This window comes from Lemur catta, chromosome 4 (assembly GCF_020740605.2).
Source record: "Lemur catta isolate mLemCat1 chromosome 4, mLemCat1.pri, whole genome shotgun sequence".
Lineage (NCBI taxonomy): Eukaryota > Metazoa > Chordata > Mammalia > Primates > Lemuridae > Lemur > Lemur catta.
This window is the reverse complement of record NC_059131.1, coordinates 52717072-52775827: the sequence shown is the minus strand read 5'-3', so window position 1 is coordinate 52775827 and position 58756 is coordinate 52717072. Positions and strand designations below refer to the sequence as shown.

At 38.4% G+C, this 58756-nt stretch overlaps 1 protein-coding gene across 3 annotated transcripts; it reads left to right on the top strand.

Annotated features, from left to right (window-relative positions):
• Positions 1-24836: 24836 nt before the first annotated feature.
• On the top strand, positions 24837-54304 carry CNRIP1 (cannabinoid receptor interacting protein 1). 3 transcript variants are annotated; one of them, XM_045549755.1, is made up of 3 exons: positions 24837-25605; positions 27495-27645; positions 54016-54304. In XM_045549755.1, exons 1-3 carry the CDS (start codon positions 25427-25429, stop codon positions 54136-54138), a joined length of 453 nt encoding a protein of 150 aa, XP_045405711.1. In that variant the 5' UTR covers positions 24837-25426; the 3' UTR covers positions 54139-54304. The 3 variants fall into 3 exon arrangements, with proteins under 3 accessions (XP_045405711.1, XP_045405710.1, XP_045405712.1); XM_045549754.1 differs by lacking the exon at positions 54016-54304 and adding an exon at positions 45274-46259; XM_045549756.1 differs by lacking the exon at positions 54016-54304 and adding an exon at positions 45274-46259 and having other exon boundaries at positions 25482-25573.
• The last annotated feature ends 4452 nt before the right edge of the window (positions 54305-58756 follow it).

The following is a 58756-nucleotide window of genomic DNA, read 5'->3' as shown; positions in this document are numbered from 1 at the left end:
GCCAGCTGGAAACTTTATGTGCTAATTTTTACAAGGCAAACTTATAACCTTTATGAGGCTGAAAAGATGTCTGTAGTTGTGTGATAATCTAGGTGCTATGAAATAAACTGTTAAATTTTTAATAAAAGCGTGTTTAAAAATGGTCCATAAACATTTCAAGAGCGCTGGTGATTTTATGATATAGCTTTGGTGTTCCATTAGCAGACTATTCCGCTGATGCCAACGTGCCCCCTGCTGGGTGTGGCTTCAGTACACTGAAGGCTGCAGAGGACCAAGGGCACCTTTGTGAGAACTTGACCCATCAGCACTTCTGCTGGCAGCCGCACTGTCACCTGGGCTCTGCAGGAGGGAGAAGTGCTCTCAGTGTAGACATCTGCACCCGTGGGCATCAGGCTTCCGCAGCCTGGATGCAGCAGACCTCAACAGGTGGCCACATGGGCTACAGGAAAGAATTGTAGGGAGAGCCAACAGAGGACACTGTCAACAGTGACTGATAGGACTATGTCCACAGGAATCATCTCCTGCAGAATCTTCAAAATACATAGGGGACTCAGGAAGGGGGCCAGAGCTACCATCATAGAAGGTATATGCAGAGCACAGAGAAATACCAATGGCTGTGATGCTAGCTTTTGCACAGCTAGGGACATACTCGTTCTATATCTGCATCCAGGTCACTAGATACCAATGGTGTCTTCAATCTTCAACTTGTTCAGACAAGTTCTTTCCTAAAATGGGCTTCTTAAGATTCAGCTGCTTGGAGTTCCAGTTGTCACCCATCCTTCTTACATTTCCTGCCCATGTCCAGATGAGCTAAGTGGCATCAAGTGTATCTGAGGTCACTGAAAAGATTTTTAAATAAGCTATTTTAAAAGTTACTGACATCATCAGCTCAGAGCTGTTATTCCTGGGTCAGCACAACCTGCTGTCTGCAGCGGCGGCAGTGCTTGCTGGTGACCGGGTGGCTGTGCGGGAGCTGGATGGGGTTGCCCCAGCGCAGTGAGATCTCACGCTCTCTGGCAGCTGATCTTCTATAAAAAGTAGAGGAAACTGCTTCCGCATGGCATTTAAACCAAATAAAATAGTGTATCATGATTTTGCTCTGAAAATATTATGACACCCTGAAGTTTAGAAATAATAAGAAATATATTTCAATAATTTAGAAATATATTTCATTCTGATTCAAGCAGACTTTCCATTTCTTTAAAAGATACTTTAGTCTCACTTATAGGGAAAAAAAGTTAATATTGGGGTTTATTTAAATATTTACCAAGTAACTTTGGGAAGGGAGGCTGAACTAGATAATATCTAAGTTCTGATCCAACACCTAGATTCTGTAATTCTATAAAACAAATAGATTTTACTCATATTTTTTGTTAGTTTGTTTTTGGATAGTTTGATCTTTTTCAAGTCCCTAGTTTCTAGGATATTAAGAAAATAATAAGAACAATAAGAAAAGAGAAATAATTCACCTCTTCATGGGAAGAACAGATGTCAGTGCGTCTAAGGCTTGTGTTAATCTTACAAATGCTGTCAACCTTTTTAAAAATGGCATACTTCTTAACACCTTGATCAACATGAAGTCACAATAATAGTGAGAGCTAATATTTATTGAATGCTTACTATGTGTTGGCATTGTGCTAAATCCTTCACTCATTTTCAACCTCATCTAATCCTCCCAATGAGGCAGCTATAATTATTACTATCCCTGTCTTACGGATGAGGCAGCTAGGACAGAGAGGTTAAATAACTTGCCCAAGGCAACTCAGCTCATCAGGGTAACAGCTGGGGCGTGATCCAGGTCTGTCTCACTCCAGAGCTGCAAACTCCAAACTATACCTGGCATGCTGTCACCTCTAGGCTTTGTTGCTTGGCAGCCAAAAGAAATCAATCATGAAATTCACATCAACCTACCCAAAACAGCCACATTTCCGGAGGATAAATGCTTACTGACTCTTAATTCTTAGGGAAAAAAGTTGCTTACTGGGTATTTTATGTAGAAGGCATTGAATAAAATATCTCTACAACAATTGCAGTCTTAGATTTTGTATAGCAATTTTTAAAAATCTCTCAGGAGGTCCTAAGTAAGGAAGTAAATGCTCAACTTGAAAAGGTTCTTCTTCTAATGGGGATTAAGACAATAGAAGCCATATATTAAAGTCTATAATCATCTGTCTTTCAAAAATAAAACTTGGAAAATAGAAAGAAACAAACACACACACACATACACACGCTGTTAGATGAATACCCTTTAAGCACTCCTCCTCATAAATCATTTTTCATCACAGTGCTTAAGATGAAACTTGAGCAGTAATAAGTCTGAGGTTATAGTCTGTGGGAAAAGCCTAAAATATGTGTATTCTAGGTGGCCAACTAAGAGCAGATATATATGCTCTGAAATACAATCAAGTTATTATTTAATAAATGGTGGTGTTATAATGAATAGCCTTATGGGAAAAACAGAAAAATTTAGATTCTACATCTCATACCTTATATCAAAATAAATTCCAAATGGATCAAAAATGTAAAATATTGACTGAGCATGGTGGCTTTTACCTGTAATCCCAGCACTTTGGAAGGCTGAGACGGGAGAATCACTTGAGGCCAGGAGTTTGAGATGAACCTGGGCAATGTAGCAAGACTCCATCTCTACAAAAAATTTAAAAATTAGCAAGGTATGGCAGTGCAAGCCTGTAGTCCCAGCTACTCATGAGGCTGAGGCAGAAAGATCACTTGAATCCAGGAATTCTAGGCTGCAATTAGCTATGATTGCACCACCATACTCTAGCCTGGGCAACAGAGCAAGACCCCATCTCTTTAAAAAAAAAAAAAAGTAAATATTAAAAATGATATCAGAAAATTTATATCAGAAAACATGGGATAAAATTAATTTTATACTCCCATAATGAGGATGACATAAGAAATTAATAGATTAAATTACATAAAAATAAAAAAATATGTATGAGAAAAACACGAAAAAAACGAAAACAAACAGAACACTTACAAAAAGACAAATGTCGTCCAGGGCCACACCACCCTGAACTCGCCCGACTCCGTCTGATCTCAGAAAGACAAATGTCAAATTAAAAAAAAAGTTATTGCCTATCACAGACAAAAGGCTAATTTCCTTAATGTACTAAGAGTTTGTACAAAGAAATAAAATATAGACAATAGAAAATGAGTACAGGACATGAACTGATAGTTCACAGAAAAGTGAGTTTAAATGATTCTTAAATTTTATGAAAAATATGTGACCCAATTTATAATAAAAGGAAGGCAGAAAGGAATAATAAGATGTTATTCTTTGCATATCAAATGGCTCACATGCAAAACTTAGATTGTTCTCTGTGTTGATGAAGGTTTGGGGAAATAGGCAGATTTCTGGTGGAAGTGCAAAATGGAACAACTCTACAGCAGGAAATTTGGCAATATTTATCAAAATTATAAATGCACATAGTCTTTCACTCAGCAAATGCTTCTGAGCAATTTGACAAATATACAAGGACTCCCCTCACTAAGGTATAAAGTAGAACCTTCCATCACTGTCTGTCTCTTTCTACTTTATTGGTCATTAAAACATTTATCAATAACTGTCTTATTATATACTTGCTTTTTCTGTCTTCCCCTTGAAAGTGTGCATGTGAGTAAAGGGTAAACTTCTTGGGGAGACAAACCCTAGTTTGCCTTCTCGCAGCACCACTTCCTTGCATAAATGTCAAGTATTGCATGCCATGAGTTGGTTCTCTCTCTTGTTTACTGGAAGAGCAATGAATTGGCACTCAGCCTTGGGCCTATGTAACTGGAATCATATGAAAAGACAGGTGGGTAATTAGGGCAGTACATTTTCTGTTTGGAAGTGAGTCACACATACCTTGACCGGGTTCATGGAAATTATGTTTGCATTCCCAGCAAGCAGTTGCTGGACCACTGATGAGACCAAAGATGTTTGCATGCTGTTTTCCCTGACCTGTTTCTGTCTGGAGAGTAAACTCAGTGTTAGACTCAATCCTGTTGTGTCTTACTAGTTGGATTGCCAGTCTGAAACTTGAGACTGCTGCCAGTGATGGGACAATACATCACAAGGCAGGCTGCATCCCCAGCATCCAGAGCAGGGCCTGGCCGTATGAGGAACTCTGTAAGTAATGTTTAAATGATAAAGGAAGGAGTGAATGAATGGATTGTTAAGTGAAAAAGAGCAAGGTGCCAAATGGTAACACTGCGTGTTACCATTCCCCCTCCCTGCCTTCTGCAATCCCCTCTTCACTGATATTCTGCCCTGCAAACCCTCGCTGGTCTCCCCTCACTCTGACCACTGCCTCCTCAATTCAGTGAGGCAGCCAGGCTCTGTTTCAGTTCTCCTTCCTGCCCAATGGCCTGAAACCAGCCACAGACAGTGAGCTGGGTGAATTACAGGGCTCTACTTGTTGGTTTCCCTCCTCTCCTCTTTCACAGTCCTGTATTTCCTGTTGTTCACTTTCTGAAAAGAGTTGTTATATATACTTTTTCGATTTTCTAGTTGCTTATTACATAGGGAAATTCTTGCAGCAATTAAACTCTCATGGGAAGAAGTACAAGTCAACAATTTTATTCTTCAAGACTTCTCCGAGAGTGATAAAGAACATCTCCAACGTCAATTTAAATGATATTGTGGTTATGTTAAAAACACACGTACATGGACACACACATAACCACACATGCAAACTCGATTCTTATCTTTTAGAGGTCCTATTGAAATATTTATGGACTATGATAAGATTTTGAGGATTTGCTTTAAAAATGTGGGCAAGGGTGAAATTTTAGGGGGATATACATTGGCCATGAATTGGTAATCACGGAAGTTGATTGATGAGTACAGTCTACTTTTCATGTTTGCATTTTTCCATAATAAAAAGCTCTCATAAATCAATTTATAAGAATCTATATGTTTAATGCCTTTTCAATGACTTCTACTGTGTCAACTTGGTAAGAGGAAGGATCTGAGAACAGGTGTTTGATGATAGAAAGGGGTGGGAACCTGAGGGCATGTGGTGTGAAAAAGAAACTGAAATAGTGGGGCGTGGTGGCTCACACCTGTAATCCCAGCACTTTGGGAGGCTGAGGTGAGAAGATCACTTGAGCCCAGCAGTTCCAGATCAGCCTGGGCAACACAGTGAGACCCCATCTCTACAAAAAATTAAAAAATTAGCCAGGCATGGTGGCATGCACTGTCTATGAGTCCCAGCTATTCAGAGGTTGAAACAGGAGGATCACTTCAGCCCACAAGTTGGAGGTTGCAGTGAGCTATGATCACACCACTGACCACTGCATGGCAATCTGGGCAACAGAGGAAGATCCTGTCTCAAAAAAAAAAAAAAAAGAGAGAGAGAGAGAGAAAGAAAGAAGAAAAGCCCAGACCCCGAGGCTCACGCCTATAATCCTAACACTTTGGGAAGCCAAGGCAGGGGGATCACTTGAGGCCAGGAATTCAAAACCAGTCTGAGCAAGAGTGAGATCCATCTCTACAAAAAATAGAAAAATTAGCTGGGCATGATGGTGAGCACCTGTAGTCCCAACTACTCTGGAGGCTGAGGCAGGAGGATCGCTTGAGCCTAGGAGTTCAAGGTTGCAGTGAGCTGTCATGAGGCCACTGCACTCCATCCTGGGTGACAGAGTGAAACCCTGTCTCATAATAAAACAAAAAAACTAGGAAAGAAAGAAAGAAAAGGAAAGGAAAAGGAAAAAGAAAGAAACTGACAGAAGGAAACTGAAAAGCTTACGGTAACTGCTGTAGCTTGTCAGTTGGTTGACTGTCCCCCTGATAAACCCAGAGCTCCAGAACCTGGCAGCTTGCTGGGCTGACAATAGGTCCTCTGAGACTGTGTGGCTGAGGGGTGGCAGAAGCTCTCCCCAACACCACGTTGTTACTGCCACCCTGGCTGCCTGCTCCTTATTTTTAGAGAGTGAGATTTCACAAATTGCAAAACCAATCTGTCCTGTCACAGACTCCTTCTAAAACGAACCTGGATCACCATGGTAACAGCAAAGGCGGGCAGTAGGGAAGGGACTCATACTTTGTCATAGCCACAAAAAAGCAGGTGAAAAGCAGAATTCAGAGAAAGCACCCTATCCATCCCTCGGGATCCAACCCAGAGCACTGCAGTAAGTGCCCTGAGAGTGCAAATTCTGTCTCCTCTCGACCCCTATGGCTTCCTCTGTAAAGCTATGTTTATAGAGCACCTAGTCCGGACATGTAAGGAAGGTATTATCATCTCCATTTTGCAGAAGGGCAAACTGAGGCACAAAAAGGCTAAGAACCCCTCTAAAATCTAATAAGTGCCAAATCTGGGTATAAAACCGAGGTCCATCTAATAGTAAAGCCCATGTTCCCTCATCTCTGATCCTGTGGCATTTAGCATTTGCAAGTGCTCATTCAAAATTGTTCATATAAACCCTATGTCACTAATAAAATAAGCACAATATGCAATATAACAAAGGCAAAGGTAAACATACAAATGAATTGTAAGCATTTAGAGGTCCAGAGTGTTTCGAGAACTCATATTTAATTCCTTTTCTCTCCCAAATTTCCACCAAATAAAAACATAATACTAGAATATGGTAATAAGCAGGAGATCTCTTTCCATTATGGAAACCTGAGAAGAAACACACACACAAAGAGCTGCTCAAAGGAGTGAGCCAAACAAGCAATGTTCTGAGACATCAGTCTATACGTCAACCTACACGTCATTGGGACAAATAAAAGTCATGCTGTTTAATTCAAGTTTTCTCACATAATCACTCATGTGAGCAGTACAGTGTCAATCAGTCACATTCTTGTTCCATGCTTATATTAAATTCTTTATTTAAAAATGTTTAAATGTAGTAGACAAAATGCATTTATCATCTCATACTTGTTTCTAAGGAAGGTGTTTTTGCTTGTTACTATTTGGGGATCTTGATTGTTTAGGGAACTTTTTATGTTTTGTTGAACATAAAATTTTTAACATAAAAATCTTCAGTATAGTTGCCTTGTCTATCAGAAACACAACTTTTTTTTCTCTTACACAGTCAACACAGCACACTTCACCTCTGGTCACCAGACTGTGGGGGGGGGGGCGGTTGTTCCCACACACCAAGCCATTCTCCAGCAGATACCAACAAGGTGTCCTATAATTTAATTCAATTCTGACACTACCTGGAGTTAGAGTTGGATCCCACAGGGTAAGGGCTCATTCCCACAAGCCTGGTCCCCTCCACTTGGGATGCCAATTGCAAGTCTGGTTACCCACAACTTCTGCCCATCTTGCCTACAAATCTGAGGTTCTGATTTGCACCCCTCCTTGGGTTCAATTAATGTGCTTAGGTAGTTCATAGAACTCAGGGAAACACTTACATTTACAGGTTTATTATACAGGCTATTAAAAAGGATACAGACGAATAGCCAGACAGAAGAGATGCATAGGGCAAAGTACGTGGGAAGGGACACAAAGCTTCCATACCCTCTCCAGGCACGACACCCTCTGGGCACCTTCATGTGTTCAGCAGTCTGGAAGCTCTTGAATTCCACAGTTCAGGGATTTTTTATGGAAGCCTCATCACATAAGCATGATCGATTATTAACTACATTTCTAGCCTTCTCTCCTTCCCAGAGGATGAGGGGTGGGGCTGAAAGCCCAAGTTTCTAATTATGGCATGGTCCTTCTTGTGACCAGCCCCTACATTCAGGAGCCAACCAAAAGTCACCTTATTAGAACAATAGATGTTTCTATCCCTCTGGAAATTCCAAGGGATTTAGGAACCCTGGGTCAGATACTCTATTACTCTGGAACTTAGAAAGGTCTTAGGAGCTCTGTGCCAGAAACTGGGGACAAAAACCAAAATATATATTTCTTATTATAAATCACAATGTTGCACCTTGAAGACAGAAACTAAAGATGCTGTGGAAGAAACACTATGGCCAGGAGGCTGCTGCCACTACAGGACATCTACCACTAACTACCACTATGGGTGATTAATTCTAACTATGTTTTAGTCTTTGCATTATTTAGTCAAGATTCAAAGTCCTGAAAAAGACCCATACTTTACATCTTACACAAAAGTTAACTCAAAGTAAATACTTACAGAAGAAAAAAATAGGAAAAAAGCATTGTAACTTTAGATTAGGCAAAGATTTGTTATATTACAACAACAAATTCATAATCAATAAGAAAAACAAATTGATAAATTGGAATTCTTCAAAATGAACAACTGCTGCTTTTTAAAAGACACTATCTAGAAAATGCAAAGACCAGGCACAAATTGGGAGAAAATATTTGTTGATCACATTTCTGTATTGAATCCAGAATATATGAAGAACTCTCAAAACTCGATAATAAAAACCAAACAACCCAATAAATACAAAAACGGACAAAAAGAACTTGAACAAACACACTTTGTGGTAGGCTGAATAATGCCTCCCCTACTCCAAAGATGTCCATATCTTAACTCTGGAACTTGTGAATATGTTATCATATATGGCAAAAGCGACTTTGCAAATATGTTACAGATCTTGAGATGGGAAAATTATTCTGGATTATCTGGGTAGGCTCCATGTAGTCACAAAGGTTCTTATAAAAGAGAGGCTGGAGGATCAAGGTCAAGAAAAGGCAATATGATGACAGAAGCAGAGAGAGGTTGGAAGATGATACACAGCTGACTTTGACAACGGAGCTTGGGACCATAAGCCAAGGAAAGCAGGTGGCTTCTAGAAGCCAGAAAAAGGTGAGGAAATAGATTTTCCCCTAGAGCATTCAGAAGGACATGGCCCTGCCAACATCTTGCTTTAGGACTTCTGACCTCTAAACTGTGAGATAATACACTTAAGTTATTTTATGCCACTGACTTGTGGTAATTTGTTACAGCAGCAATAGGAAACTAACTGATCAATATTTCACCAAAGAAGATACATACATATGACAAATAAGCACATGGAAAGATGCTCAACATCATTAGTCATTAGGAAATGTAAATTGAAACTATGAGATATCACTGCACACCTGCTACAATAGCTAAAACTGATAATGCCAAGTCCTGGTGAGGGTACGGAGCACCTGTAACACTCATGTATTCCTGGTGAAAATATAAAATGGTCCAGCCACTTTAGGAAACAATTTGGCAATTTCTTATAAAGTTAAAGATATACTTATCATATCACCCAATATTCTCATATCTATGTATTTATCCAAGTTAAATGATAAGCAAAGCTCACATAAAAACTTATACATATACATGAATGTTTACAGTGCTTTTATTCATAATTGTCCAAAACTGGAAACAACTCAAATGCAATTCAACTGGTAAGTGGATAAACAAACTCTGATACGTCCCCAAAGTGGAATACTATCCAGCAATAAAAAAAGATACACACTAACAAGGATGAGTATCAATTGCATTATGCTAAATGAAAAAGCCAGTCTCAAAAGGCTACATACTGTATGATTCCATTTCTATGACATGCTGGACAAGGAAAACTACAGAGGCAGGAAAAAGATCAGTGCCTATTTGGGCCTAGGAATGGGGGAAATGGCTGACTACAAGGCATTAAGGGTGTTTCGGAGGATAGAAATGTTCTACATCACAATTGTGGTGATCGTTGCATAATTGTACGTGTTTGTCAAAACTCACAGAATTGAGTATTTCACTGAGGTATATAAATTTGCTATGTTTTACTGTACATAATAAGATATATAAATTATACTTTATTTTTAATGACTAAAAGTGAGATTAAAAACATTTCCAAGTGGAGTATAGAACTAAATGTGAACAGGGAAACCAAAAGCTTTAAGAAGTAACCATGGAAAAAGATATTTAAGAACTTAGGTTAAGCAAATAGAAATATAAAATAAAAGATTAAGAAATAAATTTACATTAACATTAGAAACATCTGTTTGTCAAAAGCCATCATTAAGGGAATTAAAATGTAAGCTACAGAGTGGGAACAGATAGTGGGAAAATATTTAGTTAACTAAGGAATCATATCCTGAATATATAAAGAATTTTTACAAATTAATAAGAAAAAGACTTTTTAAAAATTTGCAAAAGACACAAGAAGTTATTTCACAAAAGAGGATTATCTTAAAGCCTCATTAAAATTATGAGGAAATACTCAATCTCATTAGTCGCTATGGAAATGTACAATTTTAAACAAAACCCAGACATAAATTAAAACCACAATGACATATGATCATTCAGCAACCAGAATGGCTAACATTTAAAAGATTAGCAATCACAAATGTTGGCAAGAACGTAGAGGAACTGGAACTCTTGTACACTGTTGGAGGGAATGTAAATTAGTAAAACAACTTTGGAAAGCTGTTTGGCAATATTTACTAAATTTGAACATTTGCAAATGCATCCATATGTTACCAAAAAAGAGGTATAAAGAGTTCATAACTGTACTCTTCATATTAGCCAAAAAGTAGAAACAGTTCAATTTCCATCAACAGTAAAAAAAAATTTTTTTGGTATATTTATTCAATGGAAAGAGTATATAACATAAGCATAAAGAGACAGCTGCTAAACACAGCAACATGGATGAATCTCACAAATATGCTGATCAAAAGAAGCCAGATAAAAGAATTCATACAATATAATTCCATTTATACGAGTTCAAAAACAGGAAAAAAGAAATCATGATGTTAGACATCAGGTTTGTAGTTATGTTTGGGAAGGAATAAATGGGTAATGATTAGGAGGAGTGTGGGGGATGCTGTTTTATTTCTTGATGTTAGTTATATAGTAAGAATTCATCAGCCTGTACATTTGCTATTTTTGCACTCTTGTAATGCATTTTATACTTCAATATAAAAGCTAAAAATAATTCTAAGAGAATACTTAAAGATGCAGATATTTTGAAAAATATGAAATTTTAAAACATTGCCTTGAAACAATATGTAGAGAATGGCCTTAAAAGGTATTTGTTGTTTTTGGACTGCTCATCATTTCTACCTGCTTTTATGATAAAATAACTGTCCCTTTGCAACCCACCCCCTTCAAATACACACACACTCCGTTGGCTGGGTGCCTGCCCCGTCGCATTCCATGCCGTACTGGTGGGATTGCCTGATAGAGTGCTCAGTGCCCACCAATACACAACTTGGCTGGGATTTTAAATCCTGAGTGTAACTATTCAGGAATAAAAGTTGTTTAAACATGAAACAACCCACGGATGGGTCCTAGGGAAATTGTCCATGACTGTTGTTGCTGACAGCTGAAAGCCACCAAGGTTCCTGTGCATTCCAAGACCTGAGCATTCTGCTTGAATTGTGCAAGCTCTCTAGAAGCTTTCTAATAAATGCTTTTTATTATTTAGGTAAGTCAGAGTCAATTTGCTTCACTGGCAACCAAATAACAGTAATGGAGTCGGGCCAGAAGGCACAGGGGTGGAGGGTTGCGTATAATCATAGAATATACACCAAGGTATTAAAAGTAATAGGTGCTTTTGTTCTCATTTTTCTTGTCTATATTTCCTATAATGAATAATGACTATGTATTACTTTTATAATATGAAATGAAAGGATAATAAAACTATTTTACAAGCAGGATCGGAGACAGAGATGGTACCAGGCACCTGAAATGAGGTAGTCACCCCAGCTGAGCCCTTAGTGTAAATGTGACTTGTCTGGCATTATCGTGAATATCTCCGCCCACTCTGTGGATTGTCTTTTCTCTCTTTTAATGGTGTCTTTGATGTACAGGCATTCTTAATTGTAGTATAATCCATTTTAATAATTTTCTCCAGTTATTGAGGAGTCTTTTGTTGTATTTTGCTTTCAAGAGGCAGTTCTGACATGTTGCTTACTGATGAATGTGGTCAGATAAGTACAATATAATCGCCCTCACTGGCGGGACCATGGGTTCCTCCTGTGCAGCTTTCTGTGTGTGTGTGTGTGTGTGTGCGTGTGACATGATGAAAGCAAAGAGTACTGCATAAAACATAAACAGTTTAAAGAAAAATGATGATGTGAATATGTGTGTAGCCACTCACAAATCAAGAAATAGAATATACCCAGCACCCTAAAAACCCCATGTGTCCCTTCCCATCATATATCCTTCCCTCCTCCCATCCAGAGATCACTATTATCTTGACTGCCTGACAATCATTTTTTTTGTTTTCCTTTATCATTTATGTACACATATAAATACACACATGAAAGTGTATCTCTAACCAGTATAGTAATTTTGCTTGTTTTTAAAATACAAGGGGTGTCCAAAAATTATCCAGCCATAAATACAATGGATACATGGATACAATTGTTGTATACTTGCCAGACAGCCTTCATGCATGGAATCCTATTATTTTTATCCTTGAGGATCTTGTTTCTTTTGCTTAATATTGAGAGATGCACTTACATTATTGCATACAGCTCTAGCTGGTTTGTTTTCATTGAAGTATAGTATTCTATTACCTATAATTTATGCACTCTACTGCTGGTGGATATTTGATTCTTTCCCCAGCTCTATAATGTCTTTTGGGAATGGATTGCTGTTACTTGGTCTCATTGAATTTTAAATTCTTTTTCATAGCTATCTGGGCATATTTTATAATCTCATGACCTAGCTCATCTTTGTGGTTTCATTTTTTATTTCTTTGAACATTTCATTCATAGCTATTTTATATTTCCTATCTGATGTTCTAATATCTGAAGTCATTAGTGGTGTAAATGTATTGTTTATTGTTTGCATGGAATCTTATTCTTTTTTTTTCCTATATGGTTTGTTTTGATGATCTTTGATCGTGAGCTGATATTTTGTTGGTATTCATCTGTTGAAAAATGTGTGGGCCTAAATTGAGGAGGCTTCCTCCAGGGATGATTTTTATTCACTTCTTCAAGGAGCCAGGGGCTGCTACAAACCTGCAACCATTTTTAGTCCATATTTGGAGTGTCCAAAGTCCTAGTCTAGTCTCCCCTCCCACCTCCCCCATCCTGCCGCTTGCCTAATTGCTTAGTTCCTAGATTGCAGGGCTGATTCTATAATTTCATTTGCTCCTCTTCAACTCTAGCTTCTCGGAGGCACTCAAGATTCACTAAGTATTTGTTGTTTTTTTCCTTTGGAAAGTTTCCTATTTCCTGCAATATAATCATGACATAATCAATATAACAAAAATTGTGTTTTATGTAGGTTCAAGTTGTTTGGTAAGAGGAGAACTACATGGTTCACCATCATGTCAAAAGCAGAAATCCTTAAGAGAATATTTTTTGGTAGGTTTGGTAAGACATTAAGATTTGTTTGAGAAGAATAAATGGAAGTTATTCCACTAACCAAACCAGATTTTATTTTGTTGAGTAAGGTAGGCAAGACCTAGATTGTCATCAGTTGAGGACAAGAGGTGGCGTTGGATCACAGAAAGGATTTATAGACATTTGGGGAAGAGAAAGAGATAAAGAGAGGTAGCTGGGAAGAAAAGCAGACTCAAATGGATGAGTTTAATAAGGTTTCTGTTGTTTGGAGAGGAACGTGAATTTGGATCTACTTTGGAAGAATAAATGCTTTAACGTAAATGAAAGCAGGAGTCGGGATTTACCTAGATTTAGTTGACATCTGGAGAATGAAGTTTACCTTGACCTTATTATTTTGTTCTCTTGTATAAGTATCTTCACTATGTTAAGATTTGATGTTAGTCTTTTAGTTTTTATAGCATACTAATATTAAAAAATCTATTTGAAGAACATTCTGTCATTTGCAAAACCACATTTCAACATAATATCCATTAAGTTACTCGATGTACCTTACACAAGAACCCACACACATACAAAATTTCTCCTAAAATTCAGTGCCAGGAGAAACCTTGTTTCTTTAGAAAAATATGTTTGCTTCTTTTTATCAGACAAAATAACCCATATGTTTCCTATCCAAACTTTCTTCCTTAACTCCCCAAAAAATCAGAGCTAAACTCAAGGCTCAGCTGTGATAACCAACAAATCCTAGGTGCCTGGTTTCATCTCTGTCTCTGGTTCTGCTTGTAAAAATAGCTTTATTATCCTTTCATTTCATATTATAAAACATACATATGCATTATTCAAATGAAAAAAAGCAACTGTTACTTTTAAAATCTTAGTGTATATTCTCTGATTATATCATATCCTGACCTCCAACTCTATTATTGCTATTTGATTGCCAAAAAGGAAAATTGACTCTGACTTACTTAAACTATAAAAAAGCATTTATAAGAAGGATACTGGAGAGCTGGCATCATTCAAACAGAACTCCCAGGCCTCAGAAAGCACAGAAACCTTGGCAGCCTTCAGCTCCCAGCTCCCAGCAATGAAAATCAAGGACAATCTCCTTAGGACCCTGTCACTCATAGACACATCTCCAAACTACTTTTCTTCCTGAGTGACGGCCAATGTGAAGCACGCTCATTGGCAATTCCACTCAGACTGCATGGAATGGGGCAGGGCCAGACAGCCAGTACAAATAAGTAGGGGAATGTTTCTGCTACCATAAAAGTGGGGTGAACAGAAGGGGATGTTTCAAGCCACTGAGCTGGAAAACATCTTGGGCTGGGCACATGTCTGTTTTTTCTTCTTCCGTTCTGGTTACCACCAAGAATTCATGAATTTATGTTGCCCTACACATATCATTGCTTTGGGAAAGGACCTGGGGCTACTTCTCCTGGTGGCTGTCTTGAGTAGGCCTCAACTGCTGAGGACTGTTGCTGTCTCTTACCGCCATTGTTCTCCCTGCCCCATGACCCACCAAGGATGGCTGGGTCATCAGAGGAGGGAGAACAGGGGGTTCACACTGGGAACGAGGCCATATGAACTCCCCTGAGTTCATTACACACAATTAGAACAATATAAAAGTTGATTCTGTTTATTTTAAAAATTAACAGTAGATGGTGTGATTCTGTTCCATAGCCTTGGCAAGTGATACATGACAGATATCCTGTTATGTATCTAATGCAACATTTCTCAATACTTATGGCAACACTAGTGTATAGAACTCTGGTGCCCACAATGATATTAATACTAGTTTTAGCCAGGTGTGATGGCAAGCGCCTGTAGTCCCAGCTACTCAGGATGTTGAGAATGGAGAATGACTTGAGTCTAAGAGTTCAGGACCAGCCTGGTCAACATAGCAAGACCCCATCTCTAATAAATAAATAAATATATTAATACTTAAAAGGGTTTTGGCAGTTGAAACACATTTGGAAAACATTCCGTACTATATTATATTTTTGGAGATACAAAATTCACTGTATCAACTAAAGGCTCTAGAAAGTTCCACAGTTTTATGTGTGCATGTGCATATGTATACATATATATGTTAATATTTTCAAATTCTGAATTTCCCACAGTTTTTTGACCACAGATCATTTTCCATGGAACTCCTAGTAATTCTACATGTTCTGTTTAAACAGTTTATGAAACATGGATTTAATATCTAATAGATACTTAATATTACAAAATTTAGCCTTATCAACAAAGTTATCCACTTACCTGAGAGAGATATAGACACACATGTGCGCACACATACACATATTAGCTAAAGACTTGACATAAAATTAATAACATTAAATGATAGGTGACATCCCCCTTTTTTTCCAGAATGCTCAGAAATAATGCAGACATCAACTATAAGCTGTTATCATAATATAACTAATGTTCAGAACACAATTTTTTCTCCTACTGTTTAAGTCATTTCCTCAACATCTTTGTTACTATACAGTCCAGCTCACTCTGCTCTCATGGTACAATGTACGGAAAGCATTGTTTGATTCTTAATATATCCACACTCACTTAATAATTCATAAAATAAGAAACCATTTTTTTCTATTATCAAATGTTTAAAGCTTAAAAAGAATGATAATGCTCAGTGCTGTGACCATGTTGATAGGTGTCAAAAGTGGAACAACTTTTGTGGTAGAGCAATTGAACATAAAGGAGACCTCCAATGAAAGTTATCTAAATCTCAAAGGGCAGGAAACTTCAACTGATGTTTGTGATACACTCATACCTTAATACATTCACATACCTGTATGAAGGGATAGAAGGATATACACCAAAGTAACTGATTATCCATGAGATAGGTGAAATTATGGATATTTTTTCTTTGTTTAGCTTGTCATTATATTTATTATGATTTTTCTGTAGTTAGTGTATACAGTTGACTCTTGAACAACATGGATTTGAACCGCACGGGCCCACTTACAGGCAGACTTTTTTCAACTAAAGGTGCATGGAAAATATAGTATTCACAGGATGTGAAGCCTGCATATACCGAGGGCCAACTTTTCTTATAGGTGGCTTCCACAGGGCCAACTGCAGGACTTGAGTACGTGTGGATTTGGGTATGCACAGGGGTCTTGGAACCAATCCCCTGCGTATACTGAGAGACAGCTGTGTATGTACATGTAAGTTAAGAAAACAGAAAAATATTACTTAGCAATTTATACAAAATAAGTGGCAATTTAAAGATAGAATATTTGTTGAATATAACAAATGAGGAGAATTTGTTCCCATCAAATATATAGTTTGATAATATCTCCTGTCATTTATTAAGTTACAGTACATTGTTCATTAAATAAGCTGAATAGATATAGCTATATCTGATTGCCTATAAGATTCAGCATAATATTTCTACTTTATTGCACAAATATTAACCCCTAGGACACACTCTCTTATCAATAAAAATTTTTTCATATTCTTTTATCATTTATAAGTAACAAGGACATTATTTTAAATGTTCTTTTAAATCATGGGTTGGCAAACTTTTTATGTAAATGGCAAAATAATGACTATTTTAGACTTGCAGGCCACACAGTCTCTGCTACAATGGCTTAGCTCTGCTGTTGTAGCACAAAAGCGGTCGTAGGCAATACTTAAATAAATGAGTATGGCTGTGTTCCAGTAAAACTTTATGGACACTGAAAATTGAATTGCATGTTTTTCACATGGCATTCAATATAGTTACTGTTTTGACTTTTTTGCAACCATTTAGAGATATAAAACTGTTATTAGTTCATGGGCCATACAAAAATAGGCAGAGTCAGATTTGGACCAAGGGCTATAGTTTGCTGATCCTTGTTTTAAATATTTATAGAGCAATGATCACCAAAAAAAGATGCTATTTATTCAAACAAAAACATGGACAAACAAGCACCACACGTACTCACCATCAAATTTGTACTAACTGATCAACACTAAAGTGCCCACATGGTAGTAATACTCACTGGGTGCCAGTCAGGTAGGAGGGGGGTAGTGGGGGTGGGTAAACTCATAACTAAGGGATGTGGAGCACACTGTATGGGGGAAGGGCATGTCTGTAGCCCTGGCTTGGGCGAGGCAAAGACATTATATGTAACCAAAATATTTGTACCCCCATAATATTCTGAAATAAAAATAAATAAATAAATAAATTAAATAAATAAATAAAACATGTCTATGCTTTTGGGCTTTCTTATTATGAAGATTTCAGATCTGTCTTGAGTGCATCCTCTTCCTCTCTTTCTTGGATTTCTGCCATGTTGCACAGTGAGTCCCACGGGACAAGAAACTGAAGCCTCCAGACAACAGCCAGAGAAAAACCAAGGCCTGCCAACACCCCTGTGAGTGAACTTGGCAGCTGACCCGCCAGCCCCAGTGGAGCCTTCAGATGATGATGACTGTTGCCCCAGCTAACAGCTTGAATGCAACCTCATAAAAGACCCTGAGCCAAAACCACCCCACTAAGTTCCCCAGGACTCCCAAACATCCAGCAACTACAGGATAATAAATGTTTGCTGTTTTAAGCTGCTAAGTTATGGGGTCATTTTTTTATGCATCCATAGGTAAGTAATACAATGCCTATATTAGAATAAGATCTGTAGGTTTCTAACACTAACCCCTTGCATATTGCTGCTCTCAAGACCCTTTTGCTCTGACTCATAACCCAATCCCTTGTCTGGATGCCCAGGCTATGAGCCTTGCTGTGCCAGATACTCCCTGAAACTGAGACTTAACTCCAGTCTTTGGAATGTCTGTGTGTCACATATGGAACTAGTGAAGGAAGAGAGGGAAATTCCCTGCACATTATTTTCCATAAAAAACTGGTCAGATTTTCTGAAACTTGTAATTTAATAGCATCTTTCCCCCTCAAAGAAAAAAAAAATAAAACTTTATTTGCTGCTTCCTAACCTGCTTATGTAACTCCTCATACTGTCCTCATTCACACTTTTCAGTATCTTATCAAACAGTACGTTGCACCTTCCTTTAAGTGACAATTTGATCTTTGGGAATTGTGCTTTGTTGTTCAGTCAACTGATTTTCTTCTAGAGTGAACAATATATTCCACTGTTTATTATTCTTACTTGTCAGCATTAGAGGTCCTGTGATTATTCAAGAATGACATTTTGTAAAACATAAGGCAGGAAAAGCAAGAAAATCATGGTCACTCTGCCAAGCCAATCACATGATTCTGACAGATGCTCGGAGCCAGGCTAGTCATCATTAGCAAGAAATCATCTCATCGTATTTTATGATTTAAGAGCACCAGAATTTCTTAATGTCCACAAACACCTTCTGTACATTTAGAAAAGTGACTGGGGTTGTGAATTCTATTTCAGCATGAGGGGGTTTCAGGCACCTAAGTGTGTGTGCATGGCCATGTGTGTGGATGAGGGGGGGAGAGATTGGGTTGGGAAGTGGGAAATATCTACATGCTCTAACTTCCCTTATTCAGTTTGTTTCTTAATTAATCACAGAACTTTAGATATAGAACAAACTTCAAGAGATCATTAAAAATTCCCATCTGGTCTTTGAATGCCATAGCTATGTTCTGTAAGATTAGAAAGGGTTACAGTTATTTGACCGGTATGACAAGGGTTATCGGTGATGGTAGTCTTGCCAGGCACTGTGGTTAGAGTTCAGGCACTAGGGTTGGACCATCTTAGCTCAAATCCCACCTCTGTTATTCATTATTGTTTTCATTTTCTTTTTTGCCCTCCCAGAACCTTCACTGGTCCTTTCTTTGAAAAACAGTATCCCTTTGTTGGGGAAATGGTTCTCCTTTTCCAACTATGTGGCTCTAAAGTTTCTATTCCAGTTATTCCTGAGGTATAGCTGATCCTTTCCGTCTTTTATATATTTGCTTCATCAACTTTTCCTTTTGTTATGTAATATACCCAGTTAGTCTTCCCCCAAGCTGGTTAGAGTTGAATTTTTTTACTTGCAACCTCTTGCAAAAGAATGCTGACTAACTTGGCTGTGCTAGGTGTTGTGGTGTAAATAAAAGATGAGGAAATTATGATCTGGTTGAAACATGAGGTTTATGAAAGAGAAAAAAGTTATAGAATCATATAAGGTAGCATGAAAATATAATTGTTATAGTAATCAATTACCAAGTATCTGGTGGTCTATTAAATGATTTGCAACATAAGTGCATTTCGAAAGCAATATTGCATTTGTGGAAGAAAATATTAAAATTGCTACAACACCTGCATATTTTAAAACATCTATTAATTAATACCATATGCCAAGCATTAAATACCTCACCAGTCAGATACAACTTATAATATTATTGTACCACAGCCTGACATTCTGCCACTGTTGTGTGGAAATTTGAGCTATACACTGCTGTTTATAGCAACTAAACATTTAAGTGTAGTTAAAATCAAAATGTCAGCATCTTAACATTGAAGAAAATATTTGAAACATTTGAACTAATAGAAAAAGGAGAAGAGGGACAAATGTTAAGCAACCTGGATCCTTGTCACTCATGTTTAAGTAAGTAAAAAAAAAAAAGAAACAGTGTTTTTCCGGGAAGGAAACAGGCGGTAATGGTTTGGGTCCATCACAGAAGACAGGGATGGCCCTTGCCTGGTTTGACCTGCACTAAACAAAAAACGTTTGCAGCCTTGAGAATAGAAGATAACTCTAATGTGTTACTTTGCTCATTAACCATATCCATATAATACAATATTAGATTTTCAGAGAACATATGGAAGAAAATGGCAATGACCAATGGCGTGAGTGCAATACATGGAAACCTTGTTTGTAAAGACTCTGAAATGACAGCTTTGTGAGGTTGCCCAGAGTGAAGATGGATGGAGAATGATGGGGGATGGAGAGCAGAGAGCAAAAGCAAAATTGTGATCAATATCTCAGATTGTGGCTGGAAGGTAAAGAACTCTAAAAAGACATTTTGTTCACTGATAAACTCATATTTCATGGGCTTCACTGTATTACTTGAAAACAAAGAAGAACTTCACCATATTGGGGTTGAGCAATTTGTGTGACATTCTGTGTCTCTGAAAGTAGCAGTGTCACTTTTGCCTTTGAAAGGAGTCCCTCTGGGGAAAATATGTCCTAAAATATTGGGTATATTATAAATACTATATTCATTTTGTGCTAGATTTTTTTACTAATTCTATTTTTATCATGAATTTGGCTTATCCATGGCCACCTTCTCTTCTTCCATGACCCCCCATATTTCAATTAATTGGAATTTGACTATACCGTGACTGCTGTAGAACTTCAAAGGAAGGGAGTATTGATGAAGACTGGACTTGTCAGTAATAGTTTCAAGGAGAAGGTAGGTCTTGACACGAGCCATGATGAATAAGAAGCAGGCCAAATAATTTTCAAGAATTAATTTATCTATCCATTCATTCATTGAGCAAATATTAAGCACCCTTATATGCTAGGCTCAGTTCTAAGTTCTGGGCATATAAACAGGATAGACTCTTTGTCCTAAAGGTGTTTATGTGTTGGTGGGAAAAACAATGTACAAGTAGGCAAGTTTATTTTATAATTCCAGTTGGTGATAAATGCTTGGAAGGAAAATAAAGAGGGTGAGGGCATGGGGTGTAATTTAGGTGTGGAGATGTTTATAGCACACTGTAAGAGGAAAGAGTGGAAGTAGGAAGACCATTGGGATGTCATGTGCGATATCCGGTGTGAGGAGTGGTAGTGGCCTGCACCAGGGTGGTGACAGTGGAGATGGAGAGACGTGACTGATATAACTGATAGGACTTCCTGATGGATTGGATGTGAAGGGTCAGAAACAGAGGGATCAAAAATGGCACCAATATTTTTTACCTGAGCAACTGGGGTGCCTTTTCCTGAGATAAGAAACCCTCATGGAGAATGAATTTGAGGTGGAAAAACTAAGAATTCACTTTTAACCACATTGAGATTGAGATACCTATTAGTTACCTAAGTGGAGATATTCTGTCAGGAGTTGGTTATCTGAGTCAAGAGCTTTAGAAGAATGTTTGAATCTGGAGATATAAAATTAAGAGCATCAGTGTGGTGGTGGTATTTAACACAGATATTTGCACCTAATGTAAGGATGGTTATGTTCTTTACCCATGGAACCCTAACCATACGGCTTCACAAAAGGTGTCAAGAACAGGAAGGGTAGAAAACCATCTTTATAGAATCTAGTTTTAATTGAACACTTAGATTTGTGGAGAAAAAGTGAGTGAGGTTGTCCTGGTTGTTCACAGATAACATCCATGCCAGGAAACAGCCAAAGTTTTATTTGGAACATAAATCACCAGGCTAAATTGGTCCAGAACAAATGCTGATATTAGGCTCACTGTCAGTGAGCAGAGGAGTGGATTCTGACCGTGCTGTGACTGTGTGAAGAGGTAACCAGATTCCCCCAAGAGCCCAGCAAACAGGAAGGCTGTTGCTCATCACCATGGCTACAAAATCCTTTGGGCCTAAGATAGGACCTGGGTTCTTTAGAATTCCTCCAGGAAGATGGCTTTGTTTTCAAGTCTAGCAAAGCTAACCAGGACAGCAAGCCCTAATATAAATCTAAAGAGTACTGGTTGACATCTCTAATACTAAGATATCGAAAGGCAGGAGAAGGGAAGGAGTCAGGCACATCATTGACACTGATTTAAAAATAAAAATAAGAAACAATTCCTGCAAATGTTAAACTATACCTGAACATAGACACGAATAAAAAAGATATAATAGTTAACTGTGCTGGGATTGTAGTGTGTGTGTGTTTGTGTGTGCGTGTATGTATATGTGTGTATAATCCAAGCCCAGCACACTCAACTACTTTTTTTTTCGTACACACACACACACACACACACACACACACACACACACACACCCCTATGTCCCATGTCGTAATGCTAACTGCTTTTTGAACTCTATGATATGAATCAGCACAGAGTCTGGCACAGTGTATATGGAACTATTGTTAGCATGATAGCTTAGTCCACTCAAGCTGCTATAACAAAATACCTTAGACTGGGTAATTTATAAACACCAGAAATTTACTGCTCACAGTTTTGGAGGCTTGGAGGTTCAAGGTCAAGGTACCAACAAATTTGGTATCTGGTGAGAGCTCACTGTCTGCCTCACAGATGGCAACTTCTTGCTCACATGGCAGAGGGGGCATACAAGCTCCCCTAGGCCTGTTTCATAAAGGCACTAATCCCATTTATGAGGGCAGAGTCCTCATGACCTAATTACCTTCTAAAAGCCTCACCTCTTAATACTATTGCATTGGGGATTAGGTTTCAACATATGCATTTTTCGGGGGACACAAACACTCAGACCATAGCAGCTGATTCCTCCAAATGATAGCTTAGTCCATCACTCACGTGGGCTCAATTTCACAATTTGCAAAAGAATGACAATAATGGTTGCCCTGCTGACAGGCAATGTTTAAGGTCACCAACCTGAGGTAATAACTAACAAATCTACAATAAAACTGAAAGCACTAGATGGCTTAAAAGTACACAATAAGTATATTTTTAAATAAACAAAAATAGCTACAATTTATTGAGTGTCTATATGTGATTAATACTCTTATGAGTCTTATTTAATCATTTGGATCTATGAGTATCACATATGTCACCACCATCATTTTACAAATAAAAAAACTGGGGCTCTGAGAGGCTAGAGCAGCTTGCTCAAGGTCCCCCAGCTTGTGATCCACAGATCTGGTAATGCAAACACAGATCGTTAGGCTCCATACTCATATTCTTTGCACATACATATCAGTGACGAGAAATTTTCTAATTACTTTTACATTTATTAATTTCATTTTAAGACACTGCATTGTATGGTTCTGAAAATGTTATTCCTAATGGATATTACCCAGCATTAGTAATACCTCAGATCTGAAAAGGAATTTGTTTTTGCCGTCTCCATTTTAGCATTTAATTCTTATAATATTGGCAAGGAGGTATTTTAATCCCCATCTTACAAATAATGAAAATTGAAACACAAATATGTTAAGTGCTTTGCATAAAGAAACTAATAAATGGCAGAGCCAGGATTGATTGATTGATTTCAGAGATGGGGATTCCCCCCCCCCTTGCCCAGGCTGGCCTTGAACTCATAGGCTCAAGTGATCCTCCCACCTCAGCTTCCCAAGTAGCTGGGACTACAAGCGCATTCTACTGTGCCTTGCTAGAGCCAGGCTTTAAACAGGAATCACTGTATTTCAAATCTGACATTCTTTTCAATACAAAGGTGGCAGTTGGCTTGAGATTGTGGGGTTGCTGAACAAAAGATTGAGGAAAAAAAGGTGAAATTTCCAAAAAGACTTTAAAATAATTCCGAAAGGATATGCACTCTCTTTCCACTACCCATTCACTAGAGTTAGCAACATTAAGCTTACTGTGTGCCCTCTCATTCTTTTAAAAGTGCTAATAAAAACATATACAAATTTATACGGTTTTTAAATTTTTCATTGTTTGAAAATACTATAGGTACTACTTATATTTTTTCTTTACATCATTCTACATAAATTATATGGATTAATTAATTTCTCAGATATAATTAATTTTAAAGATATGAAATAATTTGCATATGGACATGTTTAAGGCAAGGAAAGTAATTCAATTCAACAAATATTTTTGGACCACCTACTATGTGCCAGGCACTGTTCTGTGCATGCTGGGGTTACAGCCAGCAATGGACAAAAATGACAAAATGCCTGCCCTCAGGCTTCCATAGTTTCCCAGCCACCCCGCTTTTATCATTAACATTTTTAGCATATGTGTTTGCCGAGGCAACATACACTTATTATTTTAATAGTTGTGTAACACTATATAGTATAGGTATATGAGAATTTAATTAACCATTTCTTTATTGGTTCACATTTCATTTAGGTTTTGATTTTTGCAACCAATGTTATAATAAACGCCCTTATTATATATATATATGATACACATATATAGCTTTTTATTTCTAAAGAAAAGCAGTCTCACTTGCGTGAACAAAAACTGCCAAACAAACCCATCCCTACTCATTTGTTCTCACTAACCCAATCATGTCTCCATTTCCCAGGTGTGCTCGATGATTCTGGTACTATCCACCTAGGTGGTGCTGAAGCAGGTGCTCACTCTCTGTTCTCTGAAGACATTCCCAGGACAGCTCTAATACCCTTAGTGTCCCCGTGCTTCCAAAAATCACCCGCTGTCAACCGACCTCCGCCACCAGGGAAGACTGTCTAATCACGCTTAATATGCAAATCTAAACTCTGCGGTGTCGCATGGGGCGCCCTGCCAATAATCCTTTGACCCATCCCTCCTCGGCCGTTGTTACAAGGGTGCTTTAGGCACATGCCAGGTGCCTTTTACAGGGTTAATAGCTCATCCTTCAAGATTTGTGTACACATACGTGACTCATTACACCCCATCATTTTGAGACAAGGATGTGTTTAATGGAAATGCACGCCCACAAGAAACTGTAGCTCCTTGAATATGCTTCTTTTCTTTTCTTTTTCTTCCGTACATTCCTAGTCTAGCATGGCCGGCAGCCCACAGTAGATGGAATTGCGCCTTGCCTTGGCCATTTCCCCTAAGCTTTGGAAAGACTCAAATTTCCTGAAATCTCAGTCTCTAGCTAGCGGTTTCCTGTTTCCTTTCCCCTCTCAGTCTCCTCCTGCCCGACTGGGGCCGAATCCGCAAGCAACAGTGTCCACATCCCCTTAGTGGCCTATGCGGTATCCAGATTCCGGGGATCTCACTCCCAGGGGTAGGAGTCGCTTAACCCCAGTGCCTCCCATTCCTCTCCTCCTCCCACCCGGTGCTGTTCTAGGAGGAGCCTAAATGTCCGCTTCCCCAGCTGAAGGGGATTGTGGTGCGTAAACAGGATTAACTCCCTCGCCCCCAGGCGCGCTGAGCTGTTCGGTGGCCTGCGGGCCGGAGCGAGCCCCCAGGTGCGCGGAGGGCGCAGCAGGGGAGCGGGGCATGGGGAGGCTCTCGGCCCGGAGGCTGTCTCTCGGGCCCGCGTCCTCGCCGACTGGGGCAGGGGGCCACAGCCTCAGCAGCTGCTGCTCCGAAGCCCAGGCGGACCGCGGGGACGGCGCGGGTTCCTAGCGGCAGCCTCCCCTCCACCACCTCCCTCTCCCTCCTCGCGCGTCTCCTTCTCCGCCCCCCGCGCTCCAACCACTCGGTTGCAGCCCGCGCTGTCCTCCGGCCCCCGGAGCCGCCGCGCCAGCGCCTCGCCCAGCCATGGGGGACCTGCCGGGCCTCGTGCGCCTCTCCATCGCGCTGCGCATCCAGCCCAATGACGGCCCGGTCTTCTACAAGGTGGACGGGCAGCGATTCGGCCAGAACCGCACCATCAAGCTGCTCACCGGCTCCTCCTACAAGGTGGAGGTGAAGATTAAGCCCACCACGCTGCAGGTCGAGTGAGTGCGGGGTGCGCCGCGGCTGCGGGGTCCCCCGAGGGGCGCGGGCGGAGGACTGGGGCCCCGGACGGCCCGAGCCTCTCCGGGGCCTCTGGCCTCGCCCAGCGGGCCCGGGGGTGGGGGGAAGAGGTCTGCTCCCTGTTCGCCTTCGCCCCCTCCTCCGCCTCACGCTGGTATTCCTCTGTTCTCGCTTCCCTCCACCCCTTGGGGTGACCTCAGTGGCTTCGTTTAAACTAGAAGCCAGGGGTTTTGTTTGTTTCTTGTAAATTTCTCATGCCTTCTGTCCAGCCACCGGCGCTGAACCGCGGACGGCCGGGTGGGGCAGAGGGGAGAAGCTCGCAGGGTTCACTACCGCAATCCCTGCCCTGCTCTGCTCGGTCCTGGCGTGCAGCCCGCGCTGCCCTCGAGGCTGAAGAGGGGAGAGAGGCTGAGGAACGAGGAGTCCAGGCGGGGGAGAGGGGTGGCTACTGGGGCTCCCTGACGGATGCTCCCCGCTCCCCCCGCCCCCCCGCGGGAGGGGGCCCCAGGTCTGGGGGAGCAGGCACAAGCCCAGGGGGGCCGCCTCTGCTCAGGCCTAGTTTCACGGTTTTCCACGCTTATGCTTTTCGTTTTCTCCTGAGTTCTCTGTTCAGCCTGGTGATGGTGCCTGGGATTAGCAACATCCTCACAGCAAGAGGATGTTTTTTGGTTTATTCGTGGCAGGAATTATCTTTTCCCAGCTCCAAAGGGATGATGTGTCCAGTAGACCTCTGGCGGGAAAGTCTTTGGGGGGGGGGGCCTTGACCTCTCAGCTTCCACCTAAGCATTGTGTGAAGTCTAGTCTGGAAAGAGAAAATTTAAAAAAAACATTTATTGTATATACCATATGCTGGACATTATTGTGGGGTGGGGGCGGGGAGTGGGCTTTGAATCCAGCAGACAGCTTTTATAGCTTAAGTTAGTACAATAAACTTGAATTAGCTTTCCAGGTGCAAGGACCCAGGACCAAACCTGGATGGGTTCTGGTACTCCTGGTCCACCTATTTGTCAACATCCCCAACAGCTGCACGCAGCCACAGTGGCCTGTGCACCTGGATGTAACTCAGGCTTTTCCTTTCCTTCCTTTCCTGGCAACCTTATCCCTGGATTGGTTGGAGGATGGGTTGCAGGAAAGGTTATGTGTTCTATATTCCATTTTCTTCAAAGTAGTTCTCCAGTTCCAAACTAATCTACAAATTAATTTGTTAATAACAAAATTATTTTTTCTAATTACACTTTATCAAGGATTTTTCAATGCCCTAACCTGGTAGTTCTCAAACCTGAGTATACATCAGAATCACCTGGAGACCTTGTTAAAACACAGATGACTGGGGCCCACCCCAGAGTTTCTAGTTTACTGTGGGGCTAAGAATTTGCATTTTAATAGGCCCACAGATGATGCTGGTACTACTAGTACAGGGACTTCACTTTGAGAGCCATTATCCTAACAAAGGAATGATGGCAGTAAGAATTTCTGGTGATGTGGCGAGGTACCCCAAATTGTATTGTTGGAACAGAACAAGTCATTAGAGAACTGGTCCAGTGGTTCTTGATCCTACCTGCACAGGAGGATCGCCTAGATAACCTTAAAATAAATTTGTCAGTGCCCAGACTACATCTCAGACCAATTAAATCTTAATCTCTGGGGTTAGGGATAGGGCTGGGTATAGGTAGGTTTTTAACAGCTCCACAGATGATTTTAATGAGTAAAGGGGAGAACCACTACCTCTTGAACTTTCATAACTTTCTACCATACCACAATGTCCCCTTAGCCAAAACCTGTAGGTTTCCTGCCTAGGGTTTTGCTTCAGACCAGGACAGGGTACCTAGGCTAATTCCTACCATATGTGGTCAACTCAAGTCCATTGCAGGAACATTTCCATTGGTGGTGTGCTTGTCCCGCTGGAGCTGAAGTCTAAGGAGCCTGATGGGGACAGAATTGTTTATACGGGCACGTATGACACAGAAGGTGTGGTCCCAACCAAGAGTGGAGAACGGCAGCCCATCCAGATCACCATGCCGGTAAGGCCTGCTTGGGGTTGTGGAGGTATGGTACCAGGGCAAATGGAAACCATGTAAATCACTGTCTTTTTTTAAGAAAAGGTGTATTCAAAGCCAATTTCTGTGGAAATTGGGTTGTGAGTTTCCTTCAAGGATCTGCTGGAGAGAGAACTATGTAATTATCTTTCGTATGGCAGCCTGACCCTATAAATGCCACTATATAAGTAGAAGTAGATGGTTTGGGAGAGATAGTACCTATATCACCATTTCCCCTGTTATATTCTACATCAGGACTGGTTTAGATAATTGGCCCTGAAAAGTTTCTGATTCCAAGTAGCCACAATTTTTTGATTGTGAGAAAGCTGATTTGAATGACATTTTGCTACTTAAATCTACTCTAAAGAAAGGAGCCCAAAAAGTGACTGCCATGGAAAATGATAAAACTCTTAGTATCTAGTAAAGCAATGATATAACTAGGTCATATTGGTCCCTAAGCTAAAAGAAAAAATTGGTAGAAAGGATAGTCAAGATATAGATTTAAATATCTGTGCAAACAAGATAGGTGATGAAGTAAGCTTGCTATAAAATACAGAAAAGGAAGTCTCACCTAAACTGCTATAAAAGTTGGGTAGTTTTTTCCCTCTACAAGAACAGCCTTGAATTGTCTGCTCCCTAGCTTTACAGGGAATATCACAGAGGTTCTCAAATATAAGTGTGCATGAAAATCTCCTTGGTAGATTGTTTAAAATGCCAGACTCAGGCTTCACCTCCAGTGATTTTAGTTCAGTAGAGCTAGGGTGAGGCCAAAGAAATTCTTAACAAGCATAGAGGATCCTGATGGGGATGGTTTGTGGAATGCACTTTGAGAAACACTGGTCTAAGAGCTAATCCATATAGTTCTTCAGAACCTTAGTTTTCACAGTGCCCAATATGCTTAAAAACAACCGCAACAGTAACACAAGGAAATAGTCTAACAGCCTATGCCTTTGCATCTTATGTCTGAATAATTTTTGGAAAAAGTTCTATTTTCCATCAAAGAATCTTCAACAGAGAAAAATACAAAATAGGGGAAATAAATAATCCCTGTAAGAGACAGCTGTTAACAGTTTCGTGAATATTTTTAGAAAGTTTTTTCTACTATGTCTTGGAATATATATATACTTATTGAATATCATTCTATATATTCTTTTCTACTTATGTGTATCTTTCAATATCAAATATACATTCAAAGATGTATACATGGAACATCATTTTAAAGTCGATGGGTCCTCTCTCTATCATCTGATTGTATCAAATTATCCTCAGTCACCTATTGCTGATTATTTCTATTTTTCAGTATTATAAAGAAACTACATTAAAAATAACTCACTTCTGCACAATTGTCTAATGTTTTCTTGATTGCTAGAAGCAATTTTCATATTAAGGCACTTTACAAGACTGCCTAACTGACCTCCAGAAAAGCTAGGCAATTTACACTCGTATCATCTGTATTTAAGTATCCATCTCCTTCTGCACCAGGTATAATTTATCACTTTAAATATTTTTAATATGATAGGCAGAATATTTTAATTTTTATTTCTTTAGTTTCTGTTAATTTGAAATATTGACATGTTTATTTACTATTTGTATTTCCTTTGTGGATTGCATGCTCATAGGTTTTACCCATTTTTATACTTAAGTGTATCTCATTGATTTTTAAGAAACCTGGATAAATTAAAAATAGTCATCTCTTTTATCATATCTTGGATTTGTTCATCATTTATCATGTTTTTTTAACTTTTCTTAAAATATAAATTTTAAATTTTCATATAGTCCAACATATAGGCCTTTTCCTTTATGGCTTTTGCGGTTAAGATTCAGCTTGGAAAGTCTACCTTGACTCCAAGATTGACTATGTATGCATATACACATGGCTGCATTTGTGCATTTTAATCTAAACTCTCATGGTCTCATTTGTTAACTTTCCCATAAATTATTGATTTAAATATGTCAATTCATACTTTATATTGGAATGTATTTGTCCATAATGTCCTAATATAATTATATAAATGCATACTTCTCCAATGGTCAGTTTCATGGTAATTACTTATAAGGCAAAAATTGTTTCTTTGTATACTCTCTAATCCTGTTGATTTGTCTACCCTTATGCCAATATTGCATGTTTTAAACACATTGTTTTTATTAATATATGTATTCATATATTTTGTAACTGACCATCTTACTGAACTTGCTTACTGAAATTTTTTAGTTAATTATCTTGGGTTTTTCAGATAGATGGTCATACTGTTTATCACTGTCATTTTTCTGGGCTTTTTTCCTGGCCTTATTGCATTGTATAATGTTTCTAGAATAACGTTGATGACCAGTAGTGGCAAGAGGTATCCTTGTCCCCAGGACTTCAATGTTAGGTGTACAATGTTAGTTTCAGAAACTTATGTAAAAACAAACTTTTTTAGTTCACTAAGGTATTTTTTTTTTAAATTGGAAGATGTGTTGAATTTCATCTAATTCCTTTTCCCGTCTATGGAGATAATTTATCTTCTTTGATACATTGATGTGATGAATTATATAAAGTAATACACATTCAAATACTAAACTATCCTTTATTTCCTAAAATAAGCTGTACTTAAACATGATGTGTTAGTTTTATTTATTACTATATTGCTAAATTCCATATGCTATATTTTATCTAGGATTCTTAGATTTTTATTTTTTATTTGCTTGCCTTATGAGAAAATGTTTGAGGATTTCCCATATATCAGGCATCTGGGGAAAGGGTGATAAACAAAATAGATACCCCTGGCTTCATAGAGCTTCTCATTTAGAGGAGGAAAACCTACCTTATACATGATTGTCAATAAGGTAAATACTTGCTATTATAAAAAAGTGTAGTGAAAAGGTAGTAGTGCCCTTGGAGCATATAGTGGGGGTCTTATCCTAATCCAAGATTTTGGGGATGGCTTTCTTGAGAAAGAAATTAAGGATGAATAAGAGCTGGGGGAAGAGGGAGCCCTTGAGGAAAGAGGAGTTGCAAAAGTCGAGAGCTGGGAGAGAGCATATGATGCTCTAATGGGTGAGAGAAGCCCAGCATGGCTGGAGCAGAGAGTGAGGCAGAGACTGGCTCAAGATAAAACTGGAGAGGTAAGTGGGGTTTAGATATTATAGGGTAGTCATCTTTATTGGCTTTATCCTAATAACTATAGAAATTCATTGAAGATTTTCAAATCAATTTTGTGATACAATTTATACACAATAAAATGCACCAACTTTAAGTGTACAATTATGTAGGTTTTGGCAAATGGATGCTACTGTATGATCACGACCCCAGTAAAGATACAGAACACTTCTATTACCCTGAAAACTCCCCCATACCCATTTGCAGTTAATCTCCCCAACCTTACCCCACCCTGAGCTTGCTGTCTCAATATTAGTTTTAACTATGTGAGAACTTCATGTAAATAGAATTATACTGTTGTGTCTGGCTTCTTTCGCTTGATATAATGTTCTTGAGATTCATCTATTTGTATGTATCAGTACTTTTATCATTGGATAGTACGATATATGGATATAGGCCAATTTACCCCTTTACAAATAAATGGACATCTGGGTTATTTTCAGCTTTTGATATTATGCTGCTATGAACATTTGAGTATAAGTCTCAGTGTGAGTACATGTTTTCATTTCTCTTGAGTAAATACCTGAGAGGAGAATTGCTAAGTCACATGGTAAGTATATATTTATCTATATAACAAATGTTCAGACTTTTGTACTATTTCATATTTCCAACAGCAATGTATGAGAATTCTAGTTGCTTTACACAATCTTTGTGAATCTTCTTAATTTAGAAATGCAAATAACCTAGAAGAGCCAAAACAATTTTATTTCATTATCTGTATTGTAGTCCTTAAATCAGGTAGCATAAATCTTCCATCTTTGCTTATCCAAAGTTATTTTGGCTATTCTAGGTCCTTTGCACATATATATTAATATCATATACATGATATATATATATATGTATATATATATGAGAATGAGCTTGTCAAATTTCTCCAAAAATTGGGATATTGGGTTTGCATTAAATCTATGGATCAATTTGGAGAGATTTGACATCTTAATATTGAGTTTTCTAATCCATGAATATGCTATGTCTCTATTTAGGTCTTCTTGAATTTTCTCTGTAGTATATTACAATGTTCCCTCTACAGATTTTATACATATTTTGTTAAACTTATTATTAACTACATATTTTTGAATGCAACTATAAAAGGAATTGTTTTTATTGCTGGTATATGGAAATAAAATTGATTTTTGTACATTGATCTTGAATCCTGAGACTTTGCTAATCTCACTTATTAATCCTAATAGCTTTCTTTTGTAGAAGCTCCAGGATTTTCTACTTACATTATCATGTCATCTGTAAATAAAAAGTTTTTCTCCTTTCTTTCCAATCTGTATTCCTTTTATTTATGACCTACTTTTAATGAATAAGACCTTCAGTATGTTGCTATATAGAAATGGTGAGAGTAGACATTCTTGTTCCTCAGTCTTAGGAGAAAGCATTCAGTTTTTCCACAGGTATAATGTCAGCTGTGTAGATTTTTATTCCAAGTACTATTATTAGATTAAGGAAGTTCCCTTCTATTCCTAGTTTACTGAAGATTTTATCATGAATGTATTGTAAAATGTTTTCAAACACTTTTTCTATATCTTTTGAGATGATCATAAGGTATTTTTTCTTTATTCTGTTTATGGTAGATTACATTGCTTTTTCAATATTAAAATAACCTTGAATTTCCAGGTAAAATACCACTTGGTTATGACATATTCTCTGTATGTATAGCCGGATTTGATTCATTAATATTTTATTGAGGATTTTTATGTCTGTTTCTGGGGGATATTTTTCTATGTTTTTTTCTTATCTCTCTGTCTAGTTTTTGTGTCAGGGTAATGCTAGCTGCATAAAATGATTTGGTGGAAAGTGTTTGCTCTTCTATTTTCTGAAAGAGTTTTTATAAAACCAATATTATTCCTAGTGTCAGAATTCACCAATGAAGGCATTTTACTTTATTTGAAGGTTTTTAATTATAAATTCAATTTCCTTAATTGATATTGGGCTATTCAGGTTTATTTCTTGAGTTAGTTTTATAATTTGCCTTTGAAGTCATTCATTTCAATTAAGTTGTCAAATTTATTGGCATAAAGTATTCACAATAATCCTCCACCATCCTTTAATGTCAGAGGATCTCTAACAATGTCTATTCTTTCATTCTTAATATTCAATATTTTTCCTTTTTCTTCCCTGATCAGTCTAGCTAGAGATTTTAGTTTTATTGGCCTTTTCAAAATCCTAGGTTTGTTTTCACATGCTTTCATCTCCATTTTTTTTTATTTCATTTTCTGGTCCTGTATTTCCTTCTTTTGTTTGCTTTGAAATGTTTTAATTAAGGCTTAATACATATGCAGTAAAATGATCCCTTTGTCTATTGTCAAGTTCTGGTTTTCAGTAATTTGACTATGATGTACCTAAGTGTGTTTTTTCTTTGTATCTTTTTTTCTTGGGATCATTGATTTTCTTGAATCTGTAGGTTAATGTTTTCACAAAATTTAGAGCATTCATAACTGTTTTGTCAAGTACTTTTTTTCTACTCCATTATCTCAACTAAACACATGTTGGAAAGCTTCATATTATCCCACAAGTCTTTGAGGCCCTGTTCAGTTTTTTTAATGGATCTTCAGATTAGATCGTTTCTATTGATGTATCCTTAAGGTTTACTGATTGTTTCTTCTACTATTTCCAGTCTTATATTGGTCTTCTAAGTATTTCTCTTAGATCTTCAGATTAGATCATTTCTATTGATGTATCCTAAGGTTACTGATTGTTTCTTCTACTATTTCCAGTCTTATATTGGTCTTCTAAGTATTTCTCTATTATATTTTCCAGCTCTAGCATTCTCATTGTATTTTTTATAATTTCAATTTCTCAAGATGCCTTATGTTTGTGCCTTAAGACCATGTTTTCCTTTATTTCTTTGAGCATACTTATAATTGCTGGTTTGAAATTTTGATAAAGCAACATCTGGCTTTATTTAGAGTAAATTACTATACACTTTTTTCCTGAATGTGGGTCACACTTTCCTATTTCATTATATGGCTAGTAATTTTTGGTTAGAAACTTAACATTGTGGATAACATATTATTGACTCTGGTTTCTGTTTTATTCTTCTGAGTATTATTTTTTTTACATTCTAGCAGGCAATAAACATTCCCATACTCAAACTTCAAACTTAGTCTTTCTAGCAGCGTGTAGCAGCTAATATCTCTGCTCAGTCTTTTTTAACTTCTAATTGCTTGGCTTGTTTAGCCTAGTTCTCTTTTGTGCCCATGGAGTTTGGCAGTCAGCTAAGGAATCAGAGTTTATAGTGAGATTTTTGGATCCCACCCACCCTTAGGTTCCCCTAAATTTCCAGCTGCTCTGCCAGTGTTAAATTCTTACTTTGACACCTCATGCCAGTAAGTCTCCAACTTCTTAGGTTTGGGAATGCACTCAATCAAACAAAAATGGACTTCTAAATCTTATTCAGCACAACTTTATCTTTCCAAGATTATGCTGGTTTGTCTGCTTTTTCAATGAGTGTCCTAGGCTGTCCCCCTGCCACTACCCTGCACATGCAGTTGGCTAGGGATTACGGTCGGAGTTATGGCCAGATTTTGGGTTCCATCATTTCTGCAGCTCTTTTTCCCAGTGTTTCCTACCTAAATTTCTAGCTTCTCCTCCAGTCCTAGTGTTGTTTTCTGCCTCTTTCAGCAGGTAGGGCTCCCATTTTCTCCTGCCAGAACTTCAAGGGATTGAGGAGTGCCCTTGGACAAGAAAGCCACAAATGAAATTTGTCACTGTTGCAGTTGAAGTCTTTCAAGGGTGACTCTCCTCTGGCTTCTGTCCTACTTTTGGGAGTCACTTTCTAAAGCCCTCAAATAGTTTTCATTTACATTTTGCCAGATTATGTAATTAATTGTGTAAGGTTCACCCAACAAATCCATTCCACCGTTACTCCCCTTTTTAAAAACCTTTCAATGTAGGAGTTTTAGTTCCTGGTAATAAGATTAGCCTGTTAAAGTTGGCATGTGTAGATTGGAAGGGGAGATAGAGAGGCAAAGAACAATTATAAAGCAGTCTTAAGTTTTCCTGTTGAGGTTAATAGCTTTGCAAAATGAATTAGAAACTTTTTTTATAGTGTATACTCTTGAACAATTTACACAGCATAGGATTTATGCTAAATCATAGCTAAATGCCCTTTAATATTCCATGTGGAGGTTTTTTTTTTTAAGAATTTAGAACTAGTAAAACTTTTTTGATTTTTTTTCTTCAAGAAATTAATATTTCTCACCTTTCCAATGAGGAGAATGATTTAACTCATTTTTCAAACTGTTTTCTGAAGTCTTAGGGTTCCCCTGAGGTACTATATCAGGGCTTGTTGAAAGGGACAGGGAGAATGCAAGCATCTGTCTTCGTCTAGTCATGTATTACAGTACTGCCTTATATTGTGAAGAAAAAGTTCTGTAAAAATATTTAAAATCACTGATAATTGACAGTCTTTTTTTGCATTGGCAACCAGAACGCCCAAAACCAAATCTAAGCTCAAACAATGCATTATGTTTAATATGCTTATATTATTTTTCATGATCATTATTTTTATTTGCATATTTTTAGTTTCATACAAAAATCTAAATGCCATCTTAAATTCTTTGTAAAATGTACAGTATCATATAAATCAAGGTTGAATAAGATGGGAAAGTTAAATTATAAATCTAAAATTATGGAAAAATCAAAATACTATCAACTATAGGAAAATAACTTGATTTTTAAGTAGAAGAAGTCATAAAGGAAAATAAGAAATTTAATTATGTTTCTATACAATCAAAAATGAAAATAAAGCAATAGAAAAGTATGACACTTTTTAAATCTTTGAGCCTGATTTTTTAAAAATACTAATCTTCAACAGAAATACTAACAAAACAGGAAGAACACTTTCCACAAGAAGAAATGAAATTAAAATGTAGAAATGTTCATTCTTATAAGTAATAATGAAAAGTAAACTAGAAAATCTACTTCTTAAAGTAATTCCCAGTGATATCATTATTATAAACAAAGCCTTCTTTATTGCTGGTAACATTGTAAAATGGTATGTACGATGCTTTTGAAAAAAATGGCTGTAGGACTAGCCATAAAGATTCATTTATTTTAAGCAAATAATTTCACTCCTATTGAAGTAGAGATATATATGCACAAAATTAATTATTGGAATGTTTTTTATGGTAGGGGACTACGTACATATCTAATATCTGGGGAATAGTCTAGTTGTCATAATACATCATAATAGAGTCCTCTGTCACCATTAAAACTAACAATGAATAGTTGGACAACATACAATTATAATTGTTGAACTTTTAATATTAAAAATAATTGCAGCTATAAAACATGCATATGTGGAAGGTAATCTGAAAGTGAACTGGCTCAAAATGAAGGTATTACTTCTGCTTTAAAAATTTGCTCAAATTTCTGAACCTTGTTATTTTACTTTTTTAAATCATGCAAATCTTAGAAGATGCTGGGATGCATTCCCAGCCCTCTCCTCTGTGCCCAACCAAAAAGGAATCCTACAGGGACTTGCTGGCCTTCAGTGCTATTTGGTGTGACTCTAAATGACAGTATTTGAGAATCTTTCTTCAGAAAATAACTAATATCAAACTCTTAAGCATGTAATCTGTATACCATGTTAGAGCTAAAAGTATCCTTAGAGATCAGATAGTAGAATCCACTCTGCATTGAAAAATCAAGCCCACTGAGTTAAGATATGCCTGGTTTAATTACATAAACAGTTAATTACAGAAGTAGATAGTATCCTGATATCTTCCTGACTTCCAGTTTTAATTCTGACATTCTTGACTTTTCCTCAGGCATCCACAACAGTGACTTTTCCCTTGTGAACTAGGAATAATAATCTAGGGATTTGTTACTTAACTGGATTTACCAGGACATGTCAAGGTTTCAGTGTGTTCTGTGAGAATGTGGTATCTGTATATAATTTTTAATACTTAAGCTTGAAATATTAGTGACTTAGTGTCATAGATCATGTTAAAGTCTTTACCACTAGAATGAAAACTTGAATGTAGCACTGTCGCTGCTGACTTGATCAGAAAACCTTGATTTCAATCATTTTCCTTATAATCAGCCTGTTACAAGTAAGATACAAATAGATGGCCAATGCTCAAACTAAAAGCTGTGCAATCATTGTTGGGAACAATTAACTATCCATCCCTGCTTCTAGATGTGAAAATTCATATGTAAGAACCTGGGCTTTATTTGCTGGGACTGGGGATTTATGAGTAAGTTTAGAGACTGCAGAGCATTTCCTTACAACATATCCTCCAATCAGCTAGTAACTTAACGGCTCTCCAACCTTGTAGTGGATGCCTGGACAGGCAAACAAGATTTAGGGTAAGTAATAATATCTTTTAATGACTAGGTCTGAATTATTCAGACAGTAAAACAAAGCCCTGTGCTTCAGTCATTCCAAAGGATGTAGAAATTTTCATTTTATAGATCCAATTAGGAAGAAGTTTTGAATCAAGGCCCTTCTAAATTGAGCTAGTCTTCTCCTCTAGTCTTCTGTTCATACCTTAAGCAGAAGACGTATGAATCCATCCTGCTAAGACCCGAGGTCCAGGAGGGAGCAGCAGCCTCAGGAAATTGAAGCCCTGGTCTCTCAGCCCATATTGGCCCCAGAGGGAAGTTAGGGAGGTCTCCTATCCTGCCCTGTGACCACGGAGGAGAGGGAATAGTCTTATTTATGGTAGGCTTCTCCACACTTACCCAGTGCTCAGTATGTGTTAGGTGGAAGGATGAACAACCTAAAGGTAGCTCACTGACCTACTAAGACCTCATGAAAATTCTGACGATTAGTATTTGCAGTTCTTCAAGTTAAAATTTCAACTCCAATTACGTATGCTATTCTTATGAGTCTTGTGATTCTAAAGTTACTTCAGAGTAGTTTTTGAAGAATTTTTTAATCATTGAATAAATGATGCTAGGCTGATTGGCCATTTGGGGGAAATATCATCATTGTTCTTTCCTGATACCATACTCCACAATATATTTCAGATGGAAAAAGTTAACTTTTTGAAAACTCTAAATGAAAAGAATCCATCTCAACTTGTAAAAAATGGAAGAAATTCAAAGGTATAAGTTGAAAGCTTCAATTACACATAATGTAAAATTTCTGTCAAACATTGTAAGTTAAATTTTAATTAAAAGGCAACTTAAAATGCAAATGACAATTGGTGAAAAATTATTGGCAATATGTACAGTCTCCCAAGCTGTGTTGCCTTGATTTGCCACTGCCCATACAGACCCTGCTGCTACCTTTAATAATACTGCACAGCCCTTTACAGCCCACTGATACAATGAATGGCCACTGAAGTCAGGAAGCAGTCAAATGCCATCTGACTTAGATTGACAGCAGTGATCTCTCTATTCAAATAATTCCCAAGGCCTTGGTACTGGGAGCATTAGCTCCCATTTATTAAAAGCAATACCCATCTCTAATACCTTTCAACCCCCACTTCAAAGAGTGGTGTAATTTCCCGTTCAGTACCTCCAAGGAGAGAATCCAGGTACAGATTCTGTCTGCACGAATCATCATCATAGTCCTTTTTGTTGTTGGCCCTCTTCAGTGGGAGACTGGTGGGAGTTTGGAGGAATAAGGCAGGAAGGTATATGAGGCTGAGCATGTGCATGGAGGTGGGTAGCCTCCCAAGTATAAAATGCATGCACTCCCAAATAGGTTGGGCCTCATGCCAGCTGTCTGGTCTAGTATTTGGCAAGAGCTATAACCTTAATATACAAAAAATTCTTAGAAACCAATAAGAAAGAATCATAGGACATGGGAAATAAAATGAGCATAAAACAATAGGCAATTTACAAAAATACAAGTAGCCAATAAATATGTGAAAAATGGTTTTATTTCACTATTGGTAAGGAGTACAAATCATGTAATGCCAATTTTCACATACAAAATTGGTGAATATTGAAAAAATACCAATTGTCCAGAGCTAGTATATTTCTTTATGAAATATAGTGAACTTTATAGACTGATATTATATCCTGCAACTTTACTAAATTCACTTATTCTAGTAGCTTCTTGTTAGATTGCTTAGGACTTTCTGCAGACACAGTTACTGTTTATCTGAGAGACAGTTTTACTTCCTCCCCTCCACCTTTTTTTTTCCCTCTTGCCCTAAGGCACTGGCTAGGACCTGCATTACAATTCTGAATAGGGGTGGTAAGAGCACCCGTTCTTGCCTTGTTTGGAACTCAAAGGGAAAGGACTCAGTCTCTTGCCATTAAGGATAAAGTTAGCTATAGCTTTTTTGTCAATGCCCCTTAATGAAGTTGAAGAATTTTCCTTTTATTCCTAGTTTGCTGAGAATAGAATCAATATTACATTGTCAGATGTTCTTTTTGCATCTGTTGATATGATTATATGGTTTTTTCTTTTCTGTTAATATGGTAGGTTTTCAAGTATTGAACCACCTGTGAACTCCAAGAATAAATCCCTCTTAGTCCTGATGTATTAACCTTATTATATATTGATGGATTTGATATACTAATGTTTTAAACAAATAGAAAGTATAAGCAAATTATATATATATGTCCATGTGGAATCTGCCTGTAATTTTTTTATAACATTTTTGTCAGGTTTTGGTATTAGGGTAATGTTGATTTCATAAAATGAATTGAGAAATGTTCCCTCTGTGGCCTGAAATATAGAATTTTTTTTTATTTTTCCCTTAGGTGTTTGAATTTATCAATGAAGCCATTTGGGCCTGGAGGATTTTTACCTACAAATTTAATTTCTTTAGTAGATAGAGGTCTACTGATAGTTTGTGTCTTTCAAGGAGGAATTTGTCCATTTTGTTGAAATTGTTCACATAAGATTTTCCTAATTAAGGTCAATAGGATCTATAATGATGTTCCCTCTTTCATTTCTAATGCTGATCATTTTTCTTGCTCAGTTTTGTCAGGGATTTATCAATTTCAAAGACATTTAAAACAAACAGGTTTTAGTTACATTGATTTTTTTTCTTTACAGTTCTTCTTTTTCTAATTCATTGATTTCTTTATTTCCTTTCTTCTTCTTACCCTATATAGTCACTAGACTGGCTAAAATTAAAAAGACTGGCAATGCCAAGTTTTGGAGAGGATGTTGAGCAACTGAAACTCTCATATTGCTGGTTGGCATATAAAATGGTACAAACTCTTAGAAAAGTTTTTTTTTTTTAAAGATAACATACGTTATAAGACCCAGAACTTTAGTCCTATTTATTTAGCTAAGGGAAATAGCAAGCATATTTACTAATAAAACCAAGCAGTACAGGAATATAGAGGGTTGGAATCCAGTGGGAATTGATAGGTCATGCCACGCTAAAAGTCACAGATGCTTGTTTACACTGAATTTGTTTACTGATAAAGTAACATCAGGTTTCTATCCGTATAATAGGATTGTTCTGTGCTCCCGAGCCAATGGATTTCTGAGCGGCCTTATTGATGAATGTCATGTGTCTCCAGTAGAAGTTTGTGGCACAGTGGGCAGAAGTACTCTGGGGATTCTATGCCAATTGGTTGTAAGACCATGGAAATTTTTTAAAACAAACTCTTCAGATTCCTCATTTGTTATCAAGGACAACAAATGAGTCTCCTCTCCTCAGAATCGGATATATTCTCTTCGACATTGGTTGGAAAATAAAAGCGTATCTAGGCTTGCCATTTGTAAGAACACTATGAGAAATAAAATGTCCAGGTAGAGTGACTGTTTTAGCTGGGGCTTCTATAATATAAATACCATAGACTGGGTGGCTTAAATAGTAAACATTTATTTCTCAGAGTTCTAGAGGCTGGGAAGTCCAAAAATCAAAGCACTAGCATATCAGGTGTTTGGTGAGACTCTCTCTTTGGTTCATAGCCCCTTTCTTGCTATATCCTCATATGGCAGAGAGCAGATAGATTGATCATCTCCCCAGTTTCTCTTCTTACAAGGGCACTAGTCCCATTCATAAGGGCTCTACGCTCATGACCTAATTACCTCCCAAGGGCCTCACCTCTAAATACCCATTACATTGGGGATTTAGGTTTCAACATATGAATTGGGGGGGGGGGATGTAACAATGTCCTAAAGCATTCTACATATGACAATTCATGCAACTTCTCACTTAGGTAGAAAAAGAAAAATAGTTCACTAACTCTTTGCCCTTTTCCTTATAGAAAGAGTTTGGCACAGTGATAATAGCTCCTAGCAGGAATTAGGAGACTTAGGTTCTTGTCCTGTTCCTATCATTAGCTGGTTTTGGAGTCTAGACCCAAGGCAAATCACTTAACCTTTTTGAATCTTAGCTTTTTCGTCCATGAAATGTGGATAGCAAAAACAAGGTGGAATGATGTCTGTGAAAGTATCACGTAAAATAAAGAATACTACGAAAATGCACAGAATTATACTTGTGTATAAACTGCATCACTCAAGAGCCTGCCTCAGTAGATTTTCCTTAGAAGGGACAGCTAGCCTGGGAGGGAGTGGAGAGCCTGTATAGTTGCTTCTGTTCTTTAAGAAGAATGTCAGCTTTTGAGACCCCCATGTACTCTCAGCCAAATGAGAAGAACTTCTGAGCTAGGTAGTAAGAGGCCCAGGAAATAGAACTCCAAAAGAAAGAATAGGAAGAAGGCTAATGGGAAGTGCAAACAACTAAGGCACGGGGGAGAGGAAAACCTAAGCATAGTTAGCAGCAGTTACATTTACTTTAATGCAAGCTTGGATCCAGCATTAATAAAAGAGAAACCAAAACTGAAACACAAGCACCTAAACATCCCATATCTTTAGCTGTGACTGCGGCTGTCAGCAGATTTTAATTTTGGTCTCCTGTGTTACTGAGAACTCTTAGGTTGAGACTTTCTTAATTTTAAGTTTATTCAGACTTAAGACATAAGCCTTAAGTTTTTTCTTGCCTGTGGTTATAATCATCTTGGTTGGCTTTTTTTTTTTTTACACCCAACTTTTATTTCAGAAAAGATCTCAGCATTGCAGCATTGTTTCTCTTACTTAGCATGGTTCAGGCTGCTTCCCTCAAAAGACTAGCTGGTGTTTGGAAAATATAAAATATTTTATTAGAAAATATATTTGTATGTATAATATAAAATATTTTTGTAATTTAAAATTCAAATTTTAATTGAATTTTAAAATTCAGTCGCACTTAAAATGTGCAATGCTCTGTGCTGGTCAAAAATAATAATACTAAATCCTCTTTAAAAGCCTTGGTGAATTAAGTTTATTCATAACACCACTACCCTATTGTGAACAAAGCTATACTTTCATTAGAATGTACATATTAACATAATTTATAAAATCCCTTGGGCTTAGGGGTTTATATATTTTTGAAAGCTGATAAATTCATTTCACCATTTAAAAATTTTTGATTATGAAAGTAATAGTTATTGCAGAACAATCTGAGTAGAAAGATAGGAAAATTCAATTTCTTAGATATTAATATTTTTCATTTCCTTTTTATATGTATCTTATTTTACATATTTGAGCTCATAATGTATGTACACCATTCTGATTCATCTCTTTCCTTTCACATTGTTCTAAGCATTTTCTTGCATCAACAACCCTAAATTCCTTTTTTTTTTTTTTTGAGACAGAGTCTCACTTTGTTGCCTGGGCTAGAATGAGTGCCGTGGCGTCAGCCTAGCTAACAGCAACCTCAAACTCCTAGGCTCAAGCAATCCTACTGCCTCAGCCTCCCGAGTAGCTGGGACTACAGGCATGCACCACCATGCCCGGCTAATTTTTTCTATATATATATTTTAGTTGGCCAGATAATTTATTTATATTTTTAGTAGAGACGGGGTCTCGCTCTTGCTCAGGCTGGTCTCGAACTCCTGACCTCGAGCGATCCTCCCGCCTCAGCCTCCCAGAGTGCTAGGATTACAGGCGTGAGCCACTGTGCCCGGCCCTAAATTCCTTTTTCATGGTGATGTAAGTTAATCATATGCCCCCATTTTTATATTTTCCTAATGTGGGACACTTAGATTGCTTCTGGTATTTAGAAATTTTTACTAAGTTGCTAGATGAATAGTATCTATGTAAAGGTTTCTATTTCTTTACTAATAACATTACATTGGAATGTTTTTCAGATATTAGCCGTTTTTTCTTTTTAATGAACTGTTCCAGTTTTTTATCCAAATGTTCTTGGTAGTTTTTACTAATTCATGTAATCTTTTATGTTAAGGCTATTGACTATTTGGTAATACTTGTAAGTACTTACAGTTTGGGTTTAATGTTTTTTTCTGACTATAAAAAGTAATCATTAAATTTTAAAAATACAAATGAGCACATAGTATTCCATTAGCATTTCCAACAATAAGAAATATAATTTTAATAGTATTAATACTACCCATTCTTGATGGTACTCTGTTTAGTTCATGTAACAATATAAAATAATAGAAAAATTTTATTAAATATTTTACATTTAAAATTACTACATAGTATTCCATTTAGAGATATGCTATAATTAATTCCTACCTTAAAGATGGACATTTAGTGTTCAATTTTTTACTGCTCTAAACTTTGTGATATTCTTGAGATAAATTATAAGTAGAATTGCTGGACCCAAGTGTACTCGCACCTTTAATGCAAATCACCCTTTCAAAAAGGCTGTATAATTCAATTCCCATTAGCAGTGTTTAGAATACCTGTTTCCTGTAGCTCACTGAAAATGAGATATGTTTATTTTTCTTAATCACCTTACACATGCTGGTATAATTTACACATAATCAATGCACCCATTTTAAGCATATAGTTCAATGAATTTTGACCAACATGTACATACATCCACGTAACCACCACCCCAATCAAGATATAGAATGTTCCTATTACCCCAGAAAGTTCCCTCTTGCACAATTACATCAATCCCCTCTTCTCACCCCAGTCCCTAGATAATCATAGATATTTCCTGTTGGTATAGATTATATTCTACCACTATACAGAGTTTTATATAAATAGAGTCATACAATATGTATTCTTTAGGGTCTAGATTCTTTTGCTCAGCATGTCTTTGAGAACCATCCCTGTTGTTGCCTGAATCAGCATGTCCTTGTTTATTTTTGAGCAAAATGCCATTTTATAAATACACCAAAACTTGCCTATCACCAGGTAAATGAGTAAACTTTTGGGTTTACTCCAATCTGGGGCTATTATGAATAAAGCTACTGAAGGCTTATATAGGTCTTTAAGCCAGGACTTCCTAAAAAGAGATACTTCATTTTCATATCTAGGAGGTTTCTGGACTCTAAGTATATTACCCACTATTTCAAGTCAAACAAATTTCACATAGGAAAGCCCAGATCTTGTTTTGGGATCAAATCAGCAGGATGAGGCAATGGTGCAGGATATAATTTGGCAAGTGTCTTGGAAAGCTATCTGGGAAGCACCTGATCACCCTGCTCCTGTATCAGCAAGAAGCATAAGACTCCTACTGCCCATTGCCCTCCCCTCCATGTCTTCTGGCTCCTAACAAGTCTAAGAATCCTGCCAAGTCAGTCTCTGTCCCCTCCCATGACAGGGGAGGGTCAGAGGAGAAAATAACGACAGGCATCATGCTGTTTAATGCCAGATCCCCTAAATAGCTCCAGAAGGCAGTAACAGGGTCAGGCTACCCCACAAGCCACTTGAGCATCTGCCCAGTGGCCTCTAGGGTATTCTGTGCCCTCTCCTTGTCTACAGGAGAGAATCGTCCTTATAGCTCAGGAGAGTTCTGTGCAGTGACTTGCAGGCCCTACCTTCTGGAAATAGACTGCAAACTTCTTCAGAGCAAGAATCATGTCTTATACAAATTTTTATATATGCAAGGCCCATAGTGGATACTCAAATATGATTTTGGATATTGTATAATCTAAGCCTGAGACATGAGCATGGACTCATGACTTAAAAACACTCAATATTTGACAGTTAAGGTAGGCCCTTTAACAATCAAATACTTCCAATAAAATGTTTTTGGTTATCACTTTGAATGAAATATTTTGCCTTGGAATTGAAGCTAACAGCAGAAGGGAAATTATATCGCATACAGATATGTTGTACATATGTTATTTTGTTCCGGTATCTTTCAAAGTAAAAGTGAGAAGACAGCCAGTAAACATTATTCCTTCTCTTCCCCAGTCCCCCTTCTGTGGCAGGGACCATTTTAGAGCAAGCTATAAAATTCTGAGATTCTAAGAGTGGTTTTTAGAAAATTAAATTTGAAAACTAAGATAAACTTGGGAGTTGTTTTTATTAAAAGCAGTATGATAGCTAATATCCAAATACCACTCATCCAATGAGAATAAGATTTTATGGAGAAGAATGGTTTACAGGTAGCTTTCCAGGAAAATATCTCTCTTAATAAAGGATGGTAGAGCACTAAAGAAAGACTTCTATGCTTTGCAGACCAAGAGAGTCTTGGCTGGTTATACTGAATTGTCCAGGGCTCTGTTGCTAACATTAGTTCTCGTCTACTGCTCATGGCAGAATGAGGTTTTCACTGGGCATGTTTCTCTTCCCTCAGTTCACTGACATTGGGACCTTCGAGACGGTGTGGCAAGTCAAGTTCTACAATTACCACAAGCGAGATCACTGCCAGTGGGGAAGCCCCTTCTCTGTCATTGAGTACGAATGCAAGCCCAACGAGACACGCAGTCTGATGTGGGTCAACAAGGAGTCCTTCCTCTGAAGATGGCTCTTTCTCACGTTGCTGGACAATCTCAGATAAACTGGCACAAGCCGTAACCAAGGCACGCCACACCATTGCTGTTTCCCATGTGGTACTGATGACCTACTAGCCCTGATTATTTTGAAAGTGTAATTCCCCTCTGATCCCATGTCCCTGACACAAAAGATCGTGGTGTACCACCCCCGAAAATACCCCTTTCTGTATTCTGTGCTGGTGTTCCTGCATCCAACCATTCTTGGTCGTGCTATTGACCACTTGTGACTGGAGCTCAGTGGAACTGCTAGGCTTGTCCTGTTCTTGAGGGTTCCACGGACTGTGTGTTTTGTTTCCAAGTTAAGTGATTCTTCCTTTTGTGTTTAGTGTTCAATTTAAAAATAACAATGTGTATGAGTCCTCCCATGTGTAATATGGTAACATGTAACTTGCGATGTTTGCCAGCTTTTAAAGCAGGCTTTGTGAAAATGTAATGCCAACAGCAGTGAATGGGACTCAAATGTTGTGCTTCCTATAAACAGCTCAGTTTTTTCAGGGAAGGATAATGACAGACCAAAAGGACAAATACTTAAAAAGTATAACATATTAATACTCTTTCAAGAAACATAAGGTGTTGTGCAATGGTCTAGTGGAAATGGGGACAAAGCAATTCTGTGGACCACTGTTAAAGTGATAGGAGTTGTAGGGTTACCCCTGTGGCAAGCTCCCATAGTGTTCAAAGATGCACATTGATGGCATCCCTACATTCTTCTTCACTTGAACTTTGTAAAACTGTGTATGGACCTGTAAGCAACTTTTGATATTTCTTAATAAAGGCATTGAAAATCGTGCTCCCCCCCTTTTTTTGGAGACAATCTCGCTCTGTCGCCCTGGCTAGAGTGCAGTGGCATCATCATAGCTCACTGAAAACTCAAACTCCTGGGCTCAAGCAATCCTCCTGCCTTACCCTCCCAAGTAGCTGGGACCACAGGCATGTGCCACCACGCCCAGCTAATTTTCCTATTTTTGGTAGAGACAGGGTCTCGCTCTTGCTCAGGCTGGTCTCAAACTGCTGGCCTCAAGAAATCCTCCTGCCTTGGTCTCCCAGAGTGCTAGAATTACAGGTGTGAGCCACCGCGCCCAGCCCTGACTTGCATTCTTAATTTGGGCAGCAGCTGTCTAGGTGGACCTCTGCTTCAGGCCAGCTCCACTCAGGTCTCTACGTTCCAGGGTGAGGGGGATGTACCTAGAGTAGAATTAGCATGCTTATTCATGGATCAAGTCCCACCGTTTAACAGGATTGCTCCAGCCAAGTCCAACAGGGCTAGCACAGGCCCAGGTACTTGGTGGGCAGTCAAAAAAATGCTTGTCCCTATCCTTGCTCTATTCCTTCTTCCCCATCAGTCAGCTATGTAGCTCAGTAGTAGGAGAGCATGCTATAATAGTGTGTGTACATCAGGGTTGAAACCACCTTGCCTGCTCCCAGGGCACCACAAGGTACCTGGCACAAAGTCTGCACTCCATACAGTGTGAGGATAAATTCCATAAGAAGGAAAGAAACTTCCTCTTAAAAAGTAACATACTGTTTTCCACCAATATCCTAACATTCACTTGGGCAGCACAAATCCTATTGTGTTGGAAAACGTTAGTTGGGAATTTATTTTTTATTTTTTATTTTTTTGCTACCTGTAAACGGTTCATGTAAGAATATGCAGGATTAATGGGAGAATTTTATAGAGTAGGTTTATTGTCTCTGAATAACCTGCAATGAGGCTGTACTGCCACCAGAGAACAGCAATGCCTTGCCTTTGGGCTAATCATAAATGATGTTACAAGAGAGCAGAATGTTTCTCAATTAGCTTGTTTTTTCAAAAATGTCTATTACAGCTGCTAAACATAAGCACTAACCCATTCCTAATTACTATATTTTAAAAAAAGAACACTCAATTATTTGAACAGACATTGGGATATTTAAAACATTGGATTTACTACAGAGGCTTAAATTTTCTTCCACAATATCCAATAGAAATGCAGAGAAATTAGAAGGGTTAAAAAAAAAAAAGTGAGAACTACACATTTTAATCTCCTTAAACATTTGGTTAGTAAATATTTTCATTTGTGAAACAAGAGGTTTCAAGTCAGTGACTCATCTGTCAGAGCCTTCGTATTTGTTTGGTGGGGGTAGCAATATCACAGCTTTTGCAATAGTCTACACTTTTTTTTTAACAAGAGGCTTCATTTAGAGCTTAAAATGAGTCAAGGCAGGCCTGGAGGAAATGTGGCCTAGTGTCACTGCACACACCCTCCCACAGAGGAGCGGGAAGATGAGCCCTGGCTGGGAAGCTGGTGTGTAGGATCCACTAACACTGGCTGAGCCTAAGTGATCCCTTCACCTTTCTCTGTCTCCATTTGTGTGTCTCTAAAACAAGGAGTTAGACTACTGCAATTCTAAAACCTTTTAGGATTTATGGTTTTTACCTCTTTTTTTATACTCATTAAAAAAAAAAGTGTGTACGTTTGTGTGGGGGAGAGGGGCGTGCATGTGTGCATGTTCCTTGGGGCCAGAGGTGAGGTTGAATCAAGGGAGGTGGGAAGGAGATGGAGATGAAGTAACAGAAAATCCTAACAGCTAATCTGCCATGTTAAGTGATCTCTCCTGGCATATACTGTTCTACTTATGACTGGACTCAAGCCCAGCCTCTCTGGCTACTTCTCACATAGCTCTCCTCCTACTCCAAAATTTGAGTGCTCAGCTATATCAAGCTGCTGAGTTGTAACTTTGCCCCTCAGCCATCTGGAAGGGCTATTTTTATACTGGTTGTAGCCACATCTCTCTACTTCCAAGCATCAGATGGCTACCCAGAAGCTTGAGGAACTAGGCCATCCTTCCAATTATGATGGTGTCTAAAACACTTTTGAACAGGTGGAAGAATAGAAATGCCTTGAGTTTATATTTTGTGACACCTCGCTTATTGAGAAGTCACTTATCCAGTCATCCAAACTATCTGGATCACAGTTGAGAACAGAAAACAGGCCAAAAAATAAAGATCCCTGTCACAGATGCCACAAAGTCCATTCACTAAAGGCTTGGGTCTTCTCTCAAGGCCTCATAACTCCTATTTTAGACACAGTTCTAACATGTGGGGTAATCTGGTTTCTGGCTCTTAGGAAATTAGAAGCAGAACAATTAGAGGAAAGAAGACAATTTGTAAAGGTAAATATACTGAAAATAATTTTTTTCAGAGAGGGAAGACAAAGAAAAACATAAAAAGCAGACAAAGTCAAAAGTATAATAGATGGGGACATCCCTATACTGCAGGTATACAATCCTGTACTAAACCACCGTAGCTTCTGTAGATATCAAATAAAAATTGATTTACATATAATGGCCTTGATTCACTTAGGAAGACGGTCCATTTTATTCAATAATGTATAATGGTTCAGTGTTTAAGAGTTCAGATTCTGGAGTCAAAAGACCTCAATTCAAATCCTGGCTCAGCTGCTTATTAGCTGTGTGATCATAGGCAAGTCACTTAATATCTTTGTGCCTTGATTTTTTTCATTTGGAAAATGGAGAGAATGATAGTATTTACCTCATAGAATAGTTGTGAGGATTAAATAAAATAACATATATTAAACCTTTAGAACAGTGCCTGGCATGTAACATCATTATTTGGTACATTTTGTTTAAAAAGAAAGGGAGGAATACATTTTCAAATAAAATTATTTAAAATGCCAAGAGAAAAATCTGAAGATGTTTAAAGGAATAAAACTCATTTTCCTAAAATATTCTATGCATGGATTTGAAATACTATCCAAAGATTATGCTCTATTTGTATATCAAAAAAGGATGCATGTAGACATAACATTTTTAATTATTTAAAAATAGTTTAAAGTAGTATATTTTAAAATATGCTAGGAAAAGACTTTCTCTGCAAATAGGCTTCATAAAGTCTCTTTTATAAAGCCCTCATTTTGAATAATATGCAAACATCAGGACAGAATCAGAAAACTTAAGATTTGGTAAAGATCAAGAATGATGTCAAAATTTCTGGAAGGGCTCCATTTCAGAGGTTGAAAAATAAGGCTCAAGTCTAAAGAGCTCATTTTAGAAGCAACTATTTCATCTTCAGTTTTCTCACTTATGAAATGGTGATGATAATATCCATTTCATGAAGTGTGTTAGGATTAAATGATACATCATGTGTAATGCTCCTTGTTTTTCTTCTCCCCATCATCTTCCTCTTGACAAATGCATTTCATTTAAAAATCACATCATTACGTGCCCACACTTCTGCGGTGTTTGTTTATATAAGCTGGTGGTTTTGCCTTAATCTATTTGCAGCCTTGTGGATCGTGGATCACTTGCTTTTCCCAAAGAAAATTACTGTGAACATATTAAAAATATATATATGACTTAAAAATTGTTGCCAATAAACAGAAATGTTCCATTTCTAGAGACTCATTTGCCTATAGTACTGTATACAGCAAATTACTTGCAATCTTTCCTCTTGAAGTCATATTAACTACTGTTAAAGCACTAGATAAGACTAATTAAAATTTTTCCTTAACAAGTAGGGTATCCCATTCCCCACTTGCTAATAAATGAAAAATACAATATTTGTGGTCCTATGCTGGTACTTTAACAGGCATTCTAGTCTCTGGCCACAGTGAATTTCTTATTCTCCTGCAGATATACCAAGCCTGAGACGTTTCCTTGCCACTGCACAGCCTGTTCCCTCTGCTTGGAATGCCCTACTCCATTTTCTACCTAGCAAACGCCTTCAAGTGCCAGCTTAAATGTCACCTCAGCTATGATGTCTTTCCTGACTCTTCTGAAATGTTGAGTCAAGAATAATTTTGAAATACTGTTTATTCAAATGTTTTATTTCATTACCCGATTTCTGAAAAGCTTCGCCATCCTCTATCTAACTTCTGCTTTTCTTAAGTTCTCTGGACGGCTTCCACATCTTGTTACTGACTCAGTGAAAATGAGCTGACTCAATAAAAAGGTGATGAGATTCTAGAAAGAGCTGGCTAGCTGGCTGGCTGGCTGGCTGGCTGAAAAACCAGCCAGCGAGAAGTTTGGAATATGTTAGCCTTTAGAGGGTAAGTTCTCTCCTGCTCCCTTGCAAGGAGACTAAACGCAGGAAAGTAGATGAGAAGAAAAAGTTTCTGGATTCTCTTACTGACCTTGTTTGCCATGAAGTTGTCTTGTTAGTATTATTAATGGTGATGGTACTAAGGTATGTCGTTCTTTGAAGGAGTTTATGAAGTTGTTTATTTTCGTCAGGCCAATCACTTGTGCTGCTCACCCAATGTTGCCAGTCCTCCCCCAGTGGGGCACATGATACGATTTGACCTTCATGGCCTGGGGGGCGGGGTGGCCACGTGCGAGTGCCTCTGGCCAATGGGATGTGAACAGAAGTGACGTATGTCACTTCCAGGCTGAAACATCCCCCACTCTGTGCAATACCCAGCAGAGCTCTTTCCCTTTGCCATGGCCACCAGCCACTTGCAAGATGATCCACCATCCTGGGTCCTGGAACGAGAAGACGTGGAGGGGAACACTACCTAACCATTGCTGGATCTGAGAAATAAACTTTTCACTCAGTATTTCATTGTGAAAAATGTTGAAATATACAGAAAAGTTGAAAGACCCACACCACATACCCATTACCTGGATTTCACAATTAACATGTTGCTATATTTGCTCTGTAACTTGCCTGTCCCTCTATGCTGCATCAATCCATTTTTTTTTTTTTTGGATGAACAAGAAACTATTCCAAACCATTGCTAAAATTTCGGGCTTGTTCATTACTGCAGCATAACCTTGCCTTCCTTTCCTTATCCCCAACATCTGGGCAATTCAGACCAGCTACTCTCCTCTCCTGCTGTACAGTGGACTGTACAGTGGAACAACTCCAAAAGGAAAAAAGTAACTATTTGACATTAGTTCTAAGAAACCATTTCTAGCCAGGGAAAGTTAAAAGTCATGGCATGGATTAAGAGAAGGATTAAACCATCTTTTATTCTCTCATGATCTTAAAAACTAAGATAAACTCTGAACTGCTTTGAGTGAGGCTCTACTTGGAGGTAGAAAGATGATTAAATGGGGAAAAAAGGGAAAATTAGCATTTATTGAGTACCTGTTGGATACACTACCTCATTAAATCCTCAAAACTACCCTACAAAGTATATATGTTAAAATGAGGATATTAGACTCGGAGAGGTTAGGCTACCTGCCCAAGGTCACATAGCTAATGTGAGTAGAAGAGGCTGAATGAAAGCCCACATCAGCATGACTCCAACACGCTTACCCTCCTCTATGTCTACAAACCCTTGGTCTCCTACAGCCCCAGAAGCTGACGTTTCCTCCCACTAAAATGACTATCCCCAAAGAGACCATGGCGCAAGAGGTAACAGTGGTGTTAGTGGTAACCTCCCTCCTTGCTTGAGCAGAATTTGAAATGTCAAAATTATTTGACGAGAATATTTTTTGAAGTACAGAAAAGTTCAAGAAACCCACTAAACACAGGAGCATTGTGAATTTCCCAAAGCTGAGAAACAGCTGGTTTTTCCTTTGCCTTTATCAGTCACTTTCTCTGACAAAAACCACATATTTTAAAATACTAATATTTTGAAGTTTTTTTCTAACTCAAAACCCAGGTGGAATCTTGACCTATTCTTTAGGCTTGTGTTTTGGTATGAAGTTGATCTACATCTGTGTGAGTGTGAGTGTATGTGTGTGTGTGTGTGTGTGTGTGTGTGTGTGTGTGTGTGTGTGTTTAGGGTCCTTAGTTTTTCCAAATCTAGATGGTTACACCTTGAAATTTAATTCATATGCCCACAACAAGAGTTTATTTTCAGAAGTTTCATGGCTACAGCATAATGACTTTGGATTCATATTAGTTAGATCCAAAAGAATGGGTATGATGGATATAACCTTTAATCATCAGATTCTCACTCAGGATAGAGATTTTTTCCTGAGCTAGATAGCTCTTGCTTGCCTGACTAGGAGTGAATAGCTAACCAAATTTGTCTGGGAGGACCACCTAAGCACCCATATAGGGCTGGAGTCACAGGAATTTGTCCTTACCCTAAAGAAGTAATCCAACCCTAAATGACAAATTCCTTCAAATAACTAAATACAGATTATCTTTCTTTTCTACAGATTCTAAGCTTTCCCTGGAGATTTTAATGAGATTAAGACCTTAAAATAAAGCTTGAGTACAGTCAAAGGGACATCACAAGGGAGTTTTCTGGGGTGATGGAACTGTTCTGTGTCCTGACAATGGTGGTGGTTGCATGAATCTATAGATGTATTAAAACTCAGAGCTGCACACACATACACGTGCACACAGACACACAGAGGTAATTGTATTGTATGTTTATTTAAAAACAAACAAACCAACATGGAGACACTAATGCAAAGTAGCCCATGAGGCAAGATATCAAGCTGTCACAGTCAGACCATCTCTGCAAAGCACTGGGAAATATTCTCACAGGACTAGACCACTGACTAGACTTCCCAAGGGGTGGCTGGCAGTGTGGTTTCCTTCTCTTTCCCCCAGATGGTCTGCTTCAAATATATGTGTGTCTTGCTTTGGCCCTGCAGTGGTGTCTTCTTCAAGTCTCAAGTCATGGAGCGGAAAATTGAGGATGCTCAGAAGACCGGGATTGAGAAGGCAGAACCTAGCAAATGTAGAGTCAGAGAAGTACCTCAATCAGAAAATGAGTTAACTTCATTGGCTCTGAGGCAACAAATATGAGAAATCAGAGTCTGTAGGAATATGCAAGATTAAGAGCTGACAAGGCGTTCACCAGAAGGTACATCACAGGAAAGAGGAGTTAGGGTGACTCCAGGCAGGTCCAGGTAGCTAAGGTTGGAGCCCCTGGACCTGTGGGAGACCTAATGCTCTGCACCTAGTGGACATCTGCTGCTTAAAGGTTGTACCTTCTGAACCAGAGCCTAATCCATGTTTACCATTGTTGCTGCAAAATCCCTTAGATTAATTGTACGGAGGCTTAGCTTGGGCCAATGTGATCCTTGGCAGTTCTGCATTGTCTAGAACCCGTGAATCTTTTTGGAACTTATCTATCTTGGGAGGGAAACTGTCTGAGCCGACTTGAAGGCAGGGGTGGGAGCCACCTGCTGAAGACAATAATGAGCATTTGGCAGGGTGGGCGGGGAAAATGAGACAGCGCAGAGGGGAGGGGGCTGGGGAGGATCCCACCCTCGCTCCTGCCTGCATCTGCTGCCCCGGGAGCTGCTCTTGAGCAATGCCTCCCTAACGAGTTGGCGTGAACTTGTGCTTGTTCCTCCCTCAGGGAGAGAGGGAAGACAGGCTTAAAGCTGCTAAAATGCTTGGAGAACATCCAAAGAGAAGCTTGACACAAATGCAACGTCTTAATAAAAACAGCTTGGGCCTGGCTAAATAGTGACTATTCCAACAAAACAAACATATGGGAGTTGACGACAATTGTCCTTAAAAAGAAACAGTCCAGCCCTCTGAACCAGAACTTGATGCTTCTTTATAGTCTTCACGGAATTCGCTTCACTGTGGTTTTTTCAAACTTAGGCTGGTGTCTATTTATTCTCAGGAGCGCCGAGAACAACCACCTCCAGGGATCTCTTACGGGCATAAGCGCATTTTTCAATGTAGGCTATCTCGAGGAATGAATGTTCTGTGCCTTTTTTTCCAAATGATTTGCTTTGCATTCTAGGGAAGGGCCTCTCATAGGCCATTACGAGAGTGCTTGTTAAAGTGTGGACTCCTGAGCTCCACCTTGTTAGACCTGCTAAATCAAGTGGACTCTCTGAAGGTAAATCCAAAGCATCTGCATTTTAATAAGCACTTTTGGTGATTCTCATCACATTAAAGTTTGGAAAGCATTGCCCTAGAGTTTACTCACCAGAGTCCTTCTTTTTAATGTCCATTTATTCATTCGAAAAGCATTTATGTGCCAGGTACCCTAGGGGCAGGGGATGGTGATGGAAGTGAGATGAAAAGTAATCAAGTTGCTCATGGCCAAATAGCTATAATAAACTGAGATAAGTGCTATACTGGAAGGGGAGATAAAATACATGAAAGCAGAGAGGAGGAGCCTGTGGGAGTTGGAGGCAGCTTCATAGACGATATTTGAGCTGCATCTTAGGGACTGAGTAGAACCTAATGAAGAGGACCACAGAGAAAGCACATTGCAGGCGTGGAGAAGGTCCTGCAGGGCATTGGTCTGCGAAGGAAGAAGAGATTCTGCGTGGCTAGAGCAGAGGGAGAAAGGGCATGGGTTGGGGCCACGCTACAAGGAGACTTGTACACATGCTAGGCTGTTTAGGCTTAGTTCCACAGAAAGTAGGAACTAGAGGAATTTTTTAGATACAAAATGACAGAACGATATTTGTGTTACAGAGCAATCTATCCAGTGGCAGTTTGGAGGCAGGGAGATGAGGACAGAGGCTTTTGCTCTGGTGAGGGGTGAGGACGTTAAGTGAGGACCAGGGCAGTGGGGGCAGGGGTCTCTGAGGTGAGTAGCAGACTGTGAGAGTGCAAGAGGGAAGGAGGAGAAAGCAGTCTGGCCACATATGGGAAAGGCCAGTCTGAGTCAGGAACTCAATAGTCACATAACTCCTCAGCTCAGAATTTGAAAGCAGACCTGATGTTTGAGCTCGTAAGCAAATCCTGGCTGGGCCCATTAGAAATCATTTCTACTGTGCTAGGAAATAGATGTAAAGATATTCATTAACATAACCCCCATAAGGTGTATGATTAAATGAGTCCATTTATGTTTTTAAAAAGCTAAGTGCAGCAGAGAGAGAGAGAGAATGAGGGAGAGAGGTTGAAATTTGAGGAAACACATGACAAAGGCAGGGTTACTATTAAAAAGGAAGAAGAGTGGAGTTGAGAGAGATTGGAATTGAAGGACCAGAGTAATTTACTCTGAATTCCTATGCATTTTTCAACTGTTTTTAACAATGAGTTTTATTGAGGTATTGCTTTTATAATTTTTAAAGCAATTTTAAAATTACACATCTTCTTGGCTACCACTAGGTGGTACTAGTGGCAGGACAGATTGGATGGCTTTAAGCTTCCTGTGTTCATCCATGACACCTGCATTTGCATCTAATTTTAGACACCTGCATGTGGGCCTAATTTCTTAACTTTATAGAGTGAAACAAATGCCTTCGTCAATTATTATTGGCATGTGTCTTCAGAGGTTAGGGATCAAGCCCCCGAGACTTCTCTTTTCTTCACCCTTAGATATAAGACGCAGGATTTTCTATTTAATTTGTATCAAAAGACAAGTAGAAAAGTTTCTTTCTGCATCAATTTAAGTTGCACACAGTTTGGTTCACATATATCCAGATTTATCTCAAGATTTGCACTTTACAATGATATTCTTAAGCCAAATCTTAATCAGATGTGTAAAAATAATGGAACACTACGATGGCACTCTTCACCTGAGCATCCCTCATTTCCAAGACTAGGCTTTTCTTTCCAACCACTTACGCTTAATTCTCTTAGACGGTCGTGTCTTTCATCACCTCAACTGACATGGCAGGAGACTGAAGTGTTACCACTTATCTTCTTTCTACACATGCGCATGTTTGTTGCAATCCACGACAAGGAAGCATATGTGACTTCACTTCTGAGGGTTTTCCTGTTTCAGGCAGGGCTTATCACCTTTCATACCATGGAATGGTCTGAACTAGCTACTGTGTTGTCCTTTGTACTAGAGCAACACTTCATTCCAAAGCAAAGTGCCTGAGATTCCCAATGATAGAGTTAGCATAGCCTTAGGAGGAACACGGTGAAAACATTCCCATGCTGTCTTTGGTATACCCACAAGGCTAGTCTGGCACACACAAAGAACTCAGTCCCAAAGGGTGCAAAGCCAAGAGGTGTCCGCAGTCTCTGACTTGGCTAAGACATGCCCCTGGCTGTAATCCTTTCTGAACACGGCTTGATACTTCACCCTCTTCCCCGCAGCCCCCACGCCTCCGGCAGGGGCAGTTTGCTGAGTCAGTCTTTGGATGGAACCCAGGAAGAAATTGACCAAGGTTATAGTGTTTTAATTGAGACTCCCTGATGGTCAGTTGAGACACCAATAAATACTGAAAAGAGAGTCAGAAACATCCCATACAAAGGATATTAGATATTAAATGGATATTAGCCTATTCACCATTAATAATAATGAAGACTACTGTCTATTTGAACTCTTGCTATTTGCCAAGGCCTGTGTTAAGTTCTCTATATATTTTATCTTGTTTGATTTCCTCAATCACCCTGTGAAAGTAGCATTATTGCTCCCATTTTACAGATGTGAAAACAAAGTCTTGGAAAGGTTCAAGAGACAGGCTCAGGTTTATCTATTTTCAATGCTTGTCTTCTTAATTCCTATCTTAGTCTCAAGATAGTTAAGGACTCTGCTCAGTTTTTTTCACATCCTCTTTAATAGACTACTGAGCACCTTGGCTTTTTCTCCTCCTTACCACTTAGTTCACTATCTTTTTCAAAGGGGAAAGACAAGGTCAAGGCAAGAAAGTAAATGTAAATTTCTCCATATGCTTTGTACTGACATTCAGACTCAGTTATACATTTCTTTAAATGAAAGAATTATGCTTTTTGATTACCCTTTGTCTCCCTTCAGCACCTCCCATGATGTTCCACCTGCTACTTCAGTGATTGGCTGGCCCCTTGTTACCATTTGGGGTTGAGAAGGTGAGTGATGGGATACAAGTCCAAGTTTATGTTTTTCTGTGGGTCAGATTATTTTGAACATCTATTTCCCCTTACCATGAATCCCTGAAAATTAAAAGTAAATTGATCCCAAGTTGAAATATTATTTTATTACATAAGTCTCTAATTTTATTAGGTGAGTCAAATTTTATTGTTTTAAGAAAAATTAATCAAGAGTGTTTGGTTGAAAGTAGTAAACAAGAATAAACCTATCAACCTTCTCTTTCCTAGGAACTGTGAGCTGGAACTTGTTTTCATGATATAATTAGGCAGGGACTACTGTGACTTAATTTAAAAGCCTGATTTATAATCACATTTTTTTTCAAAACAATTTTTTTTCCTCTGCTACCCCTAGATGAACCTGGCTTTGCTTCTCCAAATTCAATGATGTCAGGTCAGCAGGGAGAAAATTCGAGACTGTGCAATTCCCATCAGCTATTAGCGAGGGAGATCTTTTCATCCCCAAGGTCTAAGTTCAATTCTAAAGGGCATGTTTTCTTTTCAACATATGTGGTTATCGCCCACTAACAGTAATAGGTGTTACACAGGAACGTGCAGAAGACTCTGTATCCCTAAGATTTGCCCAAGCATGAATTTATGAGGCCAAAGTAAACACAAGCTCCTTGGCACCATCCCCCTCCAGGTTAGGATAAACATTGGTACCTGGACAAAACTGTAAATGATGAAATGCCAACTCGTGTTGCTTCTGCATATGTCCTCTAAAGTATGTGGCTTTTAAAAATGGGCTCCTTTCATCTCTGTTCAATGCTTGGCCTGGCAAGCCATTGTAACCCTGACAGGAAAGTAAAGAGACATTTCTAAACAATTTTTTTCTGCCCAGATGTCATACAACTGGTGCCAGTGAGTGAGAAATGCCTGGTACCAATGTCCTGGTCTGAAATGGTTACATATATACCCAGGATTAACATTCTAGTCTGAAATGCTTGTATCCTAGTCTACCTTCCGTGGATTTGATCAGTTTCAAATACTCTGATATCATGAAATGAAAAACAGGTGTGAAAAAAAGGACTGAAATATGAATAACAAACTGTTCAAGACAAGACAGCCAGTTCTAGAAGCCTGGCTCCACTTCCCTGAGAGGTGTGTACCAACGCCAAACAAGCCAAAGTGAGAGGCAGCCTTGTTTGTATAGTACTTAATAGGTCCCAGAGGGAAAAGAACAGCCGAGTGAAACTATCTTGCCTAATTTTTTTCTAGGCTCCTTATTTCACATAACTAGTGATTTAGAAAGGTCTCTAAAATGTGATGATTGTAAGAACACTAATCTGCCAAGACTCTTAAAATGTATTTTAACGGCTTGAATCCTCTTGTAGATACAGCTATCAGTAGCAGCAAGAGCCTTTAGCATATATTTAAACTCAGTAATTTCTGCATATGAAGGACTTTACTGACACTTATAAATTCTTCCGCTGAAAAAGGAGTGGAAAACAATATGATTAATAGTGAGATGAAGACTTTCATTTCTATCAAAATTATTTTTTTGGAACATAAACAAGTCACCCCCTTCTTTGCTAGTATTAACCTACAAAACACAAAAAGTCAATGTGTAGTTACCTTTTCAAAATACTGTTGGCCTCAATTCC

Bases quoted from the DNA above. Each gene is read 5' to 3' on its own strand.
- CNRIP1 (XM_045549754.1), top strand. From the start codon at position 25,427: ATGGGGGACCTGCCGGGCCTCGTGCGCCTCTCCATCGCGCTGCGCATC. The intron at 25,606-27,494 runs GTGAGTGCGGGG...AGTCCATTGCAG, and splicing joins CCCACCACGCTGCAGGTCGA to GAACATTTCCATTGGTGGTG. The intron at 27,646-45,273 runs GTAAGGCCTGCT...CTCTTCCCTCAG, and splicing joins CCATCCAGATCACCATGCCG to TTCACTGACATTGGGACCTT.